Source organism: Drosophila innubila, chromosome X, assembly GCF_004354385.1.
Source record: "Drosophila innubila isolate TH190305 chromosome X, UK_Dinn_1.0, whole genome shotgun sequence".
NCBI classification, from domain to species: Eukaryota; Metazoa; Arthropoda; class Insecta; order Diptera; family Drosophilidae; genus Drosophila; species Drosophila innubila.
Window position 1 is genome coordinate 77,864 of NC_047626.1, and position 69,812 is coordinate 147,675.

Sequence of the window (69,812 nt, forward strand, 5' to 3'; positions counted from 1 at the left end):
AATTACATTTTGAACTAAATTTTGAACTAAAACAAATTTTATAAATTATATGTTGGACTAAGAAGTCAGTCTTTTTACTTTTACATAGTATTTGAAATACTTCGAATCGAAAGCATTACCACTTTAATCCAAAACTTATATTTAAAGCATTGAGTCTAGTTTATAACTATGTGGATATACGTCAATCTAACAAGCTAAGAATCGAAGTCTTCGGAGTGCCGAAGATACAATTTCATCTCGTTTCTTGATGCGATTGATTTAAACAGCTGCAAAGATAATCCGTATCTATTTACGGGTAAAATAGTGTTACGTATATGCATGTGTATACTCGTTAATATAAATACCAACTATTTGATATGAATAGATACATTGGTCATGCCCATGATAAAAAGCTTCGGAATTTAAATTCACTTCAAGTGAATTGGGTTGGCAATAGACCATGACAGTGTATAAAGATTCGGTTTGTTGCCCGGATGGCAGTCTAACCGTCTGTCTATCTGTCCGTCTGTCTGTCTGTCTGTCTGGTTGGCTGGTCTGGCCTGGCCAAATGCGGTTTAATTGTGCATCAATAAACAGAAAGAATGAGTACACAAAAGCCAAGTGAGGTATGTACGAATACGAATACGAGTTCGAGTTCGACTATTTGACTGTCTGATTGTGCAACAAAGCCTCGGCTGACTGACTTGCTGAGTGACTGACTGATTTTGGGTCGTTTTTATTGCGCTTCGCCGAATCAACGATACTGATTTCCTCTAATAAAGAGAATTGACACAGGCTTAAATAGTTTTTTACAGCTCTGTGCCTGTAAATGTATACACATATTTATGTATTAGCTGAGAAACTTCTCCTAAATAATATACATACTAACCACTTGTTAAATTCCTCAATGGACACCTGTTAACCAACTGAAGTCTTCAACTCTATGGTAGCTTGAGATTTAACTGTTATACTAATAATTGAAAGCTTACTCACACTGTGATTTTTCAGATCATTTCATTCCTTGACTCGTACAAACTTGTAACATACTATCAGTGTTGTCCACTTGAACTGTTTTTTTTAAATTCTTATAAGTAGTAAGCGAGTTGGGTTCCTTATTTTATTATTTTTTTTATTGGTTTTATTTATTTGTATTTAGCACAATTCTCTTTCTATAACACTTGAACAAAAATATTGTGGTACTCGTATCGCTCGCGGACACGATACTCGTATTAAAAGCGACATTGGCAACAAAAGATACATTTGAGTAAAAAGATACATTAAGTAACCGCTGCTCAGTATTTGTGCTGAGCATGTACTTCTGCCTTGAACGTCACGAATCGAATGAGCCAACAACTGATTTTCATTTATAATGAAAACTCTTTACTCTGGGCATCATGACGGTGACGTTGACGTTAACGGCGAGCCTAACGGCAAACCTAACTTAAGCTTGTGCTTTTCCAACCCCCAACACGAACATGAACACGAACACGAGCAAGAACACGAACAAGGGCGAGTCGCGAGTCGCGTAAGCTGTGGGTGTTATAAGCGTGTCTGTTTGTGTGCATAGCGTCAAACATACATATATACACACATGCACTTACACACACAGACATATATATACGCATGTGGAAGAACAGGAGAAGTTCCTAGCGCATCGCAGTCTCCGTCGTCGACATCGCAATCGCAGTCCCATTGCCCTCGGAATGGAGTGTGGAGCTGGGAAGTGGGGGAGGTCGGGAGGGTAAAGGGGATAGTGGATAGTGAAGCCGACTACTCGCCACACAAACCGAAAAGATCAAAACAGCACAAGCCGTACAGAAAAAAATAAATAAATAGCATTCCCTATAAAAAGAAGGCAAACAGTATTTATTTTTTATATTTAAATTTTAACCTTTCAAATTAACAAAATAGAAAGGTCACTAAACCAATGAAAAAATCTCCATTACTTAATGGTAAGAGTTTCGTTACCAAGTATAATTTTATATATAGTTTTATTTTAAAAAAGAGAGCAAATAGTATTCTTTTTTTTATTTAAATTTTTTTTTATTCTGGCTAAAGTGTTTCTTTAACAGGGGCACATTTGTCTATTTGTCTGTAAGAGTTTCGTTACCAAGTATAATTTTATATTTAGTTTTATTTTAAAAAAGAGAGCAAATAGTATTCTTTTTTTTATTTAAATTTTTTTTTATTCTGGCTAAAGTGTTTCTTTAACAGGGGCACATTTGTCTATTTTTTTATATGTCGGAAAACCGAAACCGGTAATCTAAAGTATTTTTTTAAAAAGGCCACATCTGTCTGGAACAGTCTAATCGGGAGATTAGTGTTATTTTATATGCCGGAAAACCAAAACAGTCCTGATTATACTTTTTTGTACTATGTATTTGTCTTGTTTTATGTTTTGAAAAATCCTAAAAATGGTCTAGAATGGTTCTCATTGATATTTTTTTCCGGCTATAGTAGTTTAAAAAAAAGGACAAATCTATCGTGAAAAGTCTAAATGGGCAACACTGGTAGAGAGTGGCACTGAAAATTGCCCCTCTTACAACATATTTACCTCCGGTAAGCGAGTATTCACCATTCGTTATTACTCGGCTAAATCAGCGGCACGAGCCGCACCTCGTGCCGGCGGGGAAACTATGCAATGGCATTGGCACTAGCAGAGGCACTAGCGGTGGCAGTGGCACTAGCAGTGTTAGTGTGCCTACCTTCGGTCTGCCCACTTCGCTGCTTCTGCTGCTGCTGGGGCATGACGATGACGTCGACGGCGACGCAGCTGTTATACCGCTCACCTTTTCAACTGTTGCTGCTGTTGTTGGTGTTGGTGTTGTTGGTGTTGCTGTCAGAGCCATTGACTGGACACAACGGAAGCCAGCAAGGCAAGGCAAGGGCAACAACAACAAGTACAGCAACAGTACTTCACGAAGCGTGGAAGTATGGAAATTCATCATTTTTACCTTTTTTTCGGCGTATTTTGCAGACAAACTGCCACCCAAATGAATATAAACCAGCGGGAGAAGAACGTTGCGCAGACGACATAAATCTCTGCCTCACTGTAACCTTTATTCAATGTGTGTGTGTGTGTGTGTGTGTGTGTGTGTGTGTCTTAGTTTTACCACAGATATACAGCGGTCGATACGTTTTGCGCTTTGAAGTGCTTTACTAAACACAATCCAGGGAATACGAATAATATACACGTACATACTTGAATATACTTGTATGTATGCAAATATGTTTGTATGCTCATATATATTAAAAAACAAGTAAGATTCCTTGAATTTAAAATGCCCCTCAGTATGTACACACAAGTGTACACACAAGTGTACACACAATCACAGAGTGGATTTACGACTCGTTTAAGATTGGCGCCCAATTAGTTGTACTAGATTCGCACAGTGGCCGATATTCGACCATCCGACTGACGATTTTATTAGTTAAGCTAAAAAGACTCGGTATATCGGTATACAGAATAAATTCCGAGGTCGAACCAAAATCAAAATGACATTTCGTTTTAAATCGGATTAGTTTCGACAAAATTATGATTGATTTGACATGATTTTTTACAAAGAAACCAAACGTCCTAGAATCAAAATTTAAAGTTTTGTTTTATACTAATCAAGATATAAGGAGTTGATTAAAAGTGAAAACTTGAGATTTAAAATTTTGAATTTTCAAAATTCCAAAGGGGGGACCCTTAGAAACGAAAACAAGATTTAGAGGAATATAATTTTTTTTTTCTAAATTAATTAAATTTGAATGCAGAATGAATTTAGAGCCCAAACCATGATCAAAATGACATTCAGTTTGAAAATCGGTTTAGTTTTGACAAAGGTACGGTCGTGTGAAGTTGCTCAGACTTTGGATATAACAACTTTACAGGTCCAAGTTTTTGTCCGATTTGACATGATTTTTACAGAAAAATGGAAGGTCTCAAAATCAAGTTTAAAGTGTTGTTTTAAGCTAATTACGATATAAGGAGTTGATTAAAAGTGAAAACTTGGAATTTAAAATTTTGAATTTTCAAAATTCCAAAGGGGGGACCCTTAGCAACGAAAACAAGATTAAGAGGAATATAATTTTTTTTTTAAATTAATTAAATTTGAATGCAGAATGAATTTAGAGCCCAAACCATGATCAAAATGACATTCCGTTAAAAAATCGGTTTAGTTTTGACAGAGCTATGACAGTGTGAAGTTGCTCGGACTTTGGATATAACAACTTTACAAGTCCAAATTTTTGCCCGATTTGACATGATTTTTTACAGAAAAATAAGAGGTCTCAAAATAAAGTTAAAAGTGTTGTTTTATGCTAATTACGATATAAGGAGTTGATTAAAAGTAAAAACTTGGAATTTAAAATTTTGAATTTTCAAAATTCCAAAGGGGGGACCCTTAGAAACGAAAACAAGATTTAGAGGAATACAATTTTTTTTTTTAATTAATTAAATTTGAATGCAGAATGAATTTAGAGCCCAAACCATGATCAAAATGACATTCCGTTTAAAAATCGGTTTAGTTTTGACAAAGCTATGACAGTGTGAAGTTGCTCGGACTTTGGATACGAGTATAACAACTTTACAAGTCCAAATTTTTGTCCGATTTGACATGATTTTTTACAGAAAAATAAGAGGTCTCAAAATAAAGTTAAAAGTGTTGTTTTATGCTAATTACGATATAAGGAGTTGATTAAAAGTAAAAACTTGGAATTTAAAATTTTGAATTTTCAAAATTCCAAAGAGGGGACCCTTAGCAACGAAAACAAGATTTAGAGGAATACAATTTTTTTTTTTTAATTAATTAAATTTGAATGCAGAATGAATTTAGAGCCCAAACCATGATCAAAATGACATTCAGTTTGAAAATCGGTTTAGTTTTGACAAAGGTATGGTCGTGTGAAGTTGCTCAGACTTTGGATATAACAACTTTGCAAGTCAAAATTTTTGTCTGATTTGACATGATTTTTTACAGAAAAATGAAAGGTCTCAAAATCAAATTTAAAGAGTTGTTTTATGCTAATTACGATATAAGGAGTTGATTAAAAGTGAAAACTTGAGATTTAAAAATTTGAATTTTCAAAATTCCAAAGGGGGGACCCTTAGCAACGAAAACAAGATTTAGAGGAATATAATTTTTTTTTTTTTAATTAATTAAATTTAAATGCAGAATGAATTTAGAGCCCAAACCATGATCAAAATGACATTCAGTTTGAAAATCGGTTTAGTTTTGACAAAGGTATGGTCGTGTGAAGTTGCTCAGACTTTGGATATAACAACTTTACAAGTCCAAATTTTTGTCCGATTTGACATGATCTTTTACAGAAAAAAGAAAGGTCTCAAAATCAAGTTTAAAGTGTTGTTTAATGCTAATTACGATATTAAAAGTGAAAACTTAAGATTTAAAATTTTTAATTTTCAAAAGTCCTTAGCATTGTACCCAAGGTTTAGAGGAAAATAACTTTTTTACAAAATTAATTAAATTGTAACCATGATCAAAATGACATTCCATTTGAAAATCGAATCGAATTAGTCAGACTTTTGATCTAGCCATTTTACAGTCCAAATTTTTGTTCGATTTTCCATGATTTTTTTCAAGAAATTAAAAGGTCTCAGAGTCAAATTTAAAGTGTTGTTTTATACTAATTACAATATAAAAAATTGATTAAAATTGAAAACATGAGATTTTAAATCATTAATTTTCAAAATTTCACAGGGGGAACACTTTGCAATAAAATAATAGCCGCGATCCGGAGAAAGTTTTATTTTTTTACGAATTGACATAAATTTGAATGCAAAATGAAATAAGAAGACAAATTATAAAAAAGCAACAATTTGCTTTAAAATCGGTTCAGCTTTTTCCAAGATATGAATAAACTTTGTTTTGGTCGGTCGTATTGAATCACTGAACAACATGTTTTTGAGCTATATTTAGTAAATAATAAACGAAACAACAAAAATAAAATATTCCTAATGAGTTGAAATTGGTTTTTACAAAGTAAATTTGGAGGACTTTCCCTTAGGTAAGTTGGAAAGAAAGAGTACCTTATTCGCCTATGAGGGAGGTTGATTACAGGCCGTGATGAAATGAGCTGCTGCTACTTCACCCGTTAAGTGCGCACTCACACACATGAATTGTTTCAGGTTTAGGTTCAGGTTCAGATTTAGTTTCAGTTTAAGGTTTGGGGTGAGGTTTGAACAGAAAGGCCGCGTCTGCTTGTCGCTTGTCTAACGTGGTGGTCCCGGTCCTAGTCTTGGTCCTGGTCCTGGTCCTTGCTAGTGCCCTTTTTCAAAGCTTGTTTACTAAATTAGTTCCGGCTTATCGCGCTTGCTTATTTCGCTCCTGGTTGCGCCCAACCAAAGCCGAACGATTTGCATAAAATTAACAAATGAGCATACTCGAATTCACTTAAGTACGAGTTCGAGTACGAATACTCGTATGTATGATTCTCGTAATCTAGAATGACGAAGCAATAATTTGTGAATTGATAACACTTTTTTCTATTCCTGCAGATCAATTTACGTTCAGCAGGTAATTTCAAGCAGTGATTGCACACATTTTTAAGAATTTCAAACTGACATAACTTTGTCAAAACTAAACCGATTTACTTGCGGAACATCAATTTTATATTCTTTTGTTCTCTAATTTGATTCTACATTAAAATTGAAAAATATTATTTTTTCTCTCACTGTAAATTTTTTTTATGCTTTGGTCAGTGTCGATTTTCTCTATACTTTTCCGTTGAAACTGAACCAATTCCCTTGCGGAACCTCTAATTTGATTCTGTATCATAATTGAAAAATACAAATTCCTGTGATAGTAAAAGCCTATTTTTGAACAGCACTGTGATACGTGTACCTATTGCGATAGGTTTCTATATGCATACAAGCACGAGTATATTTGTGTTTTGAATGCTTCTAAGGGGTTTTACTTAAATGCCTTAAGTCGTTTAGCTGGGATCTTATATACCACGCATATTAATAATGCTTTCGACATTTAACAACGCAGGTGCAGACAGCAGTCAGCTAAAAACCTTTAGCCGGCAGCAGTTGATGCAGCCAACTCGACAAAAAGTCAGGGCACCAACTCTTAAAGGAGTTTGTGGAACATTGTGATATGGCAAAGCAACGTTGAGGAAACTAAACTACGCCCTACAGCCGGGGCAGAGATTCCATTTTAACATCTCATTAACTTGAACAGACGACATGTCTGGGAGTATGGAGATTGGGGTTTGGAGTAAGGAGTTTGGAGTATGGAGATGCCTGGATCTCGCGCTATAAGTTGCAATAATTTAGCAATTCCGCCCGCTTAATTACCTGCCACATTTCATTTGAGTACGAGTTACAGGAACGCCACGACGGCGCTTAACTATAAATGCCGGCCACATTGCAATTGAAGAAATCTAGCAGGGGTCTCAGTCTCAGTCTGAGTTTTAGTCTGAGTAAGAATCAGAAGCTGCGTAAGGATATCCACTTGAACCACAATCCAGCTGAATGGCAATACCTTCGGCTTTGTCGCCTCATTGTTGGACTTTCCCTCGACTAAAATTATCTGGAGCACTCAGTGTGTTTTTTTAATGAAGCCACTAACAAGTGTCAGCTTTTAGGCCGTTTAATTTTGTAATAGACTGTACATATTCGATATCTAATACGATTACAATTAAAATGTGCAGCTTGTTTTTGTTTAACTAAGATTTGAGTAAATAGTCTGATGATTATTAGCTTGATTTTCGCGAAAACTAAAGTTCTTTAATCGAAAGTACTGTACTTAGAGATTTCTGTTTATACAAATGTTGTGACAAAATTTCAGCCTCCTAAGTGTTACCGTTTGAGCTGCACAAATATCAATGACTCTGTCAGTCAGTCAGTCAGTCAGGGCAAACAGTTTTATATGTATTGATAAGTAGTGTGTTAAGCACACCTTACGATTACTTTTAAAGTTCTCTAAGTTTTTTGGTTGAAGGTAACTCTATGTATTTTCAAATTGTATTAAATTTTTGTGAGTTACACCTTGTTGTGTACATTTCATAATTAGTTCGTTATACACCTGTATAATTCACACGCTCAACATACATTTTAACATTATGAACTTCAATACCAACACTGAAAGTAGCAAGTTTTCGGTTTTAGTGTTTTTATTTGTATTTTATTTAAGCATCAAGCAGCTTAAAAGTGTGCAGACATGTTTGACGAAATTTTTGAAGTGATTAAAAAGTTTTCAAAGTGGAGTTTATTAAAATGAGATTAATATGGAAAAACAAATATATGGGGCTGAAATGGAACATGAACGTGAACTTAATTTTCAACTCATACAAAATAAAACGAAACATTTCAATAAAAGTTGACTAGGCTAATCGACTATGAATACCCTGTCCTTTTAACTCTTTTCTGTATTCCTCTTTCTATTAGGAACATAATATATATAATTTGCTCTTTGTTGCAGATATGTAATTTCCAATTGAGTTTAACGTCTCCTTGCACATTTCGATGAAGAGCAAATTGTCTTTTGGTTTGGTTTCTTAAATGGGTTATAAAAATGCTATTATCACATCATTATAACACATCAAAATGCATATTTTGATGAGAATAAAGTTGAAAGCTAATATACAGACCATTCTCTACATTCGATATGAGAAGTGATTTTAAATTTGATTTTAATACCGTTCTATCTGCCAGATATCTTCTTCTGTCTGGTGGAGGGAATACAATAGGAGTATAGGAAAAATAAAAAAAACATGACGAACACAGTTTTGTTGTTGGGGAGATATGGAGCATGCAAATTGTATAAGTACCGCTTTGCAGTTTTGAAGCGTACTTGCATTTGGATTGTCGTAAAATATTATTAGTTTCTTTTCTATTTTGCTTATACTCGTAATCTTGTGATTGTGATGTTCATATACCCTGATCCGTGCCCAAGACGTCCTTTTTTGTACGGACTTATCATCTTAATTATCATTAAATTGAGCTGTGCTTCTACGGTAGTACGTATCGAAATATGGATAAAAATGTATGTATGGTACTTTTTAATTTAAACTATTAAAAGACCACTAATAGTCGCCTGGAGGACCCAATAAAGCTATCTGTATTATATTTTTGGTCTAATACAATTATATGTATAAAAAGAACTCTGTCCAAAATTTTTTTTTTTATAACTCACAGCAAGGGCAGAGAAATAAGAAATTTGTGAGTTGGACACGTAAAATACACCTAATAATTTATATTTGCATATACCATTTATTTCTCACTATGTAAATATACGAATTAAAGATGTGTTGTCTATACAAATCCTAATTTACTCCACAAATCCTATTTAAGTCCAATTCATTTGTGTGTATTTTGAGTGCTGTCTACAGCCCCGCCACTTATTTCCCATTTCCCACTCCCTATTTCCCTTAGGTAGTGTCAGGTAGTTACAGGTGATCCCGTACATCATCCCGGACAACTCCTGAAGGCTAAAGCACAAACGGATATGAATTGTGAACGCGGAAAATGAACAGAAATTAAGTGACTTCCGTTACAGTGTCTCGCCGTCTAGTCGAAAGTGTGATTTGCCGATGACATCCAAAAGGTAAGAGATTTTTGGAATTTTAGGGTCAATAGCAAATAAAATGTGCGAGGACTCGAGTTCGGTCGTAGTCAATGTTGTCAGTTTTGATTTGAATAAACTCTGATTGAAGTCAAGTAACATGTTGCATATTCTTTTCTTTAGTACTCGTATGTAGCTCAATTTGTTCTCATATGTACATTAAAAAATGCATAACTTCTACATTTTGAGATCTACAATTTCATGAATTCAATAAAAACAATTCATTTAAAAACCCAAAAACAAAACTTAATTAAGTTAAGAGTTGTTTTGCTATACAAACATACCGAAGGTGTGTACGTGCGTACGTAAATTGAATTTCGTGTCAGTTGTCCAAAAACTAACACTGAATGATTTATGTAGATTTTAGGATTTTTCTTATCTTTCAGTTTATCTTACACATTTGGTTTGTCTTGGACATTTGGACATTGAAAGCAGACACCTTGGCTGAATCCTTGTTCAGTTGCCAGTTGACAGTTGCCTTGTTGTGGTCAATGTGGCCGAGTGTGTGTGTGTGATAGACTTTTGAGTAGCTGTAGCCGTAACTGATAAATCTGTCACGATTATTAGCAAAGTCTGGCTGGTCAGTTTGGTCAGTCAGTCAGGACAAGCATTTTGATTCTCTTTGCTCACTTGTTTGTTTGTACCGGACATTTAGTCTTGTATATAAATAAACTAAATACATTTGAAGACATTTCGCTTTAGTTAAAATAAATATTTAGGAAAAATAGGGCATTAAAATAAATTTAAATTTGAAACTTGATTCGTTAAAATGCGCTACATTTTTTATCAGGTACAAATTCATTTTACACATTTTATCCAATTTCTACAAGTTGTGTATTTCTTGAAGACAAATGAAAAAAATTACAAATCCTTACAGCAGAACTGTCACAAGTCAAAAGTAAGTGTAGCCCTTAAATAAGCCCTAAAACAGCTTACAACGAGTGTCAAAGTGACAAAGTTTCTCAAAGTCAAAAGCAGCCCAATCTTTGACTTGTTTAAAGCACAAAATGCAAAGGGCTTTGTGGCAGATGTTGTCTGGTAGTTTCTCTTAAGTTAAGTATTACACTTAAGCTAAGAACATTTTCAATTTCAAATACCTTGTCAAGACTTGTAACGATTAAATATTCGTAGTATTATGTGACAAACAAACTAACACTAAACATATATGCATACACTGAAAAAGAAGACCAACTTCTATATTCATTCTACATTTTATGTTCTTAAAATACGACTATTTTAAGACCAAGTTACTAATACCAATTTTAATTAAAAAAATTGCAGTTCTTATAATATAAATAAAAATGTTTATTTGATTGAAAAATATGAAAATGTTTTATTTTTATGGGGAACCAATAGTGGCCAATAAAAAAACAACATATAAAAGATAGATTAAAAAAAACATACCAAGACAAAATAGAACGTATTTATATTAAAATAAAACGACAATTGGTTATTTCTGGTCTTTAAAAACATTTATTCTTATACCCATATTTGAGGTCTTGATTTCGAAACACGGATTTTTATCACTGTTTATAAGTAACATTATTACTTAGAGACTTTTAAATAAACGCTGATTTTTCAACTTTACAGTGTGGATAAAGTATGCCTAGGAGTATATAAAACAATTGGCAAGGTACATGACGAAATTGTTATTTGAGTAGTGTGATAAAATTTCCCTCAACTATTAATTCGTATTGCGAGTGCTGCGAAAAAGTAAGAACACAAGTGTCAGCTGCTTTGTTCTATAGTTGAACGCTTTTAAATAAAATCGACAGAGGGAGAGGGATGGACTGGGAATTGTCTTAAGTCTTTCCACCAAAATTTAAATTGCAATAAAGCAGGTAGTTGCTTGGCTGGCGTCAATGGGAACTACGGTGAAGATGATGATGACGATGAAGTAACTTTGTAGAGGTGTCGTTGTCATTGTCGTGTCTCAGTTTGCGTTCTAACACAATTTCTATGAAGTCCAAAAACCTCTGTTGACATTTCGTCATAGCATTAAAACTAATTAACATTTTCTATAGGGCTGGACTGACAGGGAAACTACTTAGGAGCTGACCCTTCCATCTTTTCAACTTTCAATTTAATGTTCTTGTCTTAATTAACTTAAATTTAATGCTAGAGGTTAAGAGTCATAGATTTTTGTTTTTGCTCATAGCGACCGTTTTAGTTATTTTGTCTTTCCTTCTTTACTTTTTATATTAAGACTAATGAAAATTTTACAATTACTGACGCGGTGTTGCTGGATAGATTGGACTGTTTTGCACTTAACCCATTTGATAATGCCAATTATATATCTATATTTAATTCTCTACAAGGATCTAGGAGGCTTGAGCACTGCGGTGAGCACGGACTTCTGCCGCCGAGCTCTTGCGCCTGAGTCTAAACACACATCCTCTCCTCTTATGGTGTGTCAAAATTTCAGACTTGTACGACTTATGGCGTACGCTGCACAATGATCAGTCAGTCAGGTCAAAAAGCTGTATATATACGTATATGGGTTTATCTGTATAGTATGTTTTGTTGTTATTAACAATTGTTGCGTTGTGTGTTATATTAATTTCTTGAAATCAGAATGCTATGAAAAATGTGATGTTATTCTTTGGGATAGGCAATTGTGTCTTATCCGAGGTTTCAAGTTATCTCCTAGAAGGAATGCTTGTCTGCTAGACATTCTCTGTGAGTGGGTTTTAAGCAAAAACTAATTAAAAGTTGTAAGACATTTTTCCTTCGTTTTGTTTTGTTTAGTTTCGTTTCGATAATGTAGTACCACCTGCTGTAAGATGCGTAGAAAAAAGCACAGAGCGAAGGAATAAATAAAAATAAAAATGGCAATGCACACCGAACACCATTGCGTATTGTTTATTATTTACCGTTTCAGTCTGACACCATCACAGTTGTAATATGAATGACGCCAACTCCATGGTCCTTAGTCCATGGTCCTTGTTGAAAAAGATTCTCTTCATTTTTATCAGCAGTCCTGACACTACCCGTTGGCTTAATCTACAAAAGTTGGTCGTTGTACTCGTTGTAGTAAAGTTACTTGGTTTGGGTTCGAGCCCACAGCTTTAAAGCTGCAACTAAACAACAATTTCTACCCACCTGATTATGATTCAAGCAAGGCTACACACTTTAAGTGAAAATTATACTATATCGGGATGTTTTTAAAAAAAAAAATAATATTTCCAAAAAAAGATTTTCGCTTTCATGCTTTACGAAGAAAATAAAGTGCCGGCCACGGTTAAAACAACGCCCATATATATAATCCTTCAAAAATTCTATCGATTTCACTGCGGACGGCAGTTCGCGCTAGTGACGAAAGAAGCACGAAGAGTGAGAAAGGCGACTAGCAATATATACAGCTAATTTGGAAATTAGGTATGACTGTCCGATCAAATCGAGTTGTATACCGATCGAAAGGATTAGTCCTAACTTACAAAATGACATACTAAAACTTTTTATTCAGGTTAATATAAAAATTTAAATAAAAATAAAAAGTAATAATAAAAAAAAAAACGAAAATTGTCATTCGGCACTGCGCAAAAGGTAATTTTTATGTACAAAAGAAGCTCACCCTTTTTGCGCACAGTGCATTTTAGATTTTTTCAATTGTTTTTGATAAAATCTACATAAATAGATAGTTTTATTAACAACATTAATATAGTCTATCCTAGGTTAATAGAAATGCATCAAAATCCTTATACTTGTTACTATCGAATGTTTAGGCAATGAGCTAGATACAAAGTAAAGCAAGTAAATATAAAACTAGTTGGACGGAGCTACAGTCGAGCATTCTCGACTATCGGAGACCCCGTACTTACTATGGAAAAGCTAAGACTGCTTAAAAATTTTTTTAAATATTCTGCTCACTTGACGCCTTTACATTTTTATTTTACATTTTGGCAGCTATATGATATACTCGTAGTAAACCGATTTGAACTGGTAGCATATTCTGTCAGTTTGCTTACGATATCTCATAAAACAAAACAGTTTTTCATACTAAGACTTGATTTTCGCCCGATCGGTCCTATGACAGCTATATGATATAGTGGTCCGATTTGAACTAACTTTAGACAGGATATATAAAACCAAGTTTTATGTATATTCTATCAGTTTGGTTGCAATATCTCAAAAAACAAAAAAGTTATTCATACTAAGACTTGATTTTCACCCGATCGGTCCTATGACAGCTATATGATATGGTCCGACTTGAACCAACTTTGGACAGGATATATAAAACCAAATCATATGCTTATTGTGTCAGTTTGGTTAGGATATCTCATAAAACAAAGTTTTTCATACTAAAACTTGTTCCTATGGGCGCTATATGATATAGTGGTCCGATTCAAAAAAGAAACAAACTTGACCTGCCTGCAAGATAGAGGAATCTACATACCAAATTTGGTGTCACTAGCTTTAAAATTGTTCTTATAACTTGGATATGAAATTTTTTTTCCGATTTGTGGGCGATAAAGGGGGCGTGGCCGAATTTTGAAACAAACTTGATCTGCTTGCAATATAGAGGAACCTACATCCCAAGTTTGGTGTCTCTATCTCTTATAGTCTCAGAGATCTAGGCGCTTATACAGACGGACAGACAGGCGGACAGACGGACATTGCTATATCGACTCGGCTATTGATGCTGATCAAGAATATATGTACTTTATAGGGTCTGCCACGCCTCCTTCTGCCTGTTACGCACATATTCTTTAAAACAAACCCAATAGACCCCTGTACTTTTTTTAAGTACGGGGTCTAAAAGGCAGCCATGTGCGTCCAATTCGTGTTTTACAACAGAGTGCTACGGTAAATGAATAAATCCATTTAAATTGCAACATTCATGACTTGCGGAGACATTCATCCTCTGTAATACTGAAGACGACGACGCCACTGACTTTGACTACGAAATGAACCAACGGAAAAGGAAAAGGCAATGAAAACGAATACATTTTCTTGTATTTTTTGCTATTTGTTACTCGTTCAATTTTTTTTCTAAGAGCGCAATGCCCTGGGATTCAGCGAAAAGGCTAACAAACGCTAAACTTAAAAGGACAATCAGAACAGTAGCTGGCAGGACAAGTAAGAGCGGTGCTGGACTCAGAATTATTAATTATGGGGTCTCCGACAGTCGAGTATACTCGACTGTAGCACCGGCCCACTAGCTTATATATACATTTTATTTGCTGGTTTGGTAACTTTATAAATATTCCTCTAATATGTTTTTCCTTATAAAGAGTGGGAATCGAACCCACGCTTGTTTTCAAGCTGAAGCGGCGACTCTAACCATAGTGCCACAAGACAATTATTGGTATAAAATTATCATGTTTTCCATGCAAGTTAAGATTTGTATTCCCTTAGATTAATATTCTCAGAATTATTAATTCGGTCTTAAAATGGTCTTGTTTTAAAAACAAAATATGTAAGATGAATGTTTTTGACTTTAGAAGTTTGTTTTTTTTTTCAGTGTAGATACCAAGCGTCGAACTCAGCTTGTATAATTGCATTGAACGCGACCGATGGATAGAGTAACGGAAAGAGGAACGTAAACAGGAAGAGGAACACCAGCAGGCCGCTCTGTATTGCTGTACTGCTGTTCGGCTGTACTTCTGTACGGCTGTATTGCTGGCAGCAGGAGGTCAGCTCTGCTCAGCGTCATATGGTGCGAATGATCGCTGCCATATTGTGTAAATGGCTGGTTGGCTGGTCAGCTAGCCAGGACGTCAGGACCTAGACCAGGACCATGACCAGGACCAGGACGGCCTTTGGCACTTACGAGTACCCGTACTCATACTCGTACTTATACTCATCCTCGTACTGGCCGCTCTCATTCTCTGCCGGACCCTTTGATACGGTCCGCTTTATGTAGCTACGTGCACAGATGTATGTACATACATATGCATGTATACATATGTACTTAATCGAGTATACGCACATATATGTATGTATGTATATTTTTGCTTTTATGTGTTCGTGTCGTGTTGCGTCGCGTCGCGTCGCGGCGTTAAAAGGAAATTGTGATTGCTGCATAAAATGCTTTTAGAATTGTTGCCAATCGATTTGGGCACGGATTGCTAATAGCCGTAGTCGTAGTCGGAGTGGCCCTGGAACGCTGTCTCTGTCTCCTGGGAACCATCTACTACTACACCCACATGCATACATGTACGTTAGGGTGCATCGAATTTTTTTTTACAAAACATGGTAGCCCAAATACTTAATATACGGCCAATTTTAACAAGTTTTCATTAAAAAAAAACCGTAGTCTTTAATTCGATTCCTAGTTCCCGCTTTTTAAGTTGAAAATTTTTGTGTTTTTGGTCCTTTCATAAACAAAAATTATATTTTAAGGACTGGTCCTATCAAGTGTTTTGATACTAGCCTATTCACGATCGGACTAAAAACACTTCAGATATGCTAATAAAAATTTAAAAAGAATATAAATTTTTCAGCTCAAAAAGCAAGAATCAGGATTGAATTTTAGAACTATGGTATCTTGGTAAATCTTGTGAACAAAATTGATGCACCCTACTTAACATATATCCCTACAACATGCGATTTAAAATTCATTGTGAAACATTTGTACGGAATTGTGTTTCGTATTTTAGATGCTCTCCGCTTTGTTCGACCTTAACAATGTTCAGTTGGTTCGGTTGCCGTTGCCAAGCAAAAACAGAGAAACGGACCAGAAACAGAGACAGAAAAAAAAATACACAGAGATGAAACCAAAATTGTGTGGCAACGCAAATCCAACAACATTTACATCAACAATGTCGAAAGGCAACAGCATGTTGTTTTTTTTTTTTATATTTTATTTATTTTTTGTTTTGTTGCTGGTGTCAATTGACTAAACAAATTTCAAATTTATCACGATAACAGAGATATTACAGAGTACGAGGACTTATAGTCGAGGTAGGTATAGCCAGTTGAAAAAGTAAAAATAATTATAATTATGAGCAGCGAAAGGCGACTAGCAATATATACAGCTAATATGAAAGATTTGCACGACAGTCCGATTAGATCGATTTATAATCCGATCGATAGGTTTAGCCCCAACTAACAAAATGGCATACTAAAACTTTTGCTAACTCACCTGGTTCTTGAGATAAGGGGGTGTAAGTAGGAGGGGCAAAATTAAAATGATTGCTGTGGGGCTGTTGGGGCCTTTTGGTAATTTTTTTATTTTTTAAAAAGTCTAATTAAAAATACGCGTCGATTGATACCTCGATCATCGAAAACCGATAACTGGTTCAAAAGATAATTAAATTTGATATTTTTAGTGGACTTTCCAAAATGAAATGAAAAGTCAGTTTGTTTGTTTGTATCAAAGCGCTAAAAGAGCTTAGATTTTATGATGAAGATTTATTCCTTTTCGAAAATCTAGAAAAGTTTGTTTTACGACTTTTTGAAAAAAGTTTAGCCGGAAAACGCTAAATACCTCTAAAATTTTACAGGTGAAAAAATGTTTTTTTGGCTCATATTTTGGCGATTTTAGAAAAATTGACATTTAAAATTTGTATCAACTTTCATATAATTTTTAGTTTTTTGACATATTACACTTGTCTTCGAAAATTCGCTCTCTCAAGATATTGACGAATAACTGTATATATACATATTAAGTAGAGTTGAAATATGACAGCAGCAATAACTTGACATAGCTGCAAACCTATGTAGCAGACAGCTTTTGCGCGGCAAAGATAATCAGGGCTGCCAGAAATTTTTTTGTATCATAGCTTTTGCGTTGCAGTTATAAGAATTAAATTGTTGGGGTCTTTCTACACTTGTTCTTTAATATTAGTGAAATAACAAGCAGAAACATTTGAAACAAAAAAAATTCTGATATCTACTATTTTTATTTTTAAATATGATTATTATATTTAAATAATTTTCATGCAGATTAACATGCATTTCATAATCAAATCTATGCAAATGCGCAGTCGATTTCAGAGAATATACATAACAGCTAGAAACTCTGAAATTCAAATTCATTGAATGATCCTGTGTTAAAAATGTGCAGGAGTCTATTAAGATCGTTAAAATAATGTGCGTAACAGGCAGAAAGAGGCGAGGCAGACCCAATAAAGCATATATATTCATAATGAGCGTCGAATGCCAAGTCGATTTAGATATGCCCGTCTGTCCGTCCCTCCGGATGTCCGTCCGTCTGTATGAACAGCTAGATCTCAGAGCCTATAAGAGCTAGAGATACCAAACTTGTACGCTCCTCTATATTGAAAGCAGAGTTGGTTTCAAGTTGGTTTCTATTTTTTGGATCGGACATTATATCATATAACAGCCATAGGAACGATCGGTCAAAAATCAAGTTTTAGTACGAAAAACTATTTTGTTTTCATGGATATCTTAACCAATCTGACAGATATGCATTTATGTTGGTCTTTTATATTCTGATCAAAACGGTTCAAATCTGCTTAATATATGGGGTGACCAACGAATAAGTTGCGTTTTAAAATGGCTATAAAATAAATCGGGTGGATATTTATCAAATATTTTTTTATTATTGAATAGCCCCAACATTTCGGTTTATTTGTGGAAGACCACTTCACTCATATGGCTGCCCCGGGAGGCCTTGCAGTAGGCCATCCGATAGACTCAACTTTTCAGCACATTTTTGATAGCATGGTCCTCAATAGCCTCAATGGCGACTGCAACCTCTTGCTTTAGATCGTCAATCGTCTCTGGATGTTGGCATAGCACTTATCCTTAACGGCATCCCACGACTGTAGCGTTGGCTGTGTGGCACGTAGCGCCGTCCTGTTGGAACCATATGTCGTGGATGTCTTCATCTTCCATTCGCGGGGAGAAAAAGTCTTCCAACATGCCGCGTTATTGAAACAGTTAGTAAAAAGTAAGTCATTGCTCTTGCCACAGTAAGTACGGGGTCTATGACAGTTGAGCTGGACTGTAACACCGCGAGCGAAGCGAGCAAGAGGCGGAGGCCTTTTGTTTATGTTTATATTATGCACTGTTAGATATTTCTGTTAGATACATTTATTTCTGTTGGATAAATTCTCACTTTATCTAACTTAAAAAGTCAACTTAAAGAGGAACACAATATGACAGTCTTGGTAAGATAGGAACAAAAATACGAATACCTACTGCTAACTAAATAAGATCTAAAACTTTTTTGGTTGGTTTTTTTTTTTTTTTTGAATTGTAATGAATCAAAACAGTTTTCATATTTTTCTTAATTAATCTTCTTTCTTTCTTGGCTGGCGGTTGTGAAAGCTTTTTGTGCAAACCTTGCGAAAAGAACTTGGACTAAAGTGCTAAGCTAAGTAAAATGTGCGTTAAATAAGGGTTGGGTAAGGACCTGTTGTGTTCGTAAATTACTTGAGTAAAAGTGATGAATGTTTGCTTAAAGTTGTGAATGACTTAAGTGTTTGGGATAAAAACCTACTGAAAGAAGTGAGAACGGCCCATTTGAGATGATTCCCTATACAAATCTCGAACAATATTACTCAGATTACGAAAATTTGGAAATTACAATTGGGAAAACAAAACTGGAAAGCATTTGACTTCGAAATAAAAATTGGGAAACTCTGTTATTTAGAAATAAAATTTAGGAAAAAAAATATTGGGAAGATCAAAAGTTTGAATATTGTTATTAAGGTAATAAATATTGGGAAAAAAAAATTAACAAAAGTCAAAATGAAAAGTATTTTATAAATTAAATATTATTGAGTTAGACTTTGGAATACTTTCCCACCAGCAAACAGACGTTAAATTTTGTCGTTCTATAATTAATGGGCGCTCCATTTAAATATTTTGGACACCCTTTTTAAGAATTCATTAAAATCTTTAATTTTGTATTCGTGTGATTTGTGTGATATGAGTAGTGTTATATGATCTAATATCATGATTCTTAATGTTGACTTTTCCTAAATTTGGTCTTCCCAATTAAGTATTCCTAATCACTTTATTTCTTGATTGCCAATCACTTCATTAGAAAGCTAATCAGTCAATTAGAAGGTACAAAGATAGTTAAATATGTATGTAGTATGGTAGATTGTTTGTATATTTACCTGTTGTTCCGGGAATACTATTGCACATAAATATCTGACTGTCTTATAGTACCAATATTAAAGCTCACTTCACATAAAAAAACACAACAAAATTAATAATAGCAACTTGGGCTTTTAAGTGCTTTGCACTTGGGGATTTATTAAAACAAATTTACTTATATTTATACATATATATGTACATATATATACTGTTATGAATGTGCGTACACATACGTGTATATGTACAGACTATATTTAGCTTATGATGTTAACTGCAACTTAGTTAGCGTTCTACTGCCTATTGTGTAAGGCCGTAAGGCTGTCTTTGTAGTGTAGTGTAGTTGAGTGTACTTCGTAACAAGCGCGCTAAACTGCCTTAGGACGTGGCAGTTAAACGACTGAACCTTGCATCTTGCAACTTTAGATACGCAGACTCATCGCCGTCTCGTGTCCTATGTTGAATTTAATATATATACATATATATATGTATGTGTCTATGTGTTAGTACTGGCATGTATACATATACATATATTAGCGGCCAAATCGGGCTGTACTAGGCACGGCGCAACAGGCAGACGCACTGGCGACAGAAAACCGTAGTCGGAGCCGTAATCGGATTCGGAGTCGGAGTTGGAGTCACAGCCGCTATTATAGTGGGACATATGTATGAGTCCGCATTGCATCGTACACATATATGTTATTGTGTGTGTGTGTGTGTGTGTGTGTGTGTGTGTGTGTGTGTGTGTGTGTGTGTGTGTGTGTGTGTGTGTGTGTGTGCGTATAAACCAGAAGAAAAGCAAGACCTTAAAAAAAATGAGAACAAATACGAAGGCGGTGAAAATAAGCACGAGCCGACACCAACCACTTGAATACTTACATAGATACTCGTAGGTATACATATATGCATAACTGTGCTTTGGCATTATTGAAAGACCCATTGAAATTCAGATATTGACGAGTGAATGTACAATAATATAGTTTGTATACTCCTCCACAAATGCATAAGACCTAAACGTTTTCGGGAACACAACATAGGAGCATAGCCTGTTGCGCCGTATTTTGTCTGTACCATCCATATTCAACACACAGACACACACACATATACATATACATTATTTTATACATAGCCTTGTGTGTAGACATGCAAATGTATATACACGACATACATAATATGTATGCGTTGACACATCCGGTTCCGCAATAATCGGGCTTCATTTTCTATGAGTGTGTACGAATGACGGGACTGCCGGTCCGGGTCCGAGTCCGGGTTCGTTCCCAGTCGGAAAATGAAGCGTGAATATCCTACAGAAATAATCCTCGATTTTTGCACATTTTGAACACAATCAGATTATTTGGTTCTCTTTCCTTAATGTTCATTACCTTACCTTACAAATATTCGTTACACTTTGACATGTCGCAACCGATAAAGCCACATTAAAAAAAGATTTTTTTTGTAGAATTTTATTATGTAAGTGTAAAGAAAATAAAATGTTTTCAGTTAGGTGTATATCCCGCTGAAGTCAGTAAAAAAATTACAACGTAAAACGCACATACAACCGTCTCTCAGTGTAGCGTTGCTATGCGACGCATTTTTTACCTGATTTCCAAAATCTTTTGAATTTATAATCCTTGAAGATTTCTCTATCGAATGCATTTATTACTTTTACAATCGATTTCATCGGAAAAATGATTTAAATACCGCCCCCACCCCCTTATGTCCCACTGTGCAACGCGTCCCTTTTGCTGTCGCTGTCGCTAACGACAATACGAAGCTGCCGTTTTCTCTACTCGTATCCTGAACTGTGCTGCAGGCTGTTGACGTTAAGTTCTTGTTTTTGATGCGCCTTCGGCTTTGGGTCTACATTAGGGGAAACTGCAATATTCCGAACGCCTTTACCGTGGTCTCCTTCCTATTTATAATCTGTGTTAAATCAAGATTTAAAATTTTGAAAAAAAAAATTTCCAAAATAAGTTACAGGCATGTTTTTGGAGATTAACAAAAAAAAAAAACAGTTTTTATATGCAGAATCAATTGAGAAACCAAATAATGATCAAAATCAGACTTCGCATAAAAATTCTATTAGTTTTAAGAAAGTTAGGCAAGTTTGAAGTCTGGTTAAACTTTGAACTTAATGCTTAACAAGTCAAATTTTTGTCGCCTTTTTTCTTACCAATAAGCTTGAATAAAAGTAAAAAATAATTGTTTTATAAAAAGTCAGGCATTGTTGTCGGAGACTATAAAGTATTTTACTAACTATTTTTATAGATGGGGTCAATTAAGACTTACACGATTTTGGTTTGAGTTGTAGACATATACATTGTGTAGCCGTATTGAAGTATCGTGTGTGCTTAGAACCACTATGCCACAAATTGTCGCATGTTAGGTGATGTGAACCTTGGGTTTAGGAGTATTGCCGGTGCAGCCTGTTGCTGCAGCTTCTTCATAACTACGAGTACAAGTACGAGTACGAGTTCGAAAAGTATCTGTATCTGTGTCTGCGCAACTCACCACCGTGGATACACATCGCTCAACTCTAAACTGTTGCTCACTCTTTAGCAACAGGTACTGCGACAAGTAGAATCCGAAGTATCTGTACGAATGCTGACACTGTAACAAATACCAAATACCAAATACCAAATCCCACGAATCTTCAATGGGAATGCTCTTGACAGTCATGCGCACTAGCATTCCCATTTGTAAACTGTAAAATGTAAATTGTAAAATGTGCAGTCTCAGTCACTACTGGGCTTTACTCGGCACTCACTCGTTACCCCTGTTCGGATGGGGAATTCCCCAGGCTTCACGATGGGATGCAATACAGCCGAGTGACCGAACTCCGAGTATGCTGCACCTATCAGGACACAGGAGAAACGCGAGCATTGACATGACAAAAGGGGGTATCCTGAAATATTCGAGAGCAATCCATCCGTACTACGCCACTGTCCTCAGCAACAGTTTTCGCTCACTTTACCCATGAAGGTGAATGTGATATTATTATCGCCGTGTCATTACGTGCGTCCGTGCGAAAAAATGCTATCCCGGCCTCTTTTCAAGTATATGTTAAATATTCTGAAGCCATTTTCTTATAGTCTTTTTCCGCGGTGCCTACTTTCTTTTTTGTCCATTTTTCACATTTCATTTTAACTGATTTGTGGTCTTTCAGGTAAAATATGACTTAAACAGTTAAGAATTGCTAAATATACAGGAATCACAAGTCGAATTTCTTTAGGTGATCAAAAATTTGGATCAAGAATATAAGAATGTTCTTTGTAGGCTCTGCCACGCCTCCTTCTGTCTCTTACGCACATTTTGTTTTTGATAATCCTTATGCACCCTTTGTACTTTAAGTTAAAGGGTATTCATTTATAAAAATACTCAAATATTTATGAATATACACAGGAACACAGCCAGGGAATCAAACCGAAACAAATATCGGATCATGTTTCGGTAAAGACCGAAACAATTTTTTCAGTACATAGTTAAATTTCGCGTTTGTCCTTTCGGACAAAATTCATAAATTTGAATGCAGAATGAATTTAGAGACCAAATGTGATTAAAGTGACATTCCGCTTAAGAATCGGTCCAGTTTTGCCAAAGTTAGGAAAGATTCAAGTTGGTCAAAAAGCTATTGGATTCGTGACAATTTAAGGACGCCAATTAAGAGATAGACCAATTAATTTTGGTGACTATACTCCTACAATGCTAACTTATAAAAAAAAAATAGAATACCAAGAGCAATTTTAAAGCTACAGCCTGGTTATATTTATAAAAATGGTTCGATATGGGTCAATCCCCTTTGAACCAGTTTCTTAAAGTTTAGAGCCAGCTTGCAGCCTTGATATTAACAAAAAATAAAAAAAGTGGTATTAAGTTGAATTTTCAAAAGATCTACATTAATGTTTTTAAATCTGCGTATTAAACAGTCAGTCAAAACTATGTACATAGCGCCTTTTTATCTGAACTTTTTTGATTTACTTATAGGTGTACCATGTACAGGTCTTTTTACCTTGAACGAATCTTTATTGAATTGCTGATGATAATTTTGTTCATTTTGCAGTTACTTTTGACGTCAGACTTCGACGGAAGTGCATCCGGTATGCACAGTACAGTAAAGTCACAGGGAAAGGGACAGGGACAACGACATGGAGAGGGAGAGGGAGAGGGACAGGAGACATGACACCTGCATCTACTACACACAATTTGATAAAACAATTGAAGGAGTGTACAACATATCGTACATAGCAGGCTCAGTCAATCAGTTTCAGTTCAGTTTCAGCTTTTAAAGGGTAGGTCGGTGTAGGGTTGGTGTAGGGCCACAGCCGTCCACCAACTGTCGACCGTCGACCACAATCGACCGACAAGTCAATTTGGAGCCACAGTGGCTACTGTGGCGCATAACGTACGAGTACACGAACAAACACGACGCGTTTGACAAAAGTTGCATAAATTAACGTTAAAAGCTATGGCCTTGGTTGCTGTTGTTATTGCTGTTATTGCTGTTGTTGTTGTTGTTGCTGTTGTTGCTGTTGTTACTTTGTTAGCGGAGCATCCCACCAGCAGTAACAACATGCAATAAAGTCATCAAATGATGCCTTTGCTTTCACCTTTATTGATGTACCGTCCAGTTCTTTTAGAAACAACCTCAAACAGCATCATTGACTTTGCCGCCAATATTTAACTAAGTAAATGAACACTTTGCAACTTTGTCGTCTGGGAACTTTAGTGCCATACACTTATTTTTCAAAATTAACCCAATTAGAACATGGAATTATTGAAACATAATAGAGCAAGTTAAATTTGTAACATTTTAAACATGATCACCATCCATAAACTTAAACTGAATCTTTTTGCAATTGTTTTTTAGTGACATACTCTTCTAAAAGGGTATCTCAAACGAATTCCAACGGAATTACATAAAAAACTAAAAAAAAGCCTTAAAATATTTAAAGAAGGAAGGAAAATAAAGAAATCATAAATAAGAAAATTCAACAAGAAAAAAACATTCAGAGTACAAAAATTAGGAAAAATTAAAATACATCGCTACTCAAATCACGCAAGCACATAGTTCAGGATTTTGTTAAATTTAATTAAAATGAGGTGGCTCGACATTTTTATTCTCCTTATTTTAATTTCCTAATTACATAATAGTCCCAATTTTGATCTTTTTTAATTTGTATATTTCCAATATATTATTTTTAAATTTTTATCTCTCATTCACAGAATTCAGAACAGAAGAATAGCCAACATAAGGTGGTTTCCTTCTTATTTTTATTTTCAAATTAAATGCTTCGCAGTCTTGTATTCATAATTTTTAATTCCAAATTTTCGTATTCTTAATAGAGGAAAATATATTTTCCATTGTACTCACGACGACCGTTCGTATGTGGACCGTTGAGTTGTACCTTAAAACATCCCTTAACTGAAAGATACAAATACAAATACAGATACAAAATAAAGATGCAGATGCAGATGCAAATAGAGATACGATTAGAACATTCTGACCCCAAATATTTACGTGTGTGGACGTCACCCGCTGTGGCTTTGTGGATAAGCACGGACAAAAACGTGTGCACAAATCTAAATATAGGAATTAATGAATTATGACTAAAGGGATTTGCTTCGCTCTCGTGCATTCAAGCGGCGATTTCAGGTTTTAGGAAGGTTTTGTGCTCACTTGAGTGTAAGGCCACATAACATACATAAATAGCAACACCTACAAATACAAATACACGTACTTTGTACCTTGTACATCGATGTGTTGTGCTCATTCTAAAACGCTTTGATCTCTATCTTTCCGTTAGGTAATTAATTAAGCGAAAACTGTTTTGGATTACCCCGGTCTTTCATGCATCTGGGTGCACCTAAGCACACTTTTAGTCCAAAAACTGAAGCAACCTCGCAATTAACTAGTTTGAGAAGAGGAAGAGCGCAGTGCGATTACATACGTTTTCGCTATGACATGCATCATGCCAGATTTTCAAATTTTATTATTATTTTTCTATAAATTGACTAGGATACGCAAAGTCTGTTGTCAATAAATCATGGGAATTGATTTAATTAACTCGATAGATCGTCAAATCGAATGATCGAGCTGTCGATATTTCGAGACATTTTAACATCACTAATTAACATCCGTTTGAGTAAGCTGTTTTCAGAATACGAGAAGAGTTTGTTGTCCTCGTAAACATAATTGCATCTGAGTGACAAGTATTTGACATAGAAACTCTGTAGGTATTTCAATGGGGAGAGTCTTCATCTGTTTTGTTTTGGCTCCATTAGAGTGATGTGGCGGCTTGGCACACTGGTCGTCAATGCCACCACAATGAAGAAACAATGAACGACACCTATGTTATCACGACATTGCATTGAGGGTGTTGTTTAATTAAATTTCTGAAATTAAAATGTTTTGTTTATATAAATTGAAAAATGTGCAGACCAACTACAACTCAGTGCGACAAAGGACAAATATAACACAACGTTGAATAAAAAGACACCAAAAACAACATCGAAGCATTAATACTCTTACATAAAACATACAAGCAAAAAAATTAGCTACACTGATAAAAAAAAATGTTCTAAGATCAAGATTTTGGTCTCAGAACTAAGATTTTTGGTCAAAAAAATGCGTCGAGAACATACAATTCTTAGATTAAGAGAACACATCTTGATTTTAAAAACATTTCAAATAAGACCAAGTTCTTATTTTAAGAATAAATGTTCTTTAAATTAAAATTAAAAATAAAATAAATAAAAATTTATTTTATATTTTTATAATTTGTTTTAATTTTAAATTTTGATTTATTTACATTTTATTTTGTATTAGTAATTTTTTAAAATGTTTTTTTTTAATTTGTTACGAGTGGGCTTCGAACTCTCTCCTCTCTAACCAGAGCGCCACGGTGCCACTTATTGTTTGATACAAAATAGTACCTGTTTATATTTCCTAACAATTAAAGATTTTTATTCTTATATTAAGATTTTAAGATTTTTTAGATTAATATTCTTAGTTTTAGTAATTTGGTCTTAAAATAATCTTATTTTAAGAACAAAATATTTGAGATGAATGTTCTTGATTTTAGAACTTAGTTTATCTAATTTATTATTTCATTAAACATTTATTTTAAGCACTTTAATGTAATTTAAAAACAATTAATTCAATATAATTACTATTTTATCAATTCTCTTAGCTTATATTTTATGACTAATAATATGAATTATTTGATTTTGTAAGTGTAATACTGTCTTAAATATATTTAGTAATAGCAATACTCGTAGTCGTCTTTCAGGGTGCATTCCTATACATGAAGTCATTATACCCTGCGGTATAGGTAGGCAGCAGTCTGTCTGCCAGTTAGCGCTATTGTTTGCAACTCAAATCGGTGCAGGTGCGAAATATACGAGTACAGCTCAAAGCTGAAAGCAGTTTTCTCCGTTTAACAGGCTGCAAGTCAGTAGTCATTCAATTATTGAGCTTCATCAATGTTTTCAGCCAGGTGCCAGGTGTACCCATACTCATACTCATACTCATATATGTGTATGTGAATGTACGAGTACAGTTATGTATGTGTTTGTAGTACAACTGTTGCTGGCTTTTCAATGTTGATGCCTTTCATTACAATTCCGTTGTCTTTGTAAGGGCCAACTGCGGCATTGCCTTACCAATTAATTGAAACCCCGATGCGCCAAAAAACTGTTTGAGAATTCATATCAACTTAAAGAATATATATTCCTGTGGGTAAAATGATATTAACAAATATTTTAAAGCGCCTTTTTTTATTCTTATAAATAATCCTCATTTATTTGTTATTTCTTGGGAAGAGTGGGATAAGAACCCGCGCTGTCAAACGGTTGACGGTCGTGTTTTTATTTGCTCCGGCTTTAATATTGCTTTTCTTACGAATATTAAACTGAAAATTCACATAAGTAGTTCGGCAATAAGCGGTCATATCCTAGTGTTGAATTTTAAAGTTAATCTTGGATGCTGTACATTTAAATAATTTAAAACACTTAAATTAACCCGGATTGCACTACATACATATAATTCAACAGCAAACATTTTCACTCAACCAAAGCAATAGAAAAGAAACGTCAAAAAATAATCACTCAATAACTCAAAAATTACTCAACCCGTCACACAAACGCACTCAAAGCACATAATTATATTGTCAACAAACAGACACTCAAAACAATAAGTCTGTAAAAGCACTCAATACACCAATCACTATAATGGCACCTGGACCCAAGCGCCCGCGAGAAAACACACAGCCTGAGATAAGGACAAGCAAGACAGCGGATCAAGCTCCATCTGTCAAGCTTCTGGACATCATATCCCAGCGGTTTGAAGAGCTGTTCGAATCTAAGCTGCGGGAGTCGGAGAGTAGTCTGTTGAGTATGTTGGAAGCCAAACTTGGTGCAATATCTTACGAGCTGCTGACTCTAAGCCAAAGGGTTCAGAAACTTGAAGTTGACGAAGGATCCACGCGAGCACTTTGCGACCAGGTGGGTCAGTTGGGGATGAAGATCACATTGCAGCTAAGCCACAGCAATACAAATGATCTTCGTATACACGGCATACCATGCATGGCTGACGAAAATCTCAGAACCATTTTTAACTCACTGTGCTTCGCGTTGAACATCACGTCGACTCCTAGACCACTAGACAACTTTAGGAACAGACCGGGCAAGGCAGCATCATCTATAGTTGACCCTGCAATTATAATTAAACTGGAACACGTGGGGGACAAAGCGAAAACTCTGAGAGCGATCTGAGATCTGGGCTTTGTCTTTGAAGCTCTATTTTATGTAAATGAGCAGCTCACAAGAGACAATTATGGGCTTTTTTAAGAGGCGATGCACCAGAAAAAGCATAAGCAGCTGACTGCCGCCTTTATACGGCGAGGTCAAGTTATTTTTTTTTTATTATTAATTTTTATTATTATTTAAAATTTTTTTTATTAAACTTTTTTTTTTCGTCACAAAATTGGACATAAGAAATTTTGGGGCTGGAATATGCTTTCGTCACTAGACTTTTACCTCGTGTATAGGTTTTTTTTGTGGGATTTAAATTGGGATAAATCATATAAGCTGACAAAAAACCGAAAGTATTTCAGTTCAATATACTTCTAGCTGACAGTTAAACATTGATAAACATCAACTGCATCCGACATTGAAAAAAAATACTCGTAGCGACTAAATATTTCGGTTTCTCAATTCAACCCGTGTCATTTCCAGTTTCAATGAAATACAAAATATTTAATCTCCTTTAATTTATCACAAGTTATCATCATAATAAACTCAAAGTACTTCATATCCACCCGCTGACAGTCTTTTCCTTCTATCTCCCATCTTCCATCTTTCATTGACGTGAATAATATATGTTTAATTTTGCTGATCACTGTCAAATCAATGAAATTAGTTTTGTTGTGTACACAGGTCCTTTATCATTTTGTGAAGAAGGTTGAACATGAAACTGTGCTCAATTGGCGGGAAACCCATTGAATCCCGACACTTTGCTGTCTAAATAAATAGGCAAGAAAATACAAATGGATTTGAGCACAAATGTACACATAATAGAAGCATATCAAACTAGATTAAACACGAATATAAATGTAAATACCAATATTTCCAACCACTTTTGTGGTTGTTGTAAATCAACTGAGCCACAGAAACAAACCAAATCATAGGACAGAGTGCTATACATATATTATAATTAAAAATTTTTAAGTTTCCTTGCTGATAAAAAAAAAAAACATAGAGTAAGATAAATAATACTATTGTGTGCAGCGCCGTTGCTACGAAAAGTTGCTCCCGGGGCAAAGATTTTGTCGACGACCCCTCCACCCCCTACAATTTCACATTTTTTAAGCAAATAAACAAAAGAAACATAATTCCTTTAAAAACATATTAAATTGACAACTCCAGTGGCAAAAATGTTTACTAAAATTAATTAAATGTTACTACAATAAAAACTTATAACATGATAATTAGCCCGTTACATAAAAATGGGTACTATTAGATTCGTGACAGATTATGGTACACCATTTTGAACATTTTTATCTCCGAGAATATTAGAGTTGGAGGAAACATATTGGGTTACAATACTCTTAGGATGTTGACCTATCGGAAGCTAATTTTAAAATTTGGGCAGGCCCACGTCCGCCCATGTTTTTTTTAGTAAGATCAAATATTTTAAACTTCTTTGACTATTTAAATGCTGAGTCGTTGCCATTCTATCCGCATATTGTCTGAATTTAACAATAACATCCTGAATACATACCTTAAAAATACATGCTAAAATTAAAAATTTGAAACTTTAATTTTATAATGGTTTGTTATTTTTTAAATTGTAAAATTGATTTAAGGACCCCCAAACTAAGGTATTAATTGTTAGCTTTTATGAAAGCAAAATCATAAATTACTTTACCCATAGTTGGAGATATTCGATTGATAGCAAACGGAGACTGCTAAGTCTCTCTTGTCCCATTGATGATCGTAAGTGGTTCAAATTTATTTGAAGTTTGCTAAATAATCGATGTGCTAATGCTGATGTGACAAGAATCGTTAAAAAATCGGTGTCAAATTCATTGTATGCTTTTCAAGTTCACTATCCAATATGGATTTAGTGTTAAAGTCCTGTTTATTAATTCAAATCATCAGAAACAATAAAAAGTGCCTCAAATGTTAGGGTCGATTGATTCTAAAAATGGAATTCGAAATGTACCAGTTTCTGGTATGTTTTTCTATCATCTGAAGCCACATATTAAAATTGTTTTCGCACTTTCCGTTGTCTTATTAATTTAATTTCAGGCTCAACTCCTCATTTTTTTTCCAAGTTCAAACTCTTTTTGAAATATTTCAAAATTTTATATTTTCGGCTCCCCTAATATCTTACGGCAAAAGATTGTGTGCTTATAATTTTCTCATAAATAAATTTATAAGGCGGTTATTATTTAGTTAAATATGTATTTACAATTGTAAAAGCTCAAAAAAACTTAAGGATAATAATTTAGAATCAACAAAATTTTTCTGGAATTGTTGAGAGTGATGTCAATAAAATTATGGAGAAAATTCAGTACGGTGGAGCTTCATAAAAGAAAACATTCTTTAGGTATCTTTTATTTATTTTTTTATGCCTGATTTGTGTTTGAACATTTTTGAGTTCAGATTATACTATTAATTTCTATGAATAACATATTTGTTTTTTTTTTTTCTTACAATACTTCAAAATACAAGAACGAAATCGTTTTAGTAACGAAGGCCTAAATATTCATACAGTGGAATTTCGACAACCGATTCGCTTGTGCTCATTTCTTGGAAGTCTCCACCTTGCAATAAATACAAAGGCCGTGCCAATTTTGGATTGTTTAAATAAAAATCAATTAGCGCTGTGGTACTGCGAAGATGAGTGATGCCCTTAAAGATTTTCTCGCGCGTCAGCAGATCATTTGGATACACAGTTTCGATAACCTTGTCGCCGGAGCGTTTTACCCATGGTCGCTCCTTAAGAGGCACAGTTCGACCAAAGGCGCTGAGAAGCGGTTTTTGTGTTACACGCATTGCATGGTCATTGATGTGTTTCTCGTATTTAAGCTCAATTGCCATCTGAAAACAAAAAAAATATTAGGCATAAGTTGTAAGACAAGTCAATGAACTAAAACAAATAAAAATAGTCTGCGAAATGTCTCAGAATCTAATTTTAAAGTGATCTTTTATATTTGTTACGATATAAGTAGTTGATTAAAAGTTAAAACTTAATATTTTAAATCTTTCACTTTCAAAATTCCAAAATGAGACCCTGTGCATTTAAATCAAAGCAACTATCTAAAGTGAACTATTCTTTTAATGAATTGAAATAAATTTGAATGCAGAATGAATTTAAAGGTCAAACCATGACAAAAATCGGATCAGATTTGACAAATTGAAATTGAAAGTCTGACCGACTTTATTCGATTTGACATGATTTTTACCAGAACAATAAAAGGTCTCAGAATCAAGTTTAAAGTGTTGTTTTTATGGTAATTACGATATAAGAGTTGATTAATAGTGAAAACTTTAGATTTAAAATTTTAAATTTTCAAAATTCCAAAGGGGGGAGGACCCTTAGAAACGAAAACCAGATTTAGAGCAATATAATTTTTTTCTTAAATTAATTAAATTTGAATGCAGAATGAATTTAGAGCCCAAACCATGATCAAAATGGCATTCCGTTTAGAAATCGGTTTAGTTTTGACAAAGCTATGACAGTGTGAAGTTGCTCGGACTTTGGATATAACAACTTTACAAGTCCAAATTTTTGTCAGATTTGACATGATTTTTACAGAAAATGGAAGGTCTCAAAATCAAGTTTAAAGTGTTATTTTATGCTAACTACGATAAAAGGAGTTGATTAAAAGTGAAAACTTGAGATTTAAAATTTTGAATTTTCAAAATTCCAAAGGGGACCCTTAGAAACGAAAACAAGATTTAGAGGAATATAATTTTTTTTTTAAAAATAATTAAATTTGAATGCAGAATGAATTTAGAGCCCAAACCATGATCAAAATGGCATTCCGTTTAGAAATCGGTTTAGTTTTGACAAAGCTATGACAGTGTGAAGTTGCTCGGACTTTGGATATAACAACTTTACAAGTCCAAATTTTTGTCAGATTTGACATGATTTTTTACAGAAAAATGGAAGGTCTCAAAATCAAGTTTAAAGTGTTATTTTATGCTAACTACGATAAAAGGAGTTGATTAAAAGTGAAAACTTGAGATTTAAAATTTTGAATTTTCAAAATTCCAAAGGGGGGACCCTTAGAAACGAAAACAAGATTTAGAGGAATATAATTTTTTTTTTAAAAATAATTAAATTTGAATGCAGAATGAATTTAGAGCCCAAACCATGATCAAAATGGCATTCCGTTTAGAAATCGGTTTAGTTTTGACAAAGCTATGACAGTGTGAAGTTGCTCGGACTTTGGATATAACAACTTTACAAGTCCAAATTTTTGTCCGATTTGACATGATTTTTTACAGAAAAATGGAAGGTCTCAAAATCAAGTTTAAAGTGTTATTTTATGCTAACTACGATAAAAGGAGTTGATTAAAAGCAAAAACTTGAGATTTAAAATTTTGAATTTTCAAAATTCCAAAGGGGGGACCCTTAGAAACGAAAACAAGATTTAGAGGATTATATTTTTTTTTAAATTAATTAAATTTGAATGCAGAATGAATTTAGAGCCCAAACCATGATCAAAATGACATTCCGTTTAAAATCGGTTTAGTTTTGACAAAGCTATGACAGTGTGAAGTTGCTCGGACTTTGGATATAACAACTTTACAAGTCCAAATTTTTGTCCGATTTGACATGATTTTTTACAGAAAAATGGAAGGTCTCAAAATCAAGTTTAAAGTGTTATTTTATGCTAACTACGATATAAGGAGTTGATTAAAAGTGAAAACTTGAGATTTAAAATTTTGAATTTTCAAAATTCCAAAGGGGGGACCCTTAGAAACGAAAACAAGATTTAGAGGATTATATTTTTTTTTTTAAATTAATTAAATTTGAATGCAGAATGAATTTAGAGCCCAAACCATGATCAAAATGACATTCCGTTTAAAAATCGGTTTAGTTTTGACAAAGCTATGACAGTGTGAAGTTGCTCGGACTTTGGATATAACAACTTTACAAGTCCAAATTTTTGTCCGATTTGACATGATTTTTTACAGAAAAATGGAAGGTCTCAAAATCAAGTTTAAAGTGTTATTTTATGCTAACTACGATATAAGGAGTTGATTAAAATTAAAAACTTGAGATTTAAAATTTTGAATTTTCAAAAATCCAAAGGGGGGACCCTTAGAAACGAAAACAAGATTTAGAGGAATATAATTTTTTTTTTAAATTAATTAAATTTGAATGCAGAATGAATTTAGAGCCCAAACCATGATCAAAATGGCATTCCGTTTAGAAATCGGTTTAGTTTTGACAAAGCTATGACAGTGTGAAGTTGCTCGGACTTTGGATATAACAACTTTACAAGTCCAAATTTTGTCAGATTTGACATGATTTTTTACAGAAAATGGAAGGTCTCAAAATCAAGTTTAAAGTGTTATTTTATGCTAATTACGATATAAGGAGTTGATTAAAAGTGAAAACTTGAGATTTAAAATTTTGAATTTTCAAAATTCCAAAGGGGGGACCCTTAGAAACGAAAACAAGATTTAGAGGAATATAATTTTTTTTTTAAATTAATTAAATTTGAATGCAGAATGAATTTAGAGCCCAAACCATGATCAAAATGGCATTCCGTTTAGAAATCGGTTTAGTTTTGACAAAGCTATGACAGTGTGAAGTTGCTCGGACTTTGGATATAACATACTTTACAAGTCCAAATTTTTGTCAGATTTGACATGATTTTTTACAGAAAAATGGAAGGTCTCAAAATCAAGTTTAAAGTGTTATTTTATGCTAACTACGATAAAAGGAGTTGATTAAAAGCAAAAACTTGAGATTTAAAATTTTGAATTTTCAAAATTCCAAAGGGGGGACCCTTAGAAACGAAAACAAGATTTAGAGGAATATAATTTTTTTTTTAAATTAATTAAATTTGAATGCAGAATGAATTTAGAGCCCAAACCATGATCAAAATGGCATTCCGTTTAGAAATCGGTTTAGTTTTGACAAAGCTATGACAGTGTGAAGTTGCTCGGACTTTGGATATAACAACTTTACAAGTCCAAATTTTTGTCAGATTTGACATGATTTTTTACAGAAAAATGGAAGGTCTCAAAATCAAGTTTAAAGTGTTATTTTATGCTAACTACGATAAAAGGAGTTGATTAAAAGTGAAAACTTGAGATTTAAAATTTTGAATTTTCAAAATTCCAAAGAGGGGACCCTTAGAAACGAAAACAAGATTTAGAGGAATATAATTTTTTTTTTAAATTCATTAAATTTGAATGCAGAATGAATTTAGAGCCCAAACCATGATCAAAATGGCATTCCGTTTAGAAATCGGTTTAGTTTTGACAAAGCTATGACAGTGTGAAGTTGCTCGGACTTTGGATATAACAACTTTACAAGTCCAAATTTTTGTCAGATTTGACATGATTTTTACAGAAAATGGAAGGTCTCAAAATCAAGTTTAAAGTGTTATTTTATGCTAACTACGATATAAGGAGTTGATTAAAAGTGAAAACTTGAGATTTAAAATTTTGAATTTTCAAAATTCCAAAGGGGGGACCCTTAGAAACGAAAACAAGATTTAGAGGATTATATTTTTTTTTTTAAATTAATTAAATTTGAATGCAGAATGAATTTAGAGCCCAAACCATGATCAAAATGACATTCCGTTTAAAAAATCGGTTTAGTTTTGACAAAGCTATGACAGTGTGAAGTTGCTCGGACTTTGGATATAACAACTTTACAAGTCCAAATTTTGTCCGATTTGACATGATTTTTTACAGAAAAATGGAAGGTCTCAAAATCAAGTTTAAAGTGTTATTTTATGCTAACTACGATATAAGGAGTTGATTAAAAGTGAAAACTTGATATAAAAAAATTTTGAATTTTCAAAATTCCAAAGGGGGGACCCTTAGAAACGAAAACAAGATTTAGAGGAATATAATTTTTTTTTTAAATTAATTAAATTTAAATGCAGAATGAATTTAGAGCCCAAACCATGATCAAAATGGCATTCCGTTTAGAAATCGGTTTAGTTTTGACAAAGCTATGACAGTGTGAAGTTGCTCGGACTTTGGATATAACAACTTTACAAGTCCAAATTTTGTCAGATTTGACATGATTTTTTACAGAAAATGGAAGGTCTCAAAATCAAGTTTAAAGTGTTATTTTATGCTAACTACGATATAAGGAGTTGATTAAAAGTGAAAACTTGAGATTTAAAATTTTGAATTTTCAAAATTCCAAAGGGGACCTTAGAAACGAAAACAAGATTTAGAGGGACATAATTTTTTTTTAAATTAATTAAATTTGAATGCAGAATGAATTTAGAGCCCAAACCATGATCAAAATGACATTCCGTTTAAAAATCGGTTTAGTTTTGACAAAGCTATGACAGTGTGAAGTTGCTCGGACTTTGGATATAACAACTTTACAAGTCCAAATTTTTGTCAGATTTGACATGATTTTTTACAGAAAAATGGAAGGTCTCAAAATCAAGTTCAAAGTGTTATTTTATGCTAACTACGATATAAGGAGTTGATTAAAAGTGAAAACTTGAGATTTAAAATTTTGAATTTTCAAAATTCCAAAGGGGGGACCCTTAGGAACGAAAACAAGATTTAGAGGCATATAATTTTTTTTTTTAAATTAATTAAATTTGAATGCAGAATGAATTTAGAGCCCAAACCATGATCAAAATGACATTCCGCTTAAAAATCGGTTTAGTTTTGACAAAGCTATGACAGTGTGAAGTTGCTCGGACTTTGGATATAACAACTTTACAAGTCCAAATTTTTGTCAGATTTGACATGATTTTTTACAGAAAAATGGAAGGTCTCAAAATCAAGTTTAAAGTGTTATTTTATGCTAACTACGATATAAGGAGTTGATTAAAAGTGAAAACTTGAGATTTAAAATTTTGAATTTTCAAAATTCCAAAGGGGGGACCCTTAGAAACGAAAACAAGATTTAGAGGGACATAATTTTTTTTTAAATTAATTAAATTTGAATGCAGAATGAATTTAGAGCCCAAACCATGATCAAAATGACATTCCGTTTAAAAATCGGTTTAGTTTTGACAAAGCTATGACAGTGTGAAGTTGCTCGGACTTTGGATATAACAACTTTACAAGTCCAAATTTTTGTCAGATTTGACATGATTTTTTACAGAAAAATGGAAGGTCTCAAAATCAAGTTTAAAGTGTTATTTTATGCTAACTACGATAAAAGGAGTTGATTAAAAGCAAAAACTTGAGATTTAAAATTTTGAATTTTCAAAATTCCAAAGGGGGGACCCTTAGAAACGAAAACAAGATTTAGAGGAATATAATTTTTTTTTTTAATTAATAAATTTGAATGCAGAATGAATTTAGAGCCCAAACCATGATCAAAATGGCATTCCGTTTAGAAATCGGTTTAGTTTTGACAAAGCTATGACAGTGTGAAGTTGCTCGGACTTTGGATATAACAACTTTACAAGTCCAAATTTTTGTCAGATTTGACATGATTTTTTACAGAAAAATGGAAGGTCTCAAAATCAAGTTTAAAGTGTTATTTTATGCTAACTACGATAAAAGGAGTTGATTAAAAGCAAAAACTTGAGATTTAAAATTTTGAATTTTCAAAAAAAAAGATGGAATGGAAAAAATCAAGTTTAAAGTGTTATTTTATGCTAACTACGATAAAAGGAGTTGATTAAAAGCAAAAACTTGAGATTTAAAATTTTGAATTTTCAAAATTCCAAAGGGGGGACCCTTAGAAACGAAAACAAGATTTAGAGGAATATAATTTTTTTCTTAAATTAATTAAATTTGAATGCAGAATGAATTTAGAGCCCAAACCATGATCAAAATGACATTCCGTTTAGAAATCGGTTTAGTTTTGACAAAGCTATGACAGTGTGAAGTTGCTCGGACTTTGGATATAACAACTTTACAAGTCCAAATTTTTGTCAGATTTGACATGATTTTTTACAGAAAAATGAAAGGTCTCAAAATCAAGTTTAAAGTATTGTTTAATGCTAATTACGATATAAAGAGTTGATTAAAAGTGAAAACTTGAGATTTAAAATTTTGAATTTAGAAACGAAAACAAGATTTAGAGGAATATAATTTTTTTTTAAATTAATTAAATTTGAATGCAGAATGAATTTAGAGCCCAAACCATGATCAAATTCTCATTCTCAATACTCATTCTGGATTTGACAAGTACGTTTAATAATTGTTGACTTACGTGAGGTTTGTTCCACTTGTCGGCTACGGTTTGGGCTATGGCATTGACTTCCTTTGGATCCGTTTTAACAGACGCTAAAAGCGTACGATCGCCTTTAATGGAGAATAAGTTCTTAACCTTCTCCGGTGTCATGGATGTATCCAAAGTGCCAATCGAATTAAGCCAATGAATAAAACGTTCAGCTGACTAAAAAAGATAACGTACAGAACTTGTTAATATAAGTTGATTGAGCAAACCATTTAGAAACCAACCGCATCCATCAGATTCTCCGCCTGCTCATCAAGCGTGTACACCGAATCTCCCGGCTTTGACCGTTCCACTCTCGAGTCCCAACAGACGCGTTCATCCCGCGTAGCGCACAGGAACTTCGCATACCAACTGGTCTTATCGATTGTGCGGTGTGTATGACCTACTGGCTCATCCAGCCTGAGATCGAACTTTTCAAACTCATGGTCCATACGCACTATATCCGAATGTTGGCTCTCACTGAAGTGCTCTTCCACTTTTTTTTTCCCAAGGTCCGTTATCTAAAAGGACCGTTTTCGTTATTTATTACTGCGGACGACGGCTCGCGCTAGTGACGAAAGCAGCGCGAAGGGTGCGAAAGGCGACTAGCAATATATACAGCTAATATGGAAAATTTGCAACGACTTTCCGATCAGATCGAGCTATATACCGATCAAAAGGTTTCGTCATACCTAACAATATGGCATACTTAAACTTTTGCTAACTCACCTGGCTCATGAGATAAGGTGTAAGTGGAAACATTATTATTTTTTAATTCTTATTAAAAATACGCGTCGATTGATACCTCGATCACCCAAATTCGATTACTGGTTCAAAAGATAATTATATTTGAAGTTTTTAGTGGACTTCTCAGAATAAAATGAAAAGTCAGTTTGTTTGTTTGTGTCAAAGCGCTAAAAAAAGCTTAGATTTTATGATAAGGATTGATTCCTCTTCGAAAATCAAGAAATGTTTGATCTACGACTTTTAAAAAAAAACCGCTAGCTTAGCGGGAATTTTGTATTGCTCGGCACAAAATTGGATATCAGATATTTTGGGGCATCTAGCCTTTCGTCACTAGAATTTAGCTCGTGAAGAGGTTTTTTTTGGAAGATTTTAACTTCTCTGTCGTTTTTGCAATCTGGGTACTTACGAGTGGAGCTCCATCTTGACCTTCTTCCCTGCTGTCTTGTTCACTGGCAATCTGATAATCATGTGGACGTTCATCCCGCATCTCATCCCGAATGAAAACCACATCATCTGATTTCGAATTGTCATAGGCTTGTATCTGCTTAACCCGCTCCCGCAGACGGGGTGGCAACACTAGCGAGTAGTCGATGACGGGCAAACGAGGTTGCGAAACGCAATGTACCGCGAACTCAACTTCGTCAATGACATCGCGCCAATAGGACTTTCCACGCAGACCGCCTCTCGGCCGAAGATGTGCGAAGTCGCTGATAATACTGCTTGAGCTCTTTTGGGATTGGATTGGATTCACTTCGTTCCGCAGTCCGTTTCCGTGTGCGAGTTTAGTATCCTGTGTTCCCTTACTGATACGACTCTCCCTACTATTTTGACTGCCATTTCTGCTGCGACTGTTTATACTGCTGGGATAATTGTTTGAAGGGATCCTTAACCCCTTTATGGATGTTGACATAATTACTGATTCACGTTGCTAATTCTACACCAAAATAAATCAAGTTCACAATTTATTATTTGAGCATATACAGTTGTTATGCTTATGTTTGAAATTGTTTGTTCAATAGCAAAAGCTATACATCCAATTTCATGACTTTATTTTAAAAGCTTATAATGCTTTAAAGTCTTTTGGTTTTGACACCGGATATTGAAATATATGTCAAAGTTATGCTAGCTTACAATTAAACAAATTTGGTTTACGTTCTAATTGAAAGCTCTTCTTTAAAAAGTTGTTTTTGGAACCTGTTATCCAAGTTGCATGTGCTTAAAGCTTAACCAAGAAGCTTTTTGAAAACCTTCTTAACTTTTTTGTGGATACGGGTTCACTTATCCTTTTAATTACAATGACTTAAAAAGTAATGAATTTATGAATATTAAAATTTTTTTGTTACTTATAAATACAGCCAATTATTACTTACTTTCAGTACTTTTTTACAATGTGCCTTTTTTCGTATGAATAAATTTTAGCTTTATTAAGTACTTATTTATTTAAATGGAAGATTTTTGAAAATGCTAAAATTATGAATTTTATCAATAAAAATCTTGGATATAATAATAACAGAATACTACAAAAATCTCAGTTGTGTGCTGTAAAAAGTGGACAGCAATTGAATAACGCAGCAATATTTCACCTGCACGAGCAGAAATACCAGGCGCACAGAATCAGCAGTGAGCACCTGGGGGACCAGCTGTGGAAGCTTTGATCCGCTCAGAGCGGGCCAAGCTTGGATTGGAAGTAACTTGCACGCATGCCTGAGCGCTTGTGGATCTTGTGGAAGCTAAGAGCGATCGAAATCATGCGCTTTTCTATTTTCTACTGCCACCTGCTGTAAATTTCAGTTTGCCCGGTAAATTTTGGAGTATTTAAGCCACAGTTCGCCATGAATATAAAAAGGGGCCGACTGCAGAAGCCTGCACGCCTGGGTACAGGGTATCCTACTGTCGAGTACCTGCGTGCCACTAACGAAAAACGATGTCCGCGTTAGCTACAATGTGCAGTAAACTGCCCCGAAGAATTCGATAACTTGGATTCTGCGAACCCCTACCGCTTCCCCTTCTCTATCCCCATCCCTCACAGCCTGTGTAAAAAAGAAAGATGGGATAGCCAAGTACATAAGTGACAGAGACAACTTTGCAAAAATTGTGCGCATATTAAAATTCTTGGAAAAAGCTTTTGACATAAATTAAAACTTTTTGTCAACGAAGTTAACGACACACATCCACGCATACATGTATGAATGTGTACTCATATAAAAAAAAAACAATAAAAAATATACCAAAGGTGCTGCCTTTCTTTCTGAAAAACGGAAAATTGTTAAGTAAGTCAGCATTTGCATAGGAAAATGGCCATTTTACACATGTTCCTTTACAGGTTTTATAATTACAATTTCCTAATTTAAAAGGGTTAATCATAGATTTCACTGATTATTTTTGATACAAAAAATATGGAATGTTCGTTTGTCAATACAATTAATAAATAATTGAATAATTTGATTTTAACTGACGTTTCTTACAAATGAATGTCCAACAACCCCGACTTCAGTTCAAGTATAATAATAGTAATAAAAAGCTAAGGCTTTTGTACAGCGAACTGACATATTCGAAGGCTGATTAAAAACTTTTTTAATTAATTTCCAAGCCGAAAATAGCTGGAAGATCGATATGGGAGAAGAAGGCGGAGGAGATGCTTAATGAAAGGCGTTGGCATCGATGCCATCGTCCAATCAATTGAACGAAAAGTTTGCTGAGGCTGTGTGTCTGTATGTGTCTCTGTGTGTGTGTGAGCCAGCTCAGCTTTATATGCATGTTTTGGGCTATGGGCAGTTTTCCCAATTTATTGGAATAAATTCTTCCAATTTTTTATCACATAGTCTCTGAATTCAAAGTGCAGAGAAACCTCTGATTTTATTACAAAATGTTTTTGACCGATAAGTCATATTATTTTTAAATTATTTAGTTGTCCAATTTGGAACACAACACACAAAACCTGGAAGTTTGATGCGGATAACTTAAAATACAAAAAATCCAGAATAAAGGCGGCACCTCGCCCACTTTTGTAGCTCATTCTTGTATTGATATTGTATACACAAAGAAAAAAAACTATGTAAGCCAAAACAACTTGAAACGTTCTCGAGTTATTAAATAATTTAAAAAAAATGACAAAATTGACCATAGTGCGACACAATGGAAATATGTCTTGAAACATTTATATAACTTATAGGGGACATGATTGCCTTACCGAGTACATTAAAAATTAATTTTACTACATTGCTGTAGCAATTTTGCTATAGCTCAGTGTCTAATTTCTGGATAAAAATTATTTATGAGATTTATGAGCTAACTGCGCGATTCAGGAGCCCTGAAAATGTCACCTACGTTACGTGATTTTGATTGTTCGGTGCGAGCGCGTGATTTTGCTGCCTGTGTCAAAACTTTTTCAATAATATATAAATCAAAACGACGCGAAACGAAACGAAACGTCATTAAATCACGTTGCGAAATTGCTGCGACCCAGTCTCCTACGTACAGTGGCTCACGGCCACTGAAATAAAATTATAAGAAATGTGTATTCATTCAAAATTAAAGCTGAAATAAAAAAAAAACGAGTAAAAAACTTTTAAGATGTGTTTAGTTTTTATAGCTTAATAAATATTTAGAGTAAAATGAAAATATGTTACTCAAATTTAAATATAAATTAAAAAATAAATGTATATCTGCTTCCTATGAAAAGATCTGCAAAATACAACCCACTTATCGGATTTGGGTGATCGAGGTATTAATCATATTTTAATTAGAATTTTTGAAAAATACAAAATTTTACCATAAGACCCCAACAGCCCCATTAGCTGCAATCATTTAAATGTTTCCCCTCCCACCTACACCCCCGTATCTCATGACCCAGGTGAGTTAGAAAAAGTTTTAGTGTGCCATTTTGTAAGTTAGAACTAAACCTTTCGATCTGATCGGACAGTCATAGCAAATTTTCCAAATTAGCTGTATATATTGCTTGTCGCCTTTCGCACCCTTCGTGCTGCTTTCGTCACTAGCGCGAACTGCTGCCGCAGTGAAAAATATATAAATAAAACTCTTTGTCCTTACTGACTCGGTGACTAATCATTGCGCAGCCAAAACCATAAGTTCTAGGTATATATATATTTATATATATATATATATATATATATGTATGATGAAAAACTATTTTTTTCATAGTAAGTAAAAAGTCTCCGACAGAAGACAGAAGAATATTAATTAATTTAAAATTCGTTGTATGTAAGAGTAGTGGGTCAAATAAGCTGGCAGCCACTGTATATCTGCTAAAACGCTAAGCGACAGACTTTCAGATTTTATTTGCTTTTATTTAAGTAACAATTCGTTTCGGCAGATATATTTTTGTTGACAATTTAAGTTGCCGTTACTTAACACTGATGTGCATTTAATATCTATTGGTGTATGCATGTATGTGTATGCATGTACGTGTAGACACATACACATACTTATACATACATACATTGGGGTATATACGTTTTTGAGTGCCTACACAGCCAGAGAGACAAACAAATAAGTAAGTTACGCCACACCACCCCAGATGTTACCTGTCTGAAGTCTTCTTCTTCTCCATCGTCTTCTTCTTCTTTTACGTCGTCTTCTTCGTGCCAGAATCAGTGCAGCTTCCTTTCCTTTCAACTTTCTTTCTTTCGTTCACATTCATGGAAATATGTCACAAAATTTATTGCAAAATAATTTTTCTGCTGTGCTGCTGAGTGTGGTTCTCCTCTAATGTCCATTCACCACCCCCTCACTCACCCTCCCACCCTCTCACCCACTCATCCGTCACTTTAACTTCTTAAGGAATATCTTTCCAGGCAAAGGCAACTTTGTATGTTTGGTCTTGTCACGCTCTCTGCCTTTTTAATCCACATTAAAATATTAAAAATTCCTTTAGAATCCAAAGAATTCCTCTGTTACCGTTATCGCTCCCAAAACGGTTTTTTTCTAAGTAAATGTTTTCACTTTTCTCGCCGCAAAACGTTTAAGTCAATCAAATATTGCCTTTGATGCAAAAATTTCACTTCAAAATTCACAAAAAAAAAATAAATAAAAAATGATATACCCGCTATTCGTAAAGTACAGGGGTATATTATGTTCATTGTGACTTATATGTATAATGGAAAGAAGAAGGCACGACACACCCAACAAGAGTATATACAGTTAGTCAAGCAACTGTTTTGACAAAACTAAAAATTCAAATATTTTATTTTGTAAGACAAATTTTAGTAAAACAAGGGGGTCGGCCCTGTGCTCACTCTGCTCGACAGTAGGATACGCTGTGCCTAGGCACTTGGATGCCGTTAAACACTGTTAGATGTGGTGGCCTTGCAAAACACTGTATTACATTTTCGAGTGATTCTTCTAATGACAGCTATATAATATGATAAGCCGGTGAGTAAAAAATTCGTTCAGGCTCAATCGTTGCGATATATCATATAATAGTGGAACGATTTGAACCACAATTGGTCAGAAACGATATGACCAACTTAGTAGTATATTATTTCAGATTGGTTGAAATGCAGCTATATGATATATTAGTCCAATCAAAAAATAATTATTATGAATTCGTAGATCTCAGAAACTCTCAGGACTATTCCGGTTTGCACATTCGGCAAGATTTTTCAAAAGTGAAAATCCTTAAGCTGTTCTAGCTTCATTTTGAAAACATTTTACGTATTGCATTTACTAGAGCTGGTGAATTAAAGTCTGTGAAAAGAAAGTGATGGGAAAGAAGACAACTTAACATTCTGAAACACAATTTATCATGGGTGTTCCAGAAATGAAGGCCAACCGAAAGCCAACCAAAATGTAGGGAATTTCAGTTGGTTTTCGATTGATTTACTTTTCTGGAACAATTATGGACGGGTTCTCGACTATAGTGTTTTTACTTGCTCTTTTTTTCGATGTCGTTAGTCAATTTTAAGTAGAAGAGAAAAGATAACTCTTAGGTCCAGTTTTTCAATGCCTCCTTAAACTGTTTTGTAGCTATTTATTTTATAAAGTGATCTGTTTGTAAAAGTGTTTCATACGCATTTTCAATTTTTCATTCGACTCATAAGCGTATACATCACATTGAATTGTAAACTGCTTTAAAGCAGTTCATTTTTGGTAAAAGGTGTGAGGTCAACAAATTGAATTAAAAATGTACAAAGCCGATAAATGAAGCGACAAGTTGCGGCCCAAAAATAGAGCAAATACTTTTCCCATAATATCAGTAAATAAAAATGCAATATCAGCCAAAACCTCGAAAAAGTTAAGTATGACATGATAGACTCTTTCATTTTTAATAGCAGAAACACCTGCTCTCGCAACTACTTCCTCAACTGCTTTATTTAAAAATCACATTTGACTTATAAGTCGAATGAACTAACTTATAGTGCTTACATTCAAATTGCTCTATTGGGATATTGAAATTACGAAGTTGACTCTATGTGACAGATTGTCTAACATATTAGGTTTAAGGAGACATTGAAAACCCGGCCTTAAAATGTTTTGGAGTCAAAAATAAGAGCAGAAAATTTTAAAGTAAATAAATACACTTGCAGATAATGTTGAACTGAGAATCAATTTCATCGCACCGACTTGACTCGACTCGACTGGACTGGAGTGGACTTGACCTGAACCTGGACTCACCCAATCTCATGTTATCCTGTATGCAGTATTCAGTGCAATTTTCAATTGCAAAAACTGTGGCGCATGGACTTTGCTCGGAACCAATTTAAATGAAAGGAGAAGGAGAAAGAGAGAGAGAGAGAGAGAGTAGAGAAAGTACGCAAATGTTTGTTTTTGTGCGTTTCAATCCGTTTGAATGTGAAATATTTTTCACAAATATTTTGAAAAACGCGCTCAAAAGCGGTCCAATTTAATCGTCTGGGCATGTACGTACGTGTATACACCCGGAGTATAGAGAAAGGGCTCGGGATCTGCATGATCTCTGTGCGTATTTAAACACCAATTTCGCAATGTAAATCGACAAATAGTCGTACATTCACAGACGGACAGACAGACGGACACCAAATGGACAGACTGACGGACAGACAGACGTTCGTAGATGGTAAAAGATGAGGATGTGGATGGAGATGGGGATGAGGAGGAGCTGTTATGGCTTTGCAATATCAAACAAACCAACAAACAACTCAATGACAGCCTCTGTTTCCGTGTACCGATTTTCATCCCGTCTCTTTACCACAACTTTTATTTGTAAATTATTTTTAATTGAAATCGATTCAAATAAGCACATATTAAAACAAGTTTAAATGATGCATTTAAGGATGCTAAGCTTCACGATACTCTGTTTCTACTACATAGTTCTAGTTCATCCAATTTTAACATATTCCAAAAAATAACACTGTGTTAAAAAAAAATCAAAGCAAAACTTCTGGGATGGAACAAAGCGTAGGTTGTAGGTATAGTTAAATAGATTTTTTTTGGCATACTTGAATGTTTTGGTACACATCGAAATTTTAAATTACGGTAAAAAAAACCTCACTTGCGCTCACTAATATGCCATAGCTTCGTGAAATGTTCACTGGTTTTCACTGTCTTACTGATTTTGAAAAGAAGAAACTTAGGTATTTAAATGGTCCATACTTGACATAACATGTTTTAATTCCCTTATTACAGTGCTATGCTATGCTATGTAAAAAAAAACTGTTTTTTGTGTTTTTTTTTTTTTAATTTTTGGACATTGCTGATTTTTCGAACACTATTTTGTTAAGAACCTCCTAACCTTGTTCTATTATTTAAAAAAAACACATATATGTGTGTCCATTTTCTGAAATCGGTCAATAATTAGCAAAGGGGGCAAGGAATTTATTTTAGACCCATAGTTTCTTTACACATGTTTGGCTGTTACGAGGTATCACGAGGCTCAGCACGCCTGCCTACTGCGTTTTTCCCTATTTCAATATGTAGGCTTAATAAACAAAACACACTAATTGATATAATTCAGTAAATGGATACTGTCATCATGCTGATTAAGCTACGGAATTGTAATTTTTAAGAAACGGCCTTCAATTTCAGATTTAAAGCAAATTTAAACTCATTTCGAAAATTGTTTGGAATTAAAAATGGAGTGGTGTCTACATTGACTTCAAATTGTAATAGTTATGTGCATAATTCTTATGTGAATAATACAGAATGTACGAGTGTAAACTACAATTTACTTGATAAGGTTTATTGCACCAATACATTGGTAGTAACTCTGTATGGTAAGATATTTTGTGATTTATTAACTAATTTGGCAGCAGAATTATTTATAGCCGCATTATCTCCAAAGAAGGGGTTACGTATACAAGTCGATTTTGAAAACGGAGCTTGGAGGTCAACAACATGTCTAACCACGCCCCCAAGCTAGGAGGGTGGAGGCGGTAGGGGTGATAGCATATATATATAGCCGCATTATCTCCAAAGAAGGGGTTACGTAGACAAGTCGATTTTGAAAACGGAGCTTGGAGGTCAACAACAAGCCTTACCACGCCCCCAAGCAAGGAGGGAGGAGGCGGGTGGCAAAAGGGGGGACAATGAACTTTCACTGCAACAAAAGCCTCAGCTGCAACAGCAACAACAATGCACAAGTTTGTTAACTTGAAGAAATTTACACCATCAGCGAATAAGAGGGCTGCCAGATCAGAGCCTGTAACATACTTTTGGGGGCAGGAAGTTCAAACAGCTAAAGAAAATGTGCACGACTCGGCAGTTTTTCCATTTTCCGTTTTTCTTTTGCCATTTTCCATTTTTCCTTTGGCGTTGTGTTGTGTTGTTTGCTGCAAACAATCTGTTTCTGAGTATCAAACATGGTTGCAAAAATTGAAACAAGATGAGGAACTCTAGTCAACTTGAACCGTACAGAAACATTATTTATAGGGAGTATTGGGAGTTATTGTAGACTGATTTTTGCAGCACTTGCAACTTCGACTTGCAACTTGCTGTAACTGTAACAGCGGTTTGCATCATATTTAGACAGAAGAAAGACAGAAATATAAACTTATAAAGACCAGGCATAAAAGCAGCAAGCACAAACCAAATTTGGCAACTGGCAACTGAGCGGCAGTTGAAAGGTCTTTCGAGCCCACATCACATGAATTATGGCCAAAGTTATCGGCCGTAGTGTAGTGTCGGTGTCTGTGTATTTGTATCTCTGGCTGTGTATCTGTATCTTTGTAAATGTGAACTGCAATGTTCAGCTGCAGTTGGGCTCTCAAACTACGCTACTGTGGCTCATTTAAGCAAATTAGCTGGCGAAAATTTGTAGCCTGTTAAGATATCGGTTTAAAATTTGAAATATATATTCTAAACATTTTAAATAAAATTTAGACCACATTTTTATAGTGGGCGTGGAATGAGAAAGGACGTAAGGACATAAATTAAATTTTTTTGCTAAAAAAAAATTGTTGACCTGTTTTCTTTACTTAAAGTTTCTCATTCCGCGGTCGTTTCGCTTCAAGTGTAACTTGCACTCAATATAGAAAACTACCGTGAGGTAATGTGTTAAAAGTCAAAAATCTCCAATCGGGCACAATTGTAGCAATGATTTTTTAACGATATACTGGTCAAAAACTTACCTAGAAAGGTATATTTTTTCATTTATATAAATTTTTTGAAAGTTACCCCAACTTTGTGAAGTTTCATACTAAAAATATAAAACTTTCATCATAAAATACAAGATCAAATTTTTAATCGAACCACATGAACATTTTTGCCAAACAATGCAACTCGAAAATATCTTTTTGCCGCGTACTTAAGCCAATTGCGCCCATAGTGCTTCTTAAACTGCGTGGTATATACTGATAATGTAAAATATACTTGGAATGGTGCAAGGCTGTCCACTTGTCCGTCCATCCGTCCATTTGTCCATCCGGATGTGCACAGCTTACGAAATAACAAGTTGTGAAACTGCCAGCGAATACGAGACTGAGAAGCGGACAAAATAAAATTCAACTTAAGTTTAATTGTACAAAACGGAAACAAAACTTTGCTCTTAATTTTCTCTTTTTGCCATCATTGAAGTGTCCATCTTTTATTCGTGCCTTTCTTTTTCAGCAACAAACTCAAACTCAATCGAAAAGATCCTTCTACAAATTAGAACCCATAGTTTACACTGATTATGTAAATATTTAAAATTATAAAAAGCAAAGGTATTTTATTTATTTAGCTAGTTCAATGGTCAATGATAATTAAAATACAGGCAATAGCTCTAAAAATATTAAAGTTTTCATACTAAGCAATTTTGACCACCTTGCAAATCGACTTTCGCAGAGCCCTGTCTTATTTTCCGATTAAATTGTTTTAGCTGTGAAAATGTTAGCTTCTTATAGGTTATGGCTTGGACTGTGCAATGATCAGTGAATGAGTGAGTCAGGACAAAGAGTTTTATATATTTAGATACGTATTACAGGCTGAGTACACACATTCAAACTTCAAATCCCAGTTTAAATTAGGACGAGAAATGGAGCAACAACAGGCCTCTCTATACGAACGAGTTTGAACATAAAATATATGAAATAAAAGTCAAAAATAGTCTAGTCCAGTATTATTTAGTTTACATATGCAACAAGTCTGGAATGGCAGCGAGCCGATGATTGCCGTCAACTGAAAGCAAATTGTTTTTATACTCTGTGCTCAATATTGCGAAAATTGGGTTGTGTTAATCAAACTATGAATATGTTAATATAATATGTATTATTTATATAAAACATTAGATTTTCAGTCTTAATCGTCTTGATTTTGATAACTTATGCTTTCTCTATCATTTTAATAGACTCATCATCTACATATAAAAATAAACATTACCCAAAAGTATATTATTGATACTTATTATTTAAATTAAGTCTCGCTCAAAAATTTTAATTTCTAAGCGATAGAAATTAAACGCTGTAAGTAAATATTTCCAATTGATCAAGCTTTGTACAGGACATTTGTTAGTCGAGTAATCATGATTACCTCACATTTGATTTTATCTTTTTAATTTTTTTATGCGACGCCTATTGCCTTTCTGTGTTAGTTGAATCCAATGATTTTTTTTAACCAGATCAAGTCGCTAAAGGCTGTTTTTCATTTTCAGTAGCTTTTGCCAGCTTAGCAGAGGTATTTTCATTTGAACTTTTGCTCTTGGCCAAAATGTCGTATCTCTGTAACCACTGCACTGAAATGTCAAAAAGCGATTCTACTGAAACATCGAAAATGAAAAGCAACACCCCATCTTCATTGCCTTTGAATTAAGTTGTTATTTTTTGGCACATACGCGTACATAGGACTCGTTGTTTATTAACTTAGCATGTCTATCTTAAATCTGACTAAAAGCGTATATACGTATGAGAAATGTGTGTGTGTATGCGTTGTTTATTTTAATTCCATTTATTATCATATAATTTAAAAACTCAACGTAACTAAACTAAGCTAAGACTACAGGTGACGCTAGATTCCCACGGTACTACCGCAAGGCAATGCTTCGCAGGTCCTTTGTGTCACCTATGGACACTGTTTAACATTAAATTAAACCCCTCCTGATGCGCTCCGCCTTTCTCAGGTCAGTCATGACCGATGCTGCAAAAGCTCCGGTTGCTTCCCATTTTGATGCAGACTCCAATATTCCGTAAGCTTGGTTATCCTCGGTGATGGGGCCACCTACTGCTACCTCCAATGTTTGCCGGTGTTGTGCGAATCTAGGGCCACACCACATGCTTGGCATCCTCTACAGTGCCGCGACTACACGATGGACAGAAGCGTCGTGTCCGAAACGATTTAAGTAACTTCTGAAGCACCCATGACCTGATAGAATCTGGGTGATATAGAAGTTAACCTCTCGGTGTTGCCCGGTTGAGCCAGGTTGCGAGGTTGGGGATTAAACGGTGGGTCCAGCGGCCTTTCCGAGAGCAGTCCCAACGGTTTTGCCACCGGTCGATGGATCGCTGTCTGGCTTCTGCGCGTACAAGGCGTATGGAGGGCCCGTCGCCTGCGTTGTTGCTTACTGCTTGAAGATCGAATCAGCTTCACTGGTCAGCTCATTTATTGGTACCCTTCCTGAGATTACTAGGGCAGCGTCGCGTCGTCTGAAATGGAACGAAATGCGCAGCAAACTCGGATAGCGCTAAGCCGATACGTCGAGCAGATTCCCCGGTTGTAGCTTGGTACAGACATCGCTTTGGACCAGATGGGTGCCGCGTATAATATTATAGCCCTGCATACATTTATTAGTAGTTGACGGCGTTGTCGCTTGGGTCCACGAGTATTGAGCATAATCCGAGAGAGTGCTCGATATGATTCGAAAGTCTTTGTATGGATGTAATCCAAGTGCTCCCGGAAAGACAGCCTTGTGTCTAGCGTAACTCTAAGGTATGCTTTAGGTGAAGGTGTAAAGTGTCTTCTGGCTCCAGAGCGGTCTCCAATAGTACACAAAATTGCAACGTTGGCGCTTTCGGTGTAGAAACTGCCGATTTCCCATTTTGCTACGCCGAAGAGAGTTGCGCTCACAAAAGTCAAGTCGACGATTGAACCAATACCAGCTCTACCAAAGGTATGCTGAGTCCCATGGTTCAACAACGCTAAGTCGATGGACGCGAGTATCTCCAGTAACGCTGGGCCTTTGGCGTTAGTAGTCTGGCTGCCCCATTCCTGTGTCCATGCATTGAAGTCTCCTGCGATAACGACTTCATTGCGTCCTCTAGCATCATCCACCATCTCCTCCAATATAGCTGTGAATGCGCCCAGTTGCAGGCTGGGTGCCAGGTAGCAGCTATAAATCCACCTGCGGCCCACTTTTGCACGCACAAAGCCATTAGCTTGCTTTGTCTCCATTAGCGGCATTGAAGGATCTCCACATGACCATATCGCAGCTTTCCCAGTTGTGTCGTTGATCCAGCTTGTGGTGTAGATAGACTTCTGATGGTGTGGTTCACTGATAATGGCTACGTCTATGCGCTGTTCCCTTGAAGACTGGTCCAAAAGAGCTTGTGCGGCAATACAATGGTTAAGGTTAGTTTGGAGTAACCTTTACATCGCAGTGTGTGTGTGTGTGTGTATGTGTGTGTGTGTGTGCGTGTGCGTGTGTGTGTGTGCGTGTGTGTGTGTGTGTGCCAAGTGCGCTAAGTATAACACTGTTAAGCAAAACTGTAGCTCTCAAAAGGAAATTGTACTAGGAAATTTGCCGGAAATTAAAGCTTGTGCAAAATAAATCGCCAATCCTCCAATTCTAAAATTCACATTCACATTTACATAGCCACAGACGGGCGTGTGGATTCATTGAAAAATCGAAGTCCTCACTCACTCACACACACTAACACACACAAAAGTACACTCTTCATTATACACACTGGAAAAACGCACTACCACACACACACACACTCATACACACACACACACACATGGACATTCCACATAAATGGCGCACAGTGGTGCTTGTACATAATACCCCCTAACCTCAGATTCAACTCCAAATATAAAACGGTTACCGCTACCTAGACTGACTTCAGGCACGAAATGGTTGGTGCTAGCAGTTGTAATATCCCTCGAGTACGGCTCACTGGTGACCACTCCCCACACATCAACTTAATTATCCGTCAAATTACCAAAATAATTAATTCAACATTAATTAGTAATCGCCAGTGATCAGTAATCACCAACATCTACACCTTACCAGTAACTAGTTAGTTCACCATTATCCCAAAAATTGCAATCAACAAGTAAGTCAAACATTAAAATCGCATTCAATTTAAATTTTTTGGATTATGCTAACAAATAATTAAAGAATAAAACCAGTTTTTTTGTTTCAAATTTCTTGTAGGTGTATGACATTTCTTAGCCTACTGGAATTACTTCTGAAATGTTAAGGAATCAAATCGACGCCGCATAATTTTCGGCTTCAATTTGCGTTACCCAGCGAATTCACTGGTGAAATTACAAACAACATTTTTCGACTGCTACCAGCCGTACTACCGCCCACACACACAACCACACACACACACACAGACAGTTTTCTGTTCGTATTCATTCCATCGGATTTGGCGCTAATGGAGTGACAGTTGGCAAGAATTTTTAGATTTCCTCATGCATAGCGCATTTTAAATGCAATGCAATGCAAGGCATCGACTAATGCAAGATGTGATTGCCCAAAAAACACGCAAAAGGGCAAACAGCCGAATTGACACAGTGTCAGACCTAATTTCCTTGAATGACCAACAATTACATGATGTTTAGTGGACGCCGGCTGTCAACTGACAAAGTTGACAACACACAACACAGTTTCGGACTGAACTGGGATGGATTGCTTGACTCGAACTCGGACTCGGACTCGGATTAACTGCGTCATGGAGGACACACACTCAATTGAGTTGTTCAATGATCATGAAATTTAATTTCCTCATTTATAGTAGAACAAACAACAACATGGGTAAGCTCTACTACGTCAGGGTAGAACTGTGGGGTAATTGATTGAAAGACCACATTGTGAGATATAAATACTCGTAAAAGTGTTTAGCTACTGATTAAGTTATTGTCTTTTAATAAGAAGTTAGTTAAGTTAGTTATTGAATAAACTTCTTGCTAATCTGCTTTTAGCCCTTATTTTATCCACCTATATTACTGAACTCAATCCTTCAATTAAACTACAATTTAAAAATCTATGCAGTTATCCATAATTCAACCCAATTAACTTTTTTCAAATCATTACTGCAACAATAATAAAATAATTGATTGAGCTTCAGTGGTCTTCACAGTCACAGCCTTTGTATTTCATCGTCAAATCCATTTCATTCATACTTTACCGTTGACACTTTTTCAGAACTTCAAATCCCCATAACTCTGACAAAGCTGAACCGATTTTCTTACAGAATGTCAATTTCATCTTCTCTTGACCTCTTATTTGATTCTGCATCAAAATTTGAAGATATTATTTGTTTGGCCTCATTGTCAATTTATTCCATAATTTCCCAGGCTCCTCTTGTATCTTTCATTGAATGAGGGTTTTCCTTGGGTGGATTTCAAGTCCAAGTGACAAGCTAAGGGCAACCACGTGGAATTAAGGATAGTAGTAATAGAGAGAGAGAGGGAGAGAGATAGAGAGAGAGAAAGAGGGAGAGAGAGATAGAGAAGAGACAGAGAGAGAGAGAGAGAGAGAGAGAGAAAGAGAGAGAGAGAGAGAGGAGAGAGAGAGAGAGAGAGAGAGAAAGAGGCAGAGAGAGAGAGAGAAAGAGAGAGAGAGAGAGAGAGAGAGAGAGAGCTATATTAAATTCCTATTTAATTTCGTGGTATTGAAGGGCGGTTAAACCCCGCGGCCATTAGCACTTGACTAGGGCTAATGTTACGCCCCGGTCACAGAAGCTGCAATGTCTATCGTCTGTCTGCTCGTTTTTGTTTTTAGTTTGTAAGTGACCAGAAATTACACTTCAAACAGCAAAATCCCGAATTATTCTCCTTTATTTCACTTGTCTTTCGTCTTTCGTTTTATGCGACATTATATTAGCTTATCAACGGCTCAAGCTTTACGAAATTACTCTCATTTCAAAATGGTTATTGAATCTTTGGTGAAGTAAATAATCCTTGTTGAAATGAGCGCGAAATCCTGTTGGCCGTTGAGGCTACAAAACGACATTCAGCGCAAAACTGAGGGAGTAGCGCTGTGCTCCCCTCTTTTATCTTCCGCTTCCGTTTCCATTTTGGCAGCGAGAAGTGTTTTAGGACTGAACGGACCACACTAAATGCGTCCAAATTATACGCAATCATTTTGAGCTTAACTAAAGTGCGGCATGTCTGCGGCCTAGATGGAAGTTGAGCATCACCCTGTCGCAAATTGTTTGGCTGCACAATTTATACCCAAATATTAAAGTCACCCATTTGTTTGCATTGAATAGGTAACTCTCTCTCTTTATATACATAGTGCAGAACGTACCAGTGTGTCTTTACATACGAGATATTGTTTTAAGATTAAACGATTTATATCAAAAAATTAATGTCAACAGTTTATTTGCATTGAATAGGCAACTCTTTCCCTTATGAATGCAACTTACTTATCCTCTACCTAATATATAAAAAAAGTAAGTGATGAAATCAGTAATTACCAGTGAGTTTGCCATAGTTATGTTGGCTTCAAATTTCAGACTTGTACGACTTATGGCTTGGGCTGCACAAGGATCAGTCAGTCAGTCAGGTCCAAGAGTTTTATATATATAGATTAAAGTCACCAATTTATTTGCACTGAATGGGTAAATCTCTCTCTTTTATATTTATGTTTATTATCCCGCTTTCTAATAGAACCTGTATAGAAATAGTAACTGATGAAATCAAGTTACCAGTGAGTTTCTAGATATTGAATAAAACTTTTAATTTTCTTCCCGACTGTTTATGCAAACACTAATTTCGTTTATCTTGTACCTTGAGGTCCTTGTTCAATACTTTCAGGTCTGCTTCATAGAATTGTGTTCTATTCAATTTATATTTATGTTATTACATTGTACTTCACAATTGCTAAAGTCAATATTTATTTTAGCTAGAAGCTTTTACAGTTGCCTCAGCAACAATAAAGTCAACTATGATTTATCTGAGTCTTGTACGCAAATCTTAAGTGACCTTAAAAACCTTTTAGCTAAGTGTATGCTAAAAGGTTTAATTTGTTGATATTTGGTGCAATTGACTTAAAACTTACTTGAATTGAACTTGTTATTGTTATAAATGAATTTTGTTTTCATTGCCACCTGGAAAAAGCAAATCCATGGTTAATTGTAACAATTAAGAAGGCTACATTTCAGTGCTATCGACATATCTCACTGTCGAAATGAATTCAAGACAATCAAATAAATTGTTATTGAATTGTTATTGGAAACCCTAAATTCAGGACTAGCTTAAAAGATGCTAATTCTTTGCATTCACAAAGTATGTGTTAATAGAAGTTACAAACACCAATTAAATGAACATATTGAAGTTGAAAACTACATTCTGGGATATGTAAAAGTACTACAAATATTATGCACGGCTTGTCAACATGGTTGGGTTATACTTATTTTTTTTTGTTATTTTTTTTTGAATGCGCATAGAAATGAAAGTAAAAACAAATACCGCTCAATTTGCTGTGCAAATACAAAAAATTAAATGAGAGCCAGGCGACAAAAACTCTGCAGGGATGATGTAAAAGCATGACTGAGACGAGACGGGTGAATACGGGAGAACGGGAAGAGCAGGAAGAGAAGGAATAGGGAAATAGGGGAAAAGGGGAGTACAGTGGAAGCGACTAAGTGTCGTCAGCTGCAGTAGCAGTAGTACAATTTATGACAACTTAATTGATTTACTTTTCGTACGTGACCAGAAAAATGAAAATTGCATTACGTTGGGATTTTCCTTGGAGTTTTTTTTTGTCTTTTTTTGGTTGTTGTTGTTGTTGTTGTTGTTGCTCTACAACCGGAAATTCTATTTCAATACGAGCAGCATTATTTTCCTAGCCAAAAGCCCATGATGTTCTTGTCGTCTCTGTCTAATGCGCGCTATTAACTACACCATTTCATTCCATTCCAGTCCAAACCATACCATACCATCGCATCCCTTCCCATCCATAGAGTGGAGTGTCAGTTTATTTAAATTATGTACGGTACAATAATGTACTTGGCTCTGTGTACTATTGAAGCTACTGTACTCGCTGTAGTAGAAACACTTGAAAAAAAAGACCAGCTCCTAAAATCAAGAAGATAATTCTGACACATTTGTTTTTAAACATATATAAAGATATAACTGACACATTAAAATATGACAAATTATTTGAAACAAATCAATCTTGATTCGAAATCATGTGCAATACATGAAAACTAAGCTGTGACAGTTCAAAGTTTTAAGGACTTTCAGCATTTATGATGATTTCATTTTAATGATTTGAATGATTTATTATTGAGCATTTTAAATTCGAACGGAAAGTGCAATACATTTAAGCTATCACAATTAAGCTTTGGTGAATATTGAATTTTTAAATACATATTCTATTCAAATATCTTGTACACTGACTACCAAAATTTAAAGTTTGCCAAACGGTCCTAAAGTTTGGCTCGACATTTTGGCAACAGCTGCTGAGAACATAATCGCTCAACGACATCCCCTTCGTAGACACAAACAAATACCAGTACGAGTGCGAGTGCGAGTACCCGATTACCCGATTCGAGTGTTGCTCGCTGCCGACTTTTGTAACTTCATCTTGAACTTACTTCCGTTCCGTTTCAATGCAAAAGGAACCACCAAACTTTAAGCGAATGCCATTTGAGTTACTTAAGCACGCCGGTTTATCCCATCTAAGTTCTTTTGACCTTTCCTTTGGTTTTTTTTTCACAGCATCTTTTTTATTTTTTTTTTGTTTTTGTGCATCAACTTTGCATGGGTCGCGGTAACTGTCTTAACTTTCTTATTATTTGCTCCGTGCGATTTAGCTTGCAAATTGCGCCGGCCGGCTTACGCGCCGTCCCACCGTCCCACCGTTCCACAGTACGACTCGTACTTCGGCACACACCACCCACAAAAGTTAGTCGAAAGACGCTTCATCAATTCACTTTGACTGGTTCTGTTCACTGCTCCCATCCCTTACCCATCACATCTCCCTTTACTTGGCCTAGTTGTGTTAACTGCACGCAAGCAAATACACTCTTATAAAGACACACACGGACACGCAATACATACATATACATAAGTTCTTTCAGTCAGTCAGTCAAGTCTTTTTCCCTTTACGGCTACTTTGGCTTATGCGCATATTAGCGGCGAGTTTTTTCTCTACTTAAGAAACCACTTAAGAAGTCGTTAAATAATCAATGAAAAAGATTTTTACCCCATACTTTTCAGAGAGTTCATTCTTTCTTTATTTCTTTAATAAATGTATTTTATCAGCACCGTTTCGCAGACATAACTTGATTTCGACTCTGCAAATCTCGAAAATTTCGAGAATGTTCGGTTCGGTAGTGTGAACCCTAAAGTAAGATTTGGGAACCGTTTTCAAAAACCCCAATTTATTAAAATAATAAATTTTATGTTCTTCATTGTTTTCTGTTTTTCTTGACCTTTTTCCAAGCACGATAAATTGAATACAATAAATATCATAAGTACCTAAAGATAAGCCCCTTATTATCTTGTCAAATTCGTGTTGTGAAACCTTTTAAATATGTATGTATTTCCTAGTCTGGTCAATAGAAGACCCTACTAAAAATATAGAATACTAGGGGGCTCCGCCCCTGCTCGCTTTGCTCGCGGAATTGATGTGTTGAAAAGAGGAGCACTTCTTGTATTTTTCTTGAATAAACTTCATTAACACAAAACTATATTACTCTACTAATTCGGACAACGTTACAATTCGGACACTTAATTTTTCTCAAATACACAATCTGTGATTTTGGTTGACATGTCTTAAAAACCAAAAAAGTTTTTCATACTAATGGTTAATTTGAGCTTGATTGTACCTATGACAGCTAAATGATATAGCTATCCGATTTTGACAAAAGTTGTTCAGGGTGTAAAATATGGTAAAGAAAACACAATCTGTGAGTTTGGTTGAGATAACTTGAAAAACAAAAAAAGTTCTAAACCCGATGGTTCCTATTGCAGCTATATGATATAGTAACCCGATTTTGAACAAATTGTAAAAATATCCTAAAATTTAAAAATATGTTGATAAAATTAAATAAAAAAATAAAATAAAGTCTTATCTGGTGTAAGAAATGAACCCGCGCCTCCCTGCACCTGGGTCTAACACATCATCCTCTGCACTACTCGCCAGCTGACCAAACACTGATATATGTTAATTAAATAAATGCCATGATCAAGCGAGATTCGAACCCGAAGCTTCTGCTTCTGAAGAATCTAACACACCACCCTCTGCATCACTTTGCCACTGAATGCCGCGCAAGACCAGACTCTACTACATGTAAACTGAAAATACATGTGAACTTTGAACTCCATTTTAACGGACTTACAGTTCGATTTTGGACAAACGCAGCCTTATCTCACGATGTAATTATCTTAAGAATATTGTTTTCAAGTTTCAAGGTCGTACGTCAAACCGTCTGGGCTGTACAATGCTAAGTCAGTCAGTGAGTCAGTTGGACAAAGAGATTTATATATATAGATAGATTTGCATGAAATTATGAAGTAACTTTGTCGTTCGTAAATTGAGGTTTACACAATTAATAAAATTATTTTGCATATTTCTTTTCACACTCGTATTCAGATCTCGACTATTGCAGATTGGCATAAGCAAATAAACAAATTTAGCAAACGACAAACTAATCGTACAATGCTGTCACCATTTTGTCATTTTGTATCTCCAACAATGACAGGTAATTGACTGGAAACTTGAATCGATTTTATAATTTGCATAAAGACGCACACACAAACCTACATACAAAGTCGTCGGAATACTCGTGAATAGCGGAAAGCTAAAATCAAAGATATTGGCGAGAATAAAATTGGTGTTTGTGATTAAAATGCAGAGTTGGAGAGTTGAAGAGTTGGAGCGAGTGAACAAACGTCAACCACAACGATGCTACTTGTGTAAAACTGACTAAAAAGGATTACCAAAGGATTCCTAGATAAGGAGAATTAAAAAAAAGGGGGCGTCATGCTATGAGGCACTAACGATTGCAATTTGTCGCTTGAACCTGGATGCTGGTGATCCGGAAATGTCGAAAATTTAAGGTTTTAAAATGTGATGCGACTAAAAAAAATGTATCGATAACACAACATTTTGGAATTGTGATCACAAAATAGTAAGCTAGAATTATCTGATTGTGATGCTTTGTTAACAATAACACACAATTCATTGATTGTGATGAGTTAAAATACATTACCAAAATAGTTAGCTAGAATAGAAAATGTTCTGGAAAAAAGATTAAAATCTTCCTTTAATATTGGTTTAATTAATTTTTGGAATGTCTTATCATTTATTATTTTAAATCTGGTGGTTCATTTGGCTTTCTTTTCAGTCTGTAATTTTAATAATAAATTAACAGCTGCGACATTTAACGAAATGACAACTTTGATTTCCAAAAGTCCATCACAGTTTTTTTTAAAGATGATAGATGATTAATGTGCCAATCTGTATAGATTAGAATTAGATTCAAATATTGTAATATAGTTATTAATACAATATTAATAGCAACATATTTTTTGGGTATACAAGGCACATTTAACATATCCGATTGCCTTTCATATTTTCTCGATTTTCAACGCAGACTTTTATTGCATTTGATTGCTGTTTTTTTCCTCCAATAAGTCATTGACTTTGATTTTACTTTTCGAATTGGTTTTGTGGCGCTTCCACTTCAACTTTCAGCTGCCACACAAAAAGCCAAACAGTCAGACAGTCAGGCACAGAGCTCGACAGTCATTTGTATTTTTCACGGAATGTTCTTTCAGGCAGTTTGACGGGAGCAAGTGCCTTTGTTTGAGAATTTCATACAAATGGTTTGGAAGAATTGCTTTAAGTAATTGTTTTCCTATCTCTACTCGTACTGTGAGCATTTTGTGATATTTTTTTCGTTTGTCCTTCGTTCTGTAAAACGTTTCCTGCGTGGCATTTGTGCAACTTTTCCTTTTGTTTTTGTTGTTGTTGTTGTTGTTATTGGAGAATAGGTCAGCCAAATATATATGTTTTACCTTCACGCTATATTATGACTCTAAATTTCGTAATATTGAAACATTGATTTAATAGCCTTAAATATTTTAATAGCCCGCATTTGTACACAATTGAAACTCATGTTGGCATATTATTTCAAACAAAACACAACGATCTAAAATCATACGTTTTTTACATGCAACAATTAAAAGAAATACATAAAAAAAATGACATTCAGTCAGTTATGACAGATGAAATTTAAAGTTTTGTTATATACCAGTTGATCAATTGAAATTCCACAGGACTAAGACCGAAAGTAGACATCTGGAACTGGAGGAATTTGAATGCAGAATGAATTTAAAGGCCAAACCATGAGCAAAATGACATTCCGCTTTAAAATCATTAAGTTTTTTATTAAGCCAGTTTACGAGTAAAATTTCGTTAAAATTATAATCACTACGGACAGCAGTTCGCGCTAGTGACGAAAGCAGCACGAAGGATGCGAAAGGCGACTAGCAATATATACAGCTAAATTGGAAAATTTGCTATGACTTTCCGATCAGATCGAGTTATATACCGATCGAAAGGTTTAGTCCTTACTTACAAAATGGCATAAAACTTCTACTTACTCACCTGGTTCATGAGATCCGGGTGGTGGGAGGGTCAAAATTTAAGCGATCTTGGCCTCTTTATTATTAAAGAAAACAATTTTTTATAAAATGAAAGAAATTCAACAAATAAATTAACATATTTTATTTTCCGTCTGCATTAATAATAGTTATTATATAATGCCAAAAAAAGGCAGTTGCAAAAATTTATGATATCCCACGAAAAAAACCTCTACACGTCTAGTGACGAAAGCCAATTTTGTGACGAAAAAAATAAAGTTTAATATAAAAATTTTAAATAATAGTATAAATTATTAAAAAAAAAACACAAACATTGACGTTCGGCACTCACTCTTAGAGCTCTTAGTAGCTCACTCTTTTTGCGCACAGTGCAGAATGTCAATTTTCGTGTTTTTTTTTTTTATTAATTATTTTGGATATTGGATATCAGAAATTTTAAGGCTGGAATATGCTTTCGTCACTAGACTTTTACCTTGCATTGTCGACAAACTATATGAGATCAGAAATTTGGTAGCAACTGTTGGTATATTTGAGAAGAGCACATGTGGCAACTTTAACTAGACCGTGACAGACCTAACCCAACAGTCGATGCCCTTGTGGAGGGAAACTACGGGATTGAGGGTTAAGGGGTTGGAGGCCGATTTACCGCTTTCGAGCCGACTGCTACTTTTTCCCATTTTACATATTGCCCTCGGAGTTGTATATTTTTTTTGCCTATGCTTTTGTATTTTCGCCAGCTTCCTCACCTGCCAGGCCAGGACCTCAATGTTGCTCTTAGAGCCTGTCCGTCTGTCTGTCTGTGTGTCCGTCGGTCGGTCGCTCATCTGTTTGCGCAAACTGCCTGCATTCCTCGCTCTTTATTTTGCACCTTTTGTACGTTTTTAATTTTCCTGTTTTATTTCCGGTTTTACGATTCCGATCTCAAATCTAGATTGCAATGGCGTCACTGTTGACGTTGGTCCGACGACCGCACCACGACTCCAACAAACTTGGCTTGAATGCGAATGAAAATGCGAATGCATAGCATACATAATATTTTCGACTTTAATATGATGTCTCTTTAAAATGCCGACATAATGCTCAGCTCCAGTTCTATCTACGAGTAACCACTTAGGAATTTACACGACTCGAAGATTTTCATTTTTTTTTTAAACTGAAACTGTGTGGAGCTTAACGATAAGGGTTGCATGACTCCCAGTCGAACTGGAAGTCAGTCTGTCAGTCTGAAGGGTACGATGAACATTTATGTGCTCAGCCACCTTTGTAAAAATATTTGCATAAAAAGGTCAGCAGCACCTTTCTGTCATATTTCATACACAACAAGTGGGCACACACTGAATATGAGCATGTCTGCAATAAGTGTGCAAGCACAAGTTTTTTTTTTTTATATATACTTGTATGTATAACATTAAGGAAGTATCATCTATTTTCACTGAGACCGTCATTCCAACAAGATGTGGAATTGAGAACCTTACCTGGACTAAGCGAGGGGTTCAGGTAATCGACACTATCTAGAATATATCAACGTTACTCTTAAATAGCAGAGAAGAGATTTTACGTAAATTAACTTTATTTTTAATTGAGCTTGTATTTAAATGATTGTATATCTGAACATCTTAATGCTGGAACAGGGATAATTGTAGTCAAGTACTCTCTTTTACGTATTAAACGATTTCTTCATTAAGAACTATTAATGTCAAACTATACTTTATGGCTACCCGAAAGCTGCACACTAAATTACTTTCACAAGTACATTACTGCAACCTGTTTCTTCTACTATTTTTCTCTGTATATCTATTTATAAATATAAAACTCTTTGACCTGACTGACTGACTGACCGTTACACGTGGGACCTTGAAATTTTGACATAACATAGCTAAGGCAATTTCATTGGCAGAAAAAACTGCGAAATAAGAATGGGAAGTGAAGTTGGGGTCAAAGTTCGCATTTATTTTGTTAAATTATTTTAAAAATAACAACGAAAGTCAATTGGCGAAAATAAACGAAGGGATTAGATGATCAGATGCCCGAACTCTGATATATCTCTTACTGGGAAGTGAACTTGGGGTCAAAGTTCGCATTTATTTTGTTAAATTATTTTAAAAATAACAACGAAAGTCAATTGGCGAAAATAAACGAAGGGATTAGATGATCAGATGCCCGAACTCTGATATATCTCTTACTCAATTTATTTCCTTTAACAACTTGTAGTTTACTTTTGTTGTATCCCAGTAGAAGTTGGCATTAAAATGTTTCTCTATATTTAAATTTTCTTAAATAATTCAAAGAACACCTAGGTCATTAATTGAACGGTAATAAAACAATGTAAACAATAAGTATATATTAATAAATAGCAAGGCTGCAAACCACCAAAATTTTTGTAAAGGTTCGGTTCGATGGTTCGAGCCATAGAGCAAAATTTAGGTTCGGTTCAGAAACCGGTTTATATACCTATTAAAATCAAGGTTTGGGTTCGAACCTTGGTTCAAATTTATGCAAACAAAAATAATTTTATTGTATATAATTTTTCATGAATTTAATAACGACGTAAATTTAAAGAAAAATATAATTTTATAAAAGTCTAAATTTGTTTTAAGATGACTTATTATTTTTTATTATTATGTTTAAATGATTTATGTAAGTGAACTTGTTTTGATTCCGCGCGATTGAGTTCACTTCACTCTCGATAAGCACTAAATTCCAAGAAAAGTTTCAATTGTAGATCATTTAATTCTGCAAATGAACTACGATGAACACAAACTCCAGTGTGTTGTAGATGTTTTCATGGAAATCAATATAATCAACTCGATAGATTACGAGTTGAAGTACTCGATAATCGCTTTCGTGAACATAAAGTTGTCGATATTACGATGTATTTTCACTTACATAAAGAATGTAATTATTTTTATTTCGAACCGAGCCTTTTATTTATGAAATTGGTTCGGTTCAGGTTCGGGTTCACGGAGTATATAATATCAAAGGTTCGGTCCGAACCGATCCGGTTAAGCGAGGTTCGGCTCAGAGCCGGCTTGCAGCCTTGATAAATAGTTAATATTGCATGAAAATATACCCGTTGGCCATTAACATGCGTACGGGTATAAAACAGTAGAGTTGAACTGATGGCTGATAGACATTTAACAAAAGGTCTGGCGGGATTCGGGAAATATAAAGCAGCTCACAGTTCAGCATATACTCGAAGAAGGAGTGATGGGAGGATAAAGGTGGGAAGTAAGAGGAGAGACAGAGTCATAACAAAGCATATACGATACAAGGCATTGTTAGAACCAGTAGAATGTTGAATGCCTCCCGTACAGTTGTTGTTATTGTTGTTGTTGTTGCTGGTCGCTATTCAACCCCAGCTGCTGGCCTCAAGCTGCCAAAACAAATAAGTTCGCTGCCGTCGCACAGTGGGGAAAACTAGGACATTAGGATAATTCGAAATTTTGTACCTCGAATATGTTTTCTCTTTTCTAGTCTATTCGAATTCTTATACTTATAGCACTATTTTTAAAATGATGCTAGTGACGAAACTTAAAGTGGCCTTACCAAAATTAGAATAAATGTCAGTTTGTCTGTTCGTTTGTATCAAATCGTCGAAAATCTAGAAATGTTTTTCCTACGACTTTTTGATCAAAAATCGCACTTATTGCTAAAAATAAGAAATAAAGATAAATAAAGAAAATAGCCTTTTAAAACAATCTGGGATGTACATAGGTCCCACAGTGACAAATATACAGACAGCAGATATCCTTGCTGCTTTCAAAGATAATAATTGTTACATGCTAATCTAATAAGTTTTTGCCCACTGTGCACCGCTGCGCTACGCCGGTAGTAAACTAAATATACGATTACCCGCTTACTTTTCGAGTAGGTACGTCTGTACTCAGACTGTCTCAGTTCTGGCTTGGCAGATTTGTTGATAAAAAGATTGACAGCGTTGATAGCCGAAATAATTAATTGAATGAAAATGCTACAACAAATGCCTTTAATTAGTGTCAGATTTCGCTACTGCTTGGTCAGCCCGTTGTCTCAGTTTGAAGGTGTTCTCTCTGCCTCTCTGTCTGTCTGTCTGCCTGTCTGTCTGTCTAGATAAATATTTTTTTATCTATCCTGTTCATTTGAAAAAAAAAAACGGGTATAATAAAAGTTATAAAGATGTAAATCCAAACCTTTTAATCGAGTGTTATATCAAAATATAATATCGCCAAAAAAAATAAAATAGCATTGAGCTCATATATTTTGGGAATTACTAGATCGAGTTGATAAAATAGAGTTTTCTCAAAACGTTTTGTTAAATTCGAAAACGCAATTGTTTTGAACTCTGACATTTTTGTAAGTCATGTATTACGGTCGTTCATCAAAAACTTAACGACAGCTATATGATATAGTAGTTCGATAAGAACCAACTTTGGTCAGAATATATAAAACCAAGTTATATACATATTGTATCAGTTTGGCTATGTTATATTAAAAAACAGACGAACAAACAGACAAACAATTTTTTCATCTAATTTTGAGAAGTCGACTAAAAATTTCAAATTTAATAATTCTTTGAACTAGTAGCATTTTTGATTAGAATTTTTAAACAGTAAAAAATTTCACCAAATGGCCCCAACGGCCCCATTAGCTGCGATTGTTTAAATTTTGACAATTCCACTTACACCCCTGTATCTTATGAACCAGGTGAGTTAGAAGAAGTTTTAGTATGCCATTTTGTAAGTTAGGACTAAACCTTTCGATCGGTATATAACTCGATTTGATCGGACAGTCATAGCAAATGTTCCATATAAGCTGTATATATTGCTAGTCGCCTTTCGCACCCTTTGTGCTGCTTTCGTCACTAGCGCGAACTGCCGTCCGCAGTAATAATCTTAAGGAATGTAAAGCCAAATAAATAAAATACTATCTGACAGTCAAGCCATTTCAATTACAGCTGTTAGTCGCAAAGTTTCCTTTTTGATATTCACGTGTACTCGAAATGCTGCAGTGGTGTGTTTAAAAAAATGGATAAAGCTTCGTATGGCTAGTCGACATCCTGGAAGTCAACACGTTAGTGTTTTGTATGGCAAGACGAGCTACGGGGAAGGGGAAAGGGAACGGAAAGGGAAAGGGTAAGGGAAGAATATACCGACAGGTGTGTTTCAAAAGATGTTGTTGCTGTGAGTTCATGTCGCGATTTCCATGAAAATTATTCAAGCTGAAGGATATATGATAATTTCCGTCGGAAGTGTAATCAAAAATCGCTTAGACAACTCAGCGCGAAAGTGTTTGCCTACGTACACTGACTACGATATGTATACATCTACATGTGCGAAGAACGAAAATGTAACCTGATAAGGAATTTGCTTGTTTGCTCTGTCTTCTCTGCATTACAATATTTGAACATACTCGTATGCTAACAGCGTCCATGTATTTTTCATCATGATCTTCTACGTACTCATTTGTAGCGTTTTCTTTCAAGCTTTCTAGTCATCACATTGTACATTCTATATAGATCTGTGCTAATCTGACATTGAATACATGCTTATCTATATATATAAAACTGTTTGTACTGACTGACTGACTCGCTGATATTTGTGCAGTCTTAACCGTATGAAATAAGTGGCTGAAATTTTCACATAGCATAGCTGAGATAAATTCATTGTAAGTTAAGACAAATTCGAGGTCAAAGTTCACACTTTGCTTTGTATAAAAAACTTTGTTTATTTTGGAGCTATATAATGATATTTATATAATGAAATAATTTTCGATCTTTTCTTATTTCTATCTACGGTAAAAAAAAGTCATGTTTGTGTTGTCGCTTTACAAATTTGATATATAGGATTTACTCTGTTTGGTAAATGGCAGATATTCAAACATCTGCCAGTGGATCTTTTATTATTTGTTTGAAAGAGTCCTAGCCAACTTCCTGTACACCTGACAGCTCGACAATGGCCAATCGGCAATCGCATCCATTTACGGTTGACTTGACTCGGTCTCGTTCATAGTACGAATTCGTGGATTGAACAGTGGTTTTTTTTATATTAATTTTTCATAATACAAGTAATCCACACTTGCATTGCTATTTGATCCTAGTCTTCTTTTTTTTATACATACGTGTATGTATCGTATGTGAATCTATAATTTCTTTTTTTTTTGACGTAGTTTTTACACATTGTGTATAATATAAATTCGGGCAAAAACCAAACGATTTAATGCTTTAAATTCATATTTGCATCATTTAATTTACAAATGGCTCTACGAGATGTGGTCAGTAAATTTGCCCTGCATTTTAACTGAATAATTGATAAAAATTGTACACACAAGCTTTTTTTGTATGTAGAATGAATAAGTCCACTGAAAAGAAAGACCAACTTATAAACATCAAGAACAGTCTGTTCTTCAAATAAGTCAAATTTAAAACCAAATTACTAAGTATAAGAGTATAAATCTAAAAAATCTCACTTCTTTATATAAAAATCAAAATCAGAAATTGTTATGAAAATATTAATATGTGTTATTTTCATGTAAGAACATGAACAATATAAGTTTAAAAACCTGCCCTATTTTTTTATTTGTTGTATTGAGTATTTACGAAAAGTAATTATATTGGTAATATTTGTTTTCTTGAAAAAAAAATATAAAAATTTCTAATCTTATTATTTAAAACTTGGTCTTATTTAAAAAGTTCTTAAAACGAAGATGTGTTTTTTACCTTTCAGAAATTTATGACCACAATTCTTAGTTCTGAGACCAAAATCTTGATTTTAGAACCTATTTTTTCAGTGTAAGTACTTAGGGACTGTTTGTTGAGTTGAGCTTAACAATTATGAGTATGTTTTGTCAAATAAAAGTGGCTCGAGAATTATTACAGTTGATCAATAAGTGAATACGAGTGCTACTCATATTTATAGAATGTTCCAGTACCAGTTGCAATCTGCGACCTTCGACCTGCGACCTCCGCCCTCAGTGCTATTCCCAAAAAGGCAAAAGTGCAAACGTTATCAAAGCCAATTGCTGTCGTCTGTCATTGACGCTGCCGCCGTTATGTGTGCAACACAGAAATGAAAAATGAAATACACAAAGTGGAATTGAAGTGGAATTATTCATAGGATTTCTCTATATATTCATTCTCGTTCTCGTACTCGTACTCCTGCTTGGGCCTGTGACTGAGCTTGAGCCCAAGTCTATCCCCCAATCCCCATTTCCCATCATCCATTCATTCCATTCTTCATCCTTCCTTCTCCATCCTTCATCCTGCATCCTCCATCCTCGCTGCTCGTGATCGTTAGTTGGTTGGATTTTGGTGCACTTCGGCAGGAAGAGGAACAGGAAGTAAAGACCAGCGCTGTGCATGATGACGACGTATATGCTATATGCCATTCCTGTTTCTCCTGTCTCTCCCAACACTTTAGCTGTATTTTGCTGAGTACACAAATGGTTACACAGGCTTATAAGCATGTCACAATCTTTTTCTGTCCTTATCAATACCTTTATTGCATCAATAAAATTTGGTGCAGGAACTGTTATCAATATAAGTTATACTGTAAAAATGACATGGTATGATTAAATATCAATTTTATATATTTTTCTTCAATGACAATCATAAGTTTTGAGTAATTTAATAATATTTAGATCATTATCATTATTTTTGATGGAAAAAAAGCTTCAGCAAGTCGAGATCGAAGGCAGTAAGGTTTGTGCCTCCTTTTTTTTATATATCTTTTAGTAAAAAAAAACGATTTTAATTCATGATTTTCCTCTTAAAACTAAGAATTTTGGTTGTTTTTTTAAGAATTATGTCATTGTTTTCAGTGTACTGGGCATCTCAGAGTCGAGGAGCCGTCTTACTTGTTGTTACTGCCGTTGTCCTGATAATGCCATCAGCAAGCAAAAGCAAAAGCAAACGAACAACAACTATTCCCACTTTTTCCACTATTTCCACCCACCGTTGAAACAATTGATGGACTGACTGACTGATGGCTCATCGGCAACTGAAATGTCTGTCTATCTCTCAATACTCACTACTCACTTCTCGATACTCATCTTCGTATCTCCACTTGCTTTATGACAATTCAGTGTATTGACGTTTGGTGTTTGCTGTTGACAGCACAAAGTTTAGCTGCGGTGAGTTTTCGAGTCGATTTGAGTCGAGTCGAGTGGAGAATCAGGTAAGGCCAGTTTTGGCCATCTCGCTCAGCAGTACGAGTAAAATTGCTGCACTAAAAAAAATTACCAACTTCTAAAATCAAGAACATTCATCTAAGATATTTTGATTTTATATCTTTAAGAAAGGGTCGGTTACAACGTCCCCTTTGACGGCAACTTAAAGGAATATTTATAAAATTACCAAGCTCCAAAAGAATGTTTATATGTCAAAAAAGGAAACAATACAAAAAATTATAAATTTAAGAATCTTCCTTTTTTTATTAGCTTACTTAAATTTTAAGAACTTTTAGTCTTATAATAGGAACTTGGTGTTATTTAAAATGTTTCAAAGCCAATGTATTTTCTTACATTAAGAATTTTATTAAATTTTAAGTTTTGAAACTAAAATCTTGTTTTAACAACTATTTTTTTTTGTCAGTGTGACAGTTTCATGTTTAGTGGCCATTTTTGTGGTATTTTCATTTGTGAGGGCAATCAATTTATTTCGAATCATCAGCTTTGCACGCAATGCGAGTATTCATTGTGTTAATTGTTAGACCACCAAGAAATTTTCACATAAGCGAAAAAAAACAAAATACAATAAAACGTTGGTTTTACTAGTCAGTCAACACAATTAACCTGTAATCCCCAACATTTTGTGCAGTTTTTTTTTGTACACTTTCATTAAATAACACTGCCAATAAATAAACTGATATTAGTTTTTATGTCATATTTATTACTTTGTGTGATTAAGCCAATCAGTAAAAAGCACGACATCAGAAGCCCATCAAACGTACTATATTTATCGAGTTCTCGTATCTGTATCACCATGTGTAAATATTATACATGTTCATGTTATTCACATCTGATTCATATTATTACATGTGAGCTCATAGATATCCTATATGTTTATCTAATTAAAATTCAATTACTGCGCAATTATATGAATCTTAATTTTATATTATTTTATGTGTCTGTTTGAGTGTAATTTTTTTTTAAAGTCAAATAAAATTGCACAATGTTTATTACTTCTTCGTCAAAGTGTCAAATGTCAAATATTGGCATTCGCAAAAGTATTCATTCAAATATAAGCAATCGTAAAAGTATTTTTGATTGCTTTTTGTAAGCGACAGAGTATTTCATTTTTAAATAGTAGACAGCAAACAAAAGTGTAGCTAAGAGGGTATCAGAAGTTTGTTGAGGCCGAAAAAGCATTTTTAAAAAGTAATGTGTTAGACAATTTTAAATCAATCTTCTTTTAATTTTCAAAAAAA

The 69,812-nt window shown here is 34.8% G+C and overlaps 1 protein-coding gene across 1 annotated transcript; it reads right to left on the reverse strand.

Moving 5' to 3' along the window:
* Positions 1-30,668: 30,668 nt before the first annotated feature.
* LOC117787196 lies at positions 30,669-39,160 on the reverse strand. Its single transcript, XM_034625652.1, has 4 exons — positions 38,624-39,160; positions 37,716-37,991; positions 37,465-37,650; positions 30,669-31,172 (listed from the first exon to the last, which is right to left on the reverse strand). Exons 1-4 carry the CDS (start codon positions 39,125-39,127, stop codon positions 30,816-30,818), a joined length of 1,323 nt encoding a protein of 440 aa, XP_034481543.1. The 5' UTR covers positions 39,128-39,160; the 3' UTR covers positions 30,669-30,815.
* Positions 39,161-69,812: the final 30,652 nt, after the last annotated feature.

What these genes read in the sequence shown, in the direction of transcription:
- LOC117787196 (XM_034625652.1), bottom strand. Translation starts at nt 39,127, where the DNA reads ATGTCAACATCCATAAAGGGGTTAAGGATCCCTTCAAACAATTATCCC. An exon ending in GTCAAGATGGAGCTCCACTC is followed by an intron (nt 37,992 to 38,623) that starts GTAAGTACCCAG and finishes CGGTCCTTTTAG; the next exon opens with ATAACGGACCTTGGGAAAAA. An exon ending in ACAAGTGGAACAAACCTCAC is followed by an intron (nt 31,173 to 37,464) that starts GTAAGTCAACAA and finishes TTTTGTTTTCAG; the next exon opens with ATGGCAATTGAGCTTAAATA.